General features: G+C 40.8%; 4 protein-coding genes across 7 annotated transcripts; 3 read left to right on the plus strand and 1 right to left on the minus strand.

Annotated features, from left to right (window-relative positions):
- The first annotated feature begins 572 nt into the window (after positions 1-572).
- Positions 573-19,233, plus strand: LOC105278994 (protein Skeletor, isoforms B/C). Of its 2 annotated transcripts, XM_026972151.1 has the most exons (16): positions 573-3,654; positions 3,791-3,913; positions 3,980-5,546; positions 5,635-5,806; positions 9,955-10,136; positions 14,147-14,334; positions 14,432-14,540; positions 14,694-14,932; positions 15,012-15,292; positions 15,374-15,510; positions 15,600-15,735; positions 17,089-17,287; positions 17,364-17,464; positions 17,559-17,813; positions 17,917-18,024; positions 18,378-19,233. In XM_026972151.1, the coding sequence occupies exons 1-16, from the start codon at positions 1,031-1,033 to the stop codon at positions 18,563-18,565; spliced, it is 6,609 nt and encodes a 2,202-aa protein (XP_026827952.1). In that variant the 5' UTR covers positions 573-1,030; the 3' UTR covers positions 18,566-19,233. The 2 variants fall into 2 exon arrangements, with proteins under 2 accessions (XP_026827952.1, XP_011336773.2); XM_011338471.3 differs by lacking the exons at positions 573-3,654; positions 3,791-3,913; positions 3,980-5,546; positions 5,635-5,806; positions 9,955-10,136 and adding an exon at positions 11,890-12,766 and having other exon boundaries at positions 14,115-14,334.
- On the minus strand, positions 18,838-24,447 carry LOC105278993 (protein fem-1 homolog A). 3 transcript variants are annotated; one of them, XM_011338468.3, is made up of 9 exons: positions 24,129-24,446; positions 23,103-23,638; positions 22,370-22,678; positions 21,921-22,284; positions 21,796-21,856; positions 21,521-21,703; positions 21,177-21,425; positions 20,760-20,885; positions 18,838-20,484 (listed from the first exon to the last, which is right to left on the minus strand). In XM_011338468.3, the coding sequence occupies exons 2-9, from the start codon at positions 23,545-23,547 to the stop codon at positions 20,263-20,265; spliced, it is 1,959 nt and encodes a 652-aa protein (XP_011336770.1). In that variant the 5' UTR covers positions 23,548-23,638; positions 24,129-24,446; the 3' UTR covers positions 18,838-20,262. The 3 variants fall into 3 exon arrangements, with proteins under 3 accessions (XP_011336770.1, XP_011336771.1, XP_026827953.1); XM_011338469.3 differs by having other exon boundaries at positions 24,018-24,446; XM_026972152.1 differs by lacking the exon at positions 21,177-21,425 and having other exon boundaries at positions 24,129-24,447.
- A 2,528-nt stretch (positions 24,448-26,975) lies between these two features.
- On the plus strand, positions 26,976-32,863 carry LOC105278997 (sulfotransferase family cytosolic 1B member 1). Its single transcript, XM_011338476.3, has 6 exons — positions 26,976-27,735; positions 27,928-28,024; positions 28,126-28,282; positions 31,700-31,820; positions 31,997-32,091; positions 32,179-32,863. Exons 1-6 carry the CDS (start codon positions 27,537-27,539, stop codon positions 32,482-32,484), a joined length of 975 nt encoding a protein of 324 aa, XP_011336778.1. The 5' UTR covers positions 26,976-27,536; the 3' UTR covers positions 32,485-32,863.
- Positions 32,864-34,683: 1,820 nt separating this feature from the next.
- On the plus strand, positions 34,684-38,490 carry LOC105278998 (DDB1- and CUL4-associated factor 10). The gene is made up of 6 exons (XM_011338478.3): positions 34,684-34,889; positions 34,974-35,087; positions 35,189-35,386; positions 35,500-35,671; positions 35,780-35,995; positions 36,077-38,490. The coding sequence occupies exons 1-6, from the start codon at positions 34,684-34,686 to the stop codon at positions 37,286-37,288; spliced, it is 2,118 nt and encodes a 705-aa protein (XP_011336780.1). The 3' UTR covers positions 37,289-38,490.
- Positions 38,491-51,096: the final 12,606 nt, after the last annotated feature.

Below are 51,096 nucleotides of genomic sequence, written 5' to 3' on the forward strand. Positions count from 1 at the left end.
ATGCAACATTTTATAAGCGGTTCCATTTAAGAAAACACAGTTGACCTTCACATAACCTTGACAACACTCTTCAAAGTCATACTGATGTTGCTGTGTAATGCGCTACTTGAAATCCTACAACTGTTGTTTGAAACATTTCTTTCTAAAATGCATAGTTTATGAAATATTTGACCGTTTCCAGACTTTTGGTACACCCTGTATAACTGTAAAATTACCTAACGCAATAACAAAAAATAAACGAACATGTATACCAGTGCTAACCAACGACTATAGATACAACACAACATACTCAACATACTCGTTTCCGCTCTTCCTTACAAACGTATATCACTGCACTTTGCACGCTCAAATATTCAGAGTTATTGTCGAAATAAACTCTGCTATCGCGTCTACTATAACACGGTTAGAGTCGCAGAGGGCTTGTTCCACGCACAAGGGACCGCATCGGTAAACATTTTTATACCGGCCGCGTGCGCGACCGGGCCGCCATCTGTCGGCCGGCGCGAGTGGCGCGTCACGCGTCGCTGGTGGGCGCTCTCGCAACGCGACCATTTTCTATCATTTCACAATCCTCGTCAGGAACGGCTTTGCTTGCGTACCCCTTTACGATAAAAGAGGGCCCGAGGGGATTGGCGTAAACCGTAACGCTCGGGATGTAAACAAGATTTCGGTTTAAATCTTCGTTACAACTTGCAAACGGTTCTAACTGTTACCATTAACGAACGCGGCACGTAGTGAGATAGACAACGACATTTACTGTGGAAAAGTACAAAAAAAGAAGCGGACTGTAGAGCTTCTCGCTAACCCTAAACGTCTAAGCGTAAAGTGACGCGCATTTCTGTCATAACCTCTAAGCGTCAATGATAGGCGACGCTCGGACGCTCGTGAATATTATAGCAAAATAGATCGATACATCCGCTTCTGCTCGATCGTAGTTGGTCGTATCCGTCGAGCGGAGATTTATGCAACGATTCAAACAACCGAGACCCGGCGGCCGAAGGTGCAAGAGGATGTTTCATAGACAACGAGCATGGAATACGATTTAGGATCGGGTTGCGAGGGCCGTTGCTTGCGAGACTTGGAGAACCCGGACGAACTGACATGTCCGACACAGGCACACGAAACATGCGACCGTACCACGTGCTATTCCCCACCGACGATGGCGGAACAGTCGGTGTTCGAGAGGGATCGGGCGAAGAAGAGTCTGTCCGCTCAGGTAATGGAATATTATCACAAGTACTCGCGAGACTCGAGTTTGCACCAGTATTTTTCGCTACCCGTGACGAATACTTCGCAGGAGGCCGTTAAGTACTATTACGGTGCGTACGAAGTGAGCGCCCAGGTGGGCCCAGGTGGGTCGAACAGGCAAGACTGTATCGGGGAAGAGTACAACTTAAAGTCTTATGTCCCGAGAGAGAGACGTAGGTGGGTAAGACCCCCGTTAATCGGGCAATCCTCGAACGCGGATGCTTCATCCAGGTGTGTTCAACCGTTGACAGATCCCCAGACGCCGTCGCCTGATTTCAAGCGCCTCACGCCCGAAACGATACAGGAGGAGAAGAATGAGAGCCAGGAGAGGCTGCTCGACGTGAGCGACAGAAAATTGTCCTCCCCGACTTCCAGCGTAGCGTCCTACAAGCCGCTCGAGTGGGACAGCGGCGCGGATGTCGGCTACTTTAACCCGCACGCGCACAACAAGCAGAACAACAAGAAGCTCAGTACCATAGAACGCATGGCTCTGGCACGGGGATGCTCCGCCGCTCTACGGTTAGACCCGGAAGGCACCACCGAGTCCGGGATGCAGTCTGGGAAGAACGCGGCGACGCAGAGCGCCTCGAAATTGTCGGCAGCGCCCAATGCCAATTCCACGCCGTTAGTCGGGAACGCTTCGGGCTCGGAGAGCGAGATAGAGATAACGCCCATCGTTAAGAACCACTTGCCAGGAATTATTACGGGGGATGACATAAAGTCGCAAGAGAGATGCGTCGCGAGCGACGTCGCGCAACCGAGGGCGATAGTGAAGCCTACGACGCAGGAGGCGCACATTTTGATGGACACGCCCACGTCGTCGTCGTCCGCGTTTAAGGTGCCATTGGTGAAGTATCCAACGGTAGAGAGGAGAATTATAAATGAGCGTAAAGAAATCGCGCGGCCGGCGAGCTCGCCGAACTCGCCGTTGAAGAAGAGCGTCTCGATGAACGTGATACCCGCGTCGTCGTCGAGATCTTCCCTGAAGAGGAGCCAGAGTGAGCTCAATCTACACAGCAAGGGGGGGAAGGCTATATTGCCTCTGATCTTCAATTCCACCTCGTCTATCGCTACCATAGTAAACAAACCGGTCACCTGCGACAAAGTGATACAGACCAACCTGGACGCGTGCTCTCAGGAATCCGTGGGCGTTCAGGTTTCCGATCTCGAGGAGAAGTCGCCGGAGAAGGAGCCGAGTTTACAAACGACGATACATTCCATCCTGAAGAAGTCGAAGGGAACGTACAGAGTTAAGAATCCGAGGAAGAGCGACGGCCCGCACGCGGCGGGCGACGCCGACGCTAATACGAGCGCGAAAGAGAATCAGCGGCGTCCGAGCAGTTCCGACATCTCGCAGAACGCGTCGACCTCGATAACGCCGCAGCCCGACGAGACGGAAAACGTGTCCGGGAAAGCCAACAGCTTCGAGTACTTCCCGGGGCACACCTACGCGAACGTGCCGAACGAAAGGGACAATCACGTCTCCTCGGATACCGGCAGGTCGAATTCGACGTTACCGAACAGCAGTTCCAGCGTGAACGAGAAGCTCTGGGGGGATTCGGACAGCCTGGTCCGCGATCTCGAGAGGAGCGTCAACATCTTGAAGAGCCTCGTCGACGCCAACAAGTGCGACAAGCAGGTGAAGAAGAGACTGATACAGCACGTGATTAAACGTCTCGTGACCGCGAAGTACATGGACGATAAGATCGAGCACAACTTGGAGGACAACGTACCCTGGAACCCGGACGACGCGAGAAACAAAGTCTACAGAGCGGAACTGCTGCAGGCGCTGGCGAACAAGCACAGCACCACCGAGTCCTCGGACGAGTGGAACCTGCGGAAGAAGGACATGTCGATGCAGAAGTCCGTGGGGACCATCAGCGACGTGATAAAGGAAGTCGCGCTGGAGAGCAGCAACAGCGACAAGTTCGATCGACACACCGACAGGACGGAGATAGACGGCAGGAAGGCGCGACTGGGACTGAGGACGGACGACTGCCAGCAGAGCAGCAACACCCCGACGGACCCGGACAAGAGCGAGAGCTCCGAGTGCTTCGTACCCCAGCGCAATCCCAAGAACACGAAAGTGAACGGCATGTTTTGCTTCAAGGACAAATTACCGCACAGAGAGTCGACCACGACGAACAGCATACCGCCCGACCACAACAGGATCTTGCTCGACGCCGTTGTGAACAACAGGAGAACGCCCGTCGAGTCGAACAACAACACGGACAATAATACCGACTGGCGGCTGCCGACTACGTCGTCGGAGAGACAATTTGAATTGAAGAAATGCAGCATGTCGGAGTCGGGCGACTCGAAGCTCGTCAATTACGCCGAGATGGAGAAGAGAAATCAGTTGATTTGGATCACCAACGAGATCAGCCACCTTTGCAACCTGAAGAAGTACGTCTCACGTTATTTGCGAATTTTTCCCTTCCGGTTTTCAATTTTCTATGCTTCTTTTTTTCGTTCACAAATTTAAAAAATGTTGAACGCGTCGCGCTCATTTTTCAAATGTTAATTCTATTTTATTTACTAGATTGTTGGAGCAGCCCAGACGATTGGAGAGACCCAAGTCCACGCCGAGAAAATCCAAGTCGGCGAATCTCAAGTCGAAGCAGGCGGCAGTACTTAGGCGGGAGCATACTGACGTCGTGCACAGGTGATGCGAAACATTTTAGTCTGCAATTTACATATAATTTTACACCATTTAATCCTTTGTCCCTAGGAGCACGTCCGATTTGCGAGAGGACTCGGTGAACGAGCCGTGGTCGTCTCACTGTAACCTGGCGACGTGCGAGGCCGCGAAGGACAGCGTAATCCACGGGATCATGAAACGCAACAGCTGCACGCAGACGGCCACGAACGTGGCCAGCGTTTACTCCAAGACCGGAGGAGAGATCGTGTCCGCGTCGAGAATCCGAGGCTCCGCGATGAGGCACATGATAACTGTCAGCGTGCAGACGTCACCACGGAAACTCCCCTCGGCATCAGCCGCGGTAGAGCCGCGCGTGCACGAGACGAAATCCGCCAACTCGCAGACTCCGTGCGCGCACTACCACAATAGCGTCAAGTGCAAGGATCAGTCGTGCCAGACGCACAGCACCGGCCAAATCGTGCGGTGTACGTGCGTGTCGTGCAACCAGAGCGCACCGATCGTCTCGCAGCAGACTCAAACGAGCTACGCGAGCGACGCCAGCACGACGGAGCGCGTTTGCCACCACAAGGTGGTCTCGCAAGGCGCGAGCGTCCAGCAGAAACAGAAAGAGGCTAAAAATCAAATCAACACCCAGTCCAAGTCGAAGCACGGCTGCGCTCACGGTGCCTGTCCGTCCGTCAGTGACAACCAGCGCGTTGGATCGAGCGTTGAACCGAAGCGGGCCCAAGCTGAATGCTACAAGCGACCGTTACTTACGACGTGTCCGTCGTGTTCCAAGCAGAAGCCCGTTACAGGCGTGAGCAGTGCTGCCTGCAACTGCGGCGCGTGTCAGAACAATCCCTCCCGCAGGCACGGAGACAATCAGGCCTGCGTCTGCGCGAACGCGTGCAAGTGCGACTCCAGCAGCGACGCTAATAGAAGAATCACTGGCAAGCCGCGACAAAATTATAACGCGAAGAGTCAGAGCAGGCACGCGTCAAGCTGCAGCGAGCAAAGAGAGAACAGGGAAGAAGTTTGCGATTGCGCCGCGTGCGAAAATCGCGCGCAAACCATGGGAGCGGGAACGCTGTGCGAGTGCCGCTCGAACGGCAAAATCGACGGTAACGGATCGTGCCGGTTCGAGTGTCGCTTGAAGATAGCCGAACACCAGTCGCAAGCGCAAGCTTACTCCGACAGCTCGCGGGGTAGCAGCGACGTGATTCAACAACGTAGAGTACAAAGTAGCTTAAAGTGTAATTGTGATGAGGCTTGCTCCTGTAGTAATAGTCAGACGAAGGATACCGTCAAGGGAAGAGCGTGCAAGAATTACGCGTCGAAACCAAATTTCGTAGACGATATCAGTATTAGTAAGGCCGATAAGAATCGTAAGCACTGTCGCGTGTGTGGTGCCATGTATCAAAATACTCGGAGATGTGACTGCCGTCAAACGTACCCCAGAGCGGTCGCGTACGAATTATCGTTCACCAAGGAGAACGTCTCGAAGAGCGAGATGATGTCGGATATCGTTCAGATAATGCCGAAAGCAGCGTCCAACAAGCAGCATATAAACGCAGCGAAACCCGACGCGTGCAACGCTTGCGACATGAAGAAGAATAATCTGAACGCGAAGAATTTTCGACAGACGAGTAGCTTGCAGGTAAGCGTTCGCTAATTTTATGTGTTTGAATATGTTAAGTATTTTTTTGCCTTTTTTGGGGGGATAATCAACATTGAACTGATTTCAGGATTATTTGTCCAGAAACAATCCCGAGTTTGTGGGAAATGCGGAGACGCGTCGGCAGTATTTGTCGGAGATATGTCAATTACGAGAGTTGAGGAAGGAGAAGCGGATACAGCTGCTGGCGATGGCCAGCACGTCCAATATTATTAAATCCGCGCCAACAGCGAAGCCAACAGGTAACGCTTCTTACATATTCGTCGAGTTAATAATTTGCATTTTGTTAATTTGCGTTTTATGTATTAGGGGTGTGATTTAGTTTTGAGGGTTTTTTTTGCTCAAAAACGCATGTATTTAAATATGATAATGAATGAATACCATAATCAAAATATTTTCCTTCGTTTTCTATAACTTTTTCCCATCTTTCTGGCAAGAGATGGATTCCACCACGATAAAATCACTCTTCTTTTGAGTCGATCCATTCGTCGACGAATTTTCGCACTTCTTCCAAATTATGAAAGTGTGTATCCTCTAAAGCGTGTTGCATCCACCGGAACAAATAATAATCGCATGGAGCAATGTCCGGAGAATACGCGGGGTGCGGTAAGACTTCCCATTCAAGCTCTAATAGTGTTTGTTTCACTGATAACGCAACGTCAGGTCGAGCGTTGTCACGAAGAAGAATCACTTTCCGTCGTTTACTCGCAATTGGTGGTCGTTTTTGGTCCAATGCTTGCTTCAACTTGTACAATTGGTGTCGATAACGATCAGCCGTGACAGTCTCATGCGGATTTAACAGCTCATAGTACACTATCCCACCAAATACAGAGCATTACTTTTGAACCGTGAATATTGCGTCTCGGAGTGGATGTTGATGGTTCGCCTGGATCCACCCATGATTTTCTGCGTTTCGGATTATCAAAATAGATGCACTTTTCATCCCCAGTAACGATCCGAGACAAAAGACTCTTCTTTTTTTGCCTGGCGATCAACGAAATGCAAATGTTCAACCGGTTTGCAATGGCGCTTTTCAATAATTGATGTCGAACCCATTTCCCTTCTTTCTGAATTTTTCCCATTTCATGTAAATGTTTGGTAACTGTTGTACGATCAACATTTAATGCTCTGGCAAGAGATGGATTCCACGACGATAAAATCACTCTTCTTTTGAGTCGATCCATTCGTCGACGAATTTTCGCACTTCCAAATTATGAAAGTGTGTATCCTCTAAAGCGTGTTGCATCGACCGGAACAAATAATAATCGCATGGAGCGATGTCCGGAGAATACGCGGGGTGCGGTAAGACTTGCCATTCAAGCTCTAATAGTGTTTCTTTCACTGATAACGCAACGTCAGGTCGAGCGTTGTCACGAAGAAGAATCACTTTCCGTCGTTTACTCGCAATTGGTGGTCGTTTTTGGTCCAAGGCTTGCTTCAACTTGTACAATTGGTGTCGATAACGATCAGCCGTGACAGTCTCATGCGGATTTAACAGCTCATAGTATACTATCCCACCAAATACAGAGCATTACTTTTGAACCGTGAATATTGCGTCTCGGAGTGGATGTTGATGGTTCGCCTGGATCCACCCATGATTTTCTGCGTTTCGGATTATCAAAATAGATGCACTTTTCATCCCCAGTAACGATCCGAGACAAAAGACTCTTCTTTTTTTGCCTGGCGATCAACGAAATGCAAATGTTCAACCGGTTCGCAATGGCGCTTTTCAATAATTGATGTCGAACCCATTTCCCTTCCTTCTGAATTTTTCCCATTTCATGTAAATGTTTCGTAACTGTTGTACGATCAACATTTAATGCTCTGGTAAGAGATGGATTCCACCACGATAAAATGACTCTTCTTTTCAGTCGATCCATTCGTCGACAAATTTCGCACTTATTCCAAATTATGAAAGTGTGTATCCTCTAAAGCGTGTTGCATTGACCGGAACAAATAATAATCGCATGGAGAATACGCGGGGTGCGGTAAGACTCCCATTCAAGCTCTAATAGTGTTTGTTTCACTGATAACGCAACGTCAGGTCGAGCGTTGTCACGAAGAAGAATCACTTTCCGTCGTTTACTCGCAATTGGTGGTCGTTTTTGGTCCAAGGCTTGCTTCAACTTGTACAATTGGTGTCGATAACGATCAGCCGTGACAGTCTCATGCGGATTTAACAGCTCATAGTACACTATCCCACCAAATACAGAGCATTACTTTTGAACCGTCAATATTGCGTCTCGGAGTGGATGTTGATGGTTCGCCTGGATCCACCCATGATTTTCTGCGTTTCGGATTATCAAAATAGATGCACTTTTCATCCCCAGTAACGATCCGAGACAAAAGACTCTTCTTTTTTTGCCTGGCGATCAACGAAATGCAAGTGTTCAACCGGTTCGCAATGGCACTTTCCGATAATTGATGTCGAACCCATTTCCCTTCTTTCTGAATTTTTCCCATTTCATGTAAATGTTTGGTAACTGTTGTACGATCAACATTTAATGCTCTGGCAAGAGATGGATTCCACCACGATAAAATGACTCTTCTTTTGAGTCGATCCATTCGTCGACGAATTTTCGCACTTCTTCCAAATTATGAAAGTGTGTATCCTCTAAAGCGTGTTGCATCGACCGGAACAAATAATAATCGCATGGAGCAATGTCCGGAGAATACGCGGGGTGCGGTAAGACTTCCCATTCAAGCTCTAACAGTGTTTCTTTCACTGATAACGCAACGTCAGGTCGAGCGTTGTCACGAAGAAGAATCACTTTCCGTCGTTTACTCGCAATTGGTGGTCGTTTTTGGTCCAAGGCTTGCTTCAACTTGTACAATTGGTGTCGATAACGATCAGCCGTGACAGTCTCATGCGGATTTAACAGCTCATAGTACACTATCCCACCAAATACGGAGCATTACTTTTGAACCGTCAATATTGCGTCTCGGAGTGGATGTTGATGGTTCGCCTGGATCCACCCATGATTTTCTGCGTTTCGGATTATCAAAATAGATGCACTTTTCATCCCCAGTAACGATCCGAGACAAAAGACTCTTCTTTTTTTGCCTGGCGATCAACGAAATGCAAGTGTTCAACCGGTTCGCAATGGCACTTTCCGATAATTGATGTCGAACCCATTTCCCTTCTTTCTGAATTTTTCCCATTTCATGTAAATGTTTCGTAACTGTTGTACGATCAACATTTAATGCTCTGGCAAGAGATGGATTCCACCACGATAAAATGACTCTTCTTTTCAGTCGATCCATTCGTCGACAAATTTCGCACTTATTCCAAATTATGAAAGTGTGTATCCTCTAAAGCGTGTTGCATTGACCGGAACAAATAATAATCGCATGGAGAATACGCGGGGTGCGGTAAGACTCCCATTCAAGCTCTAATAGTGTTTCTTTCACTGATAACGCAACGTCAGGTCGAGCGTTGTCACGAAGAAGAATCACTTTCCGTCGTTTACTCGCAATTGGTGGTCGTTTTTGGTCCAAGGCTTGCTTCAACTTGTACAATTGGTGTCGATAACGATCAGCCGTGACAGTCTCATGCGGATTTAACAGCTCATAGTACACTATCCCACCAAATACAGAGCATTACTTTTGAACCGTGAATATTGCGTCTCGGAGTGGATGTTGATGGTTCGCCTGGATCCACCCATGATTTTCTGCGTTTCGGATTATCAAAATAGATGCACTTTTCATCCCCAGTAACGATCCGAGACAAAAGACTCTTCTTTTTTTGCCTGGCGATCAACGAAATGCAAATGTTCAACCGGTTCGCAATGGCGCTTTTCAATAATTGATGTCGAACCCATTTCCCTTCCTTCTGAATTTTTTCCATTTCATGTAAATGTTTGGTAACTGTTGTACGATCAACATTTAATGCTCTGGCAAGTTCTGAAGTGGATTTTATTGAATTTTCGTGCAATAATGCTTGGAAATCTGCATTTTCAAGCTTTCTGGGTTGTCCCGAGCGTTCTTTGTCCTTCACATCAGTATCACCACTTTTAAAGCGTCTAAACCAGTATTCACACGTCTTAATTGATGGGGCAGAATCACCATAAGTTTCCACAAGAATTTTATAACCGTCAGCTGCAGTTTTCTTTTGATTAAAAAACAAAAGCAACGCATGTCGAAAACGCTGTTTCGGAAGTTGCATTTTTACGATGATATAAACACGACTGTTATTGCATCTATTGCTATAATGCTACTAAATGTGATGGATAATGTCAAGACTGTAAGAAAGAACAGTTATCGGAAACAGCTATTGGAACAAACTGACACTACAGCCATCTGTTCAAAACCCTCAAAACTAAATCACACTCCTAATAATTAATTAGGCAAAACTAATTGTTTCACTAATAATTTAACGTTACATGCGCAGTTTCTATGCAACCAAAAATTACGGACAAGGAAATGAAGGAGCGATTGCGCAAGCGATATCTTCGACTGAACGAGGTGCGCTTCAAGCGACGACAGCAAGAGAAGCAGGAGGAGGCACGTCGAAACCAGCTGATGGCGAAAATCTTTTGCAAGAGACTGCAGCAGAAGGTTCTGAGGGGCCAAGTAGATCTGTCTCAGAGCGTTAGCGTTATATCTAACTTGTAGAATTATTAGCGCCTACGCGGGTAGAGTGCCTTCTTATTTTTACGAATGCCTATGACAAAACCATATTAATGTTACGTATATTTATCTTTATCTTTAAGAAAACTGTCTGCTTTTCGACAAAAGGTTTATATATAACAAAGGAGCACTGATATATTCCATTTCTTCAAAACAAAATGAAATTGTTCGTGTTTATTTTAATTAGTTGTATTATCTCAGATTTGTAAAAGAAATTGTATTATAATATTGCGTACGTTTTCTTCAGTAAAAATTGCACATTTTATTTGACATGATCAAAATTACATGCACGATCTAAGCATTAAATTAAAATTAGTTCTCACCAGTGCGAATGGACGCGCCTCGCCCGCGACCTGGTTAAATAGTACAAAAGAATATCAGATTTTTTAAATATATATATATATATATGTGTGTGTTTTATATGCTATAGATGCAGACATTAGGAACGCGTGATCCGTTCTGTCCTCCGGTTTTACAAATAACAGAAATACCAATTTTACATAGACTTATTGTTAGTACATATAATTAATAACTGTTTGGATGTATAGCATGAAAAACGTCACTAAAGAATTATAAATGCTTTAAAATAAGAAGCATAGTTATAGTACCTGAATCTCTCGTAGTGTTTACCATATATATATTATATATTACAGCAAACCATAAAATTTTTTAATACATTGAAATAAAGCGCGCTAATAAATTTTTAAAACTTGTACATATATTTACGAAGGAGAAGAATCGTTCAGGATCTCCATGCATCCTTTCCTTCCATCGTTCCCCAGATAGCCAAGTCTGCCGAAAGCAGATGATGCCAACTATCTGCTATCAACTATTGCCAGCCAAAAGACAACAAATTTGATACAGAAGTTGTTATTAACGATTAATTCGACAAATTGGTGCCAGAAATGTAACAGAGCTTGCTCACAAAATCTAAGAACAGATTGGCGGCAGAAACCGAGCAGAATCTGCAAACATGGCTTGAAGTCGGATTGTCGACAGAAACCGAGCAAGATTTGCGCACGCGGAATCTAACGGCAGATTGGCAGCAGAAACCGAGCAAGATCTGCGCGCGCGGAATCTAACGGCAGATTGGCAGCAGAAACCGAACAGGATCTGCAGCTTTCGACAGTATTCAAATTTACACGGCTATGAATATGTGTTTTCGCTCCGCACCGCTATGCGGTGCACGCGTCGAGTTCTTACTCGATGTTAAGATTTAGCCTAACAGTTATATAAGTTAATATACGCGCCTTGGCACGATAATATTAATTTTTCTGAAAATTTTTGCACTTGCGGCACAGAGGCTCCCATGGACGACGTCCGTGTAGTTCACGCACGCCACAAGCAATCTGAAGTTCGAAAGCAAAATTCGGACTTCGGATTAGAATAAATAATTAACAATAAGAGAGAGATTATGCAACGAACTGTCAGAAAGACGCATCAAGCCAAATGTACTTTAATTTAACAAACAAACAAATGCGTTCTTTTAACAATTTATAGTGTGTTAAAAGTAAACACATGCTTTAATATATCGTAAATATGAATGGCCAAAAGCTGCAGATTCTGTTCGGTTTCTGCCGTCAATCTGCCGTCAGATGTTAACAGATCCTGCTCGGTTTCTGCCGCCAATCTGCCGTCAGAGTCCGTTAGCAGGCTCTGCTGGCAGATCACTATCCTAATGCGGACATAACGGATGCCAATTTGCTGTCAACTTCTGCAGTAATCTGTTGCCAATCTGCTGGCAGATTGCACACATTTTGCTCACTGGGTCCATATCACTTTTACCAACTTGCCTTAATTATTTCGTTGCATTATCCTTATAATTCTTATAAAGTCTGACATGTATGAATTATATTGAGAAAAACTTTGAAGCCATAAAAAATATGTGGAACTTTAATAAATGATGCGTCTCGTTCGGTAGGAAAATTGCTGCGTCATCCCATGGAAAAGCCCAAAATGCGATCGTGCAATATTTAACCAGGAATCTCCGAGCCATTGTCCCCGCCGTGCTCGCTGCGAACTGGATTCCAGCGACGAGATAGTGACCGCGCGACTGGTCAGAGATTTGTTTCACCGTCGATTGGCTCGCCGTGCTGCTGCAGGCGAGCGCATACTTTCTCTTGGGGGAATGCAAGATCGTAACGTGCGTGAACCGCCGTCCCGCGAAGGCCGATTCGGCTTTCTAGTCGCGTTTCCGCTCGTTTCCGCTGCGTCAGAGACGAGACGAAGAGGCAAGAGCTCGTCGGTGAGTCCATCGTGATACGCGAGGTTGATGCGCAGGAGATCACCGTTATCCGCTACTGCCTACCGTCAGCGTGCGCGTGGTACCACGTCGAACTCGCTCACGGATTCAGCCCGACTCGTCGATTATGAGCAGTGAACCGTTGCAGCCGACCAGCGACCGACCAAAATTTGTTTCGCCATTTTTTCGTCGCTCGTGATTTTTACCGGATAAGACCAGTGACGCATCCCTTCGAGTGCTCGAGGAGAAAATGAAGCGATGGCGAGTGTCGTGAGAACGAAGGGAACAGAGACTCTCGTGACGATTTTGGGATCATTACTGTTATTTTATGGTAATTAATTATATCAGTTTCATCATAAAGTGATGCGTGTATCATACTGGAATAAGTGGCTCGGAAGGGACACGAAAGATTAATATTCTAGAAGGAAATTAAAGCGATTAGGAAATTAGAGGCGTCGCTTCATCCGGCATCGATGTCTCTGTCGCAAACGCGAGCAGCAAGGATCTAGAGCGTGGAATTTGAGTATTCGGAGCAAGTTAAAACTATACCAAAATTATTCTCTCAAGTGAAGATAGAGATTAAATCATCGTCATTTAATCTTTGATTGAGATAGATATGCATAATTAATAGTATTAGGCAATTATGATTAACACATTCTTTATTTATTAGAGGAAAGTCCCCGATTATGAGATACCATATCGATTTTGTCGAATGTAAGGAAATCTATAGGCAGAATTTAAAAATGTAATACGTTATCTTGAAGAGAATTTAATAAGCTTTAGGTTGGTGAAATGAAAAATCTAATTTAAATATTATTTTTTCTGAAAATTAAAAAAATTTGAAAAAAGCTTTACGCAAGATCGCGAAAGTGTGCTCCTAATATGAGATACCTCGAGAAATCGGTGTTAAAAGTGCAAAATACATCAGTATTGCAAGTAAAAAACTTTATTAGATATTTTTATAAAAATACTGCTGCCACAGCCTTCGCCAAATCTTCACGATTCCACTGTCGACGTTCCTCGTTTCTCTAACCTCCATAGTCAGATTCTATAAAAATTAAATACACAAAAATTCGTAATATAAATCCGTATTAACTTTTCTTTAACCTTAACGTAGTATTTTCTTTCTTTTTATTACACTACATACTCTTCATATTCGAGCAATAATTATCTCACATTAAGAGTACCCTGAATATCTCATTATACGAGCCACGCGCCTAGCGGTTCCGCGATCATGAAATCTAACCTCTACAATTAAGCAATTCAACAAATCGCGTATTTTCCTGTTACTACGATTCTACTCTATCATTGCATACTGAATTTATTGCCAACCATTTCTTTATTATGTAATAAACAAGGTTTAAAGACTTACCTCAAGTTCCTTTGACACGTTCACAATTTCACAAACCTTTTCTTGCAAAAGCTAAACGCAATAACGAACAATGAATTTTTCACTAAATATATTTTACACCAAGCGTAATAAGTTCATGGTGGAACTAACAGATGGTACTCACTAGTTTAGCAGAAACTCCAGTATCTCATATTAGGAGCATCTCATAATAGGGGATTCTCCTCTATACTTATTTTGTTTATTATACTTATTATATTTATTATACTAATATATTATACTTATATTTAAAGAATGTTGTATATTTAAAATTTAAACGATATTTTGACAGCTCATGCACAAGAAGATCATAGCGAATATAAGGGAAAATATCTCGGGAAATTAAATCCGTACCATCATCAAGTTTCTGGCGACGTTTCGGCTGTCGACCAGTACACCTTATTACTGACGTCCTTTAATTACGACGGTAATGGAGCTGACACGTTCTTCTGGGCAGGTGCATCGAACAGACCAGGCCCGCAAGGATTTATCGTTCCCGATGAGTGGGGCAAGTAAGCTAGTTTTCTTTATAAATATATCTTAAATCTCTCACAAGCGCAAATGTGAATTAATTCAAATTCAGCTCTAACAAAATTTCTTATTTCTTAGGACAAACATACTGGACCGATACTTCAACAGGGATTTCACGTTGACTCTGCCAGATAATAAGAAGATAACGGATATCAAGTGGTTTGCGATATATGACTTATCAAGTCAGGTATTATAAATTTTGTGGACGATGTATTAAAATTTTGTTGCTTCTTATTCAGTATTTTAGCGTTTTTAAATATTTTAATATTTATATTTTTTTTAATATTTAAAAATGACGTATAAGAGCAGTTTAAAAATTAAAAATCTTTCTTGATTTTAGAACACCTTCGGTGACGTGTACATCCCGGAGGAGTTTGACCCGCCGTCACCTCAGAAGATATCGGAGCTGTCGAGGAGGTCTCACAATGTCTCGTCAGAGCCGATCATAATTTTGGACTCGAAGACTATCAGCATACCGCAATTTACTTACGACGGGCAGGGTGTGGACGCGTATTTCTGGGTTGGACTTGGCCCGCAACCGTCTAGCAAGGGCCAGAAAGTACCTGATGAATATGGATAGTAAGGGGACCGATGAAATTAATAAATTATATATAAACTATATAATTATATATTGGAAAAATATATTTTTCCCTTTTAGCGTGGATTCTCTTAGAGCCTACCACAATGAAGACGTTGTATTGGAGCTACCAGGAGACATGACCGTCTTCGACATAGATTGGCTGAGTGTTTTCGACGTGAAAACCAAGTCGAACTACGGCTCTATCATAATACCCGATGGGCTCAACGTGCCGCCGTCGCTGGTGCGAGTTATCGAGCAAAGTAAATCTCTCCCGAACTGCATCCAGCTCCACAAGCGGTATCAGGTCGGCTGGGAAATTTTTGGCCCTCAAATTACTATTCAATTGGCAGGTCAAGTCGGTACGTGTACCTGATGAAATCATCACGCAGACATTAATTTAATTTTGCGCTCACTTTTGCGTGCTTCGATCGTGTTTTCAGCCGAGGATGAGTACATGGCGTTCGGCTTGTCCGGCTCGGAGGACTCTAGCCGAATGGAAGGAGCGGACGTGGCGATCGCGTACATGGACGACACTCGCGGATACGTCACGGATTACAACATCACAGCGAAAGCACCGGTGCGTAAATTTATTTTAATCTGTAAATGAGAAACAACGTAAATGGAAGACGACGTCCTAATATTTTAACGATCACGTGTGCGGAACAGTGTGGAAAGGTTCTCGGTCAGTACAAGGGCGTGTGCAGGGACGACCTTCTCGGCGGCCTGGACAACAACCAGCTCTACACCGCAGTGAGAGAAAACGGCATTAACGTCATCACGTACCGACGCACCCTTATTTCATGTGAGTTTCACGCGATTGCACGTGTTTCCTACGAATATATTGGGTTGGCCAAAAAGTAATTGCGTTTTTTTCCAATAGATGGACGTACATGTCTTGAACATTAAAAAGTGTACATTTGAATAAAATCTTCACAGCACAAATATAATTCACAATAATATACGATTTCGTTAACAATTGTTTCTTTGCCGTCGATTTCAAAATGGAAAATCAAAAAGAACATTTTCCTCATATTTTGTTTTATTACTTCCGAAAAGGGAAAAACGCTGTGCGAGCTCATCAAAAGTTATGTCATGTATATGGCGAAGATGCTTTAAAGCTGCGGCAGTGTCAAAATTGGTTTACTAAATTTCGATCTGGAGATTTTAATGTGAAAGATGCACCACGCTCAGGAAGGCCAATCGAAATTGATGATGACAAAATAAAGGCACTGATCGATTCCAATCGGCGTTTAACGACACGAGAGATTGCCGAGAATCTTAACATATCGAAATCGAGTGTTGAAAACCATTTAAAACGACTTGGATACATTAGTAAGCTCGATATTTGGGTAGCACATGAGCTCAAAGAAATTCATCTCACTAAGCGTATTGACATCTGCGATTCTCTTTTGAAACGTGAGGAAAATGACCCATTTTTGAAACGTATGATAACAGGCGACGAAAAATGGATCGTCTACAACAACGTCAAACGAAAAAGATCGTGGAGCAAGCGTGATGAACCCGCTCAAAGCACTTGAAAAGCAGATATTCACCAAAGAAAGATTATGCTGTCAGTCTGGTGGGACTTTAAAGGTATTGTGTATTTTGAGCTGCTTGCAAGGAATCGAACCATTAATTCAAACGTATACCGTCGTCAACTGGATAAATTAAATGATGCCATCAAACAGAAACGTCGAGAATTGGTGAATCGCAAAGGTGTTGTGTTTCACCATGATAACGCTAGACCACGTACAAGTTTGGTCACTCGTGAAAAATTGTTGCAGCTTGGATGGGATGTGTTACCATGATGTTACCACATCCACCATATTCGCCAGACCTGGCACCATCAGATTACCATTTGTTTCGTTCTTTGCAAAACGCCTGGAATGGTAAAACCTTTACTGCTGATGAGGATATCAAATCGTTGTTGGAATTGTTTTTTGCTGAAAAAGATAAGAACTTTTTTGAGCGCGGAATCATGAAGTTGCCTGTAAAATGGCAAAAGATAATCAAACAAAATGGACAATATATTGTTTAATAAAGTTTTTGTTTCCCATGAAAAATTCGCCTTTTATTTATATAAAAAAAACGCAATTACTTTTTGGCCAACCCAATTGCATGTCGCGTATGTCATTAAGATTTTGCTCTCACGCAGCCGACCCCGGGGACAAGGATTTCCCCACGGATAGACCGGTGTACGTGGTCTGGGCTTTGGGCAGGCTCGACAAAACCGACAGCGAGCCAAGCTTTCACGATCTGTATCAGAGGGGCGACGTGATGCTCGAGTTGGGCCGCAAGGAGCCGGAGAACACTTGCATCGACTTCACAGAGACCAACAGGAAGTTCTCACAGAGGTGCGAACGGTACTTGGTATTTTAATCGAACTCGTTGTGCTTCGTGCGAATGCTAATATCGCTCCTTCCCTTTCAGGGAACCTTGGCAGAAGACGGAAATATTCGACAGAAGTGTGAGAACCTTCAAGGCGACCATCGGACCCTCCGGAGGGAAGAGGGGATACCAGGGAATCACGGGTATGAATTTCAATTTGTTTTCAAACCATCGGTTTTACCTTTTTACGCGGTGTGCTTCCTTGCGTGGAAGACTCTACGAAGCTTACGCGCGCAGGAAAACCATCGGTGGGGCTCGCGTGGTACATCGAGGGCACGCTGATACCCGAGTTGTACCTACGTCGGGGCCTGACGTACAATTTCCGCGTCCACGGCGGGAACAATCCGCACAGCGCGGAGCTGTATCACCCGTTGATCATAACCGACGATCCTCACGGGGGATACGACACGCTAAGCGACCTTGCGCAAAGCAAGATCAGAGTACTTGCTGGCGTCGAACTGACTAGAAGAGGTCGACCACGACCGACCGCGGGTTCGTAGTCTGGTTATCCTTACGCACGAATATTGTTTATGTAAATTTAGGTGTGAATACTCTTGTAGCGTTTCTTATTGAATTTATTGAATTTATCTTCCAGTTGGGCCACTTTGTTTAAGCAAACATAGCGGTCGAGATAGAAGACTGGACGACAATTTCCCGTCATTTAGAAAGTTCAACAGAACCCTCGCGCAGGTCTGCGAGCCAGGTAAGGACTATTGTTTGCAGGCACAGCTGATTTCTGAACTTGAGCTTGAAGCAGCACTTGAAGTGCTTTGGAAATATTTCCGACTAGCTGGCGCTTGTTCCTCGCGCGCTCGGTATATTTGGAAAATATAAAGCATAAAGAACGTATTTTTTTACGACGCGCACATTTTTAGAAGTTGCAAAACGATTGCACATAGCCTATGTTACTCGGGAAGATCTAAGCTATCCACCAGTGAACGATTTTTTCAAATCGGTTTAGTAGTTTCTGAGATTACCCCGAACAATGGAACAAACTTTACCTCTTTATATATTAGTATAGATATAGCAAAGTGTGGTCCGTCGTTTCTTTTCTAGGAGAAGGCGGCAGCTTGGTGATAAGTCCAAACTCCTCGTGGCCCGATCTGGTTTATTATCACTCGTTCACGCGTGCAAACATGGGATGGAAGATCCACATAATCGATTCTTATACGAGGAGCGATGCGATCACATATAGATTATCAGTATCTGTTGCAATTGTGGCTGTACTTCTTCGTCTGTTATAAAGTTAGGCATAAAATATGGACAAATATCTATTATAGTGCCAAACACTTTTCAGCTTACGTAAGGATGCACTGAATCGAGTAACCATTTTACCTAACTTAGCACGATACGTTTCGATGCGACGCGAGACGAAAAACGGCGATAAATTAATCCGTACGATTTGTTGAGAAAATGAAGACACTAATGTAATAGTTCCTACAACGGGTATAACGATTTCGCTGAGGCGGGAAAGCAAAATGAAGAATACATTTGTTAGAAATAACACTTTTAAATCGGTAAGAGGTCTATATTTTACACATTTACAGAAATCCGAGAAAAAGAGCGGAAATTGAACGTGAAAGACTCAGGTGTGATTAGGGGTATTGCAAAACCTTACGTTGCATCCGGATTTGCGCACGCGACTGACATTTATATAGATGTAGCGTCCATTCACAACATGCAAAATCACGAGAAAACATTCAGTGACATTAAAATATAAAGTATAAAGGCACTCTCTCTCTATTTATAATTCCTATATCACTAGCTAGAGGAATGGAACCACTGAATCATACCCCATTGAAAATCAATGGAACAGAGCCTTGTCGTCAGACAGATATGTATTTACAACACAAAAAAGCACCACATGTAACAATAGTCATTTTCTCTATTTTTTTGCAATAAATCTCTTTCTAATATAAATAATTTAATTAATTTAATTAAAATAAGATTACTGTAGATGACGTTTCGCTCCAACATATTATCTTTTATATCTTTTAAAGGATCCAGAGGTCCACGGTATTTCCACAGAAGCTAGAAAGACACCGATATAAAACCGTAACATATATCGGTATGGTTTCTTCGTTCCTTTACATTTTGCATAGAGCACAGTGTGCATAACGATTTTAAACTATGAATTTCCCTTTAGCATTCACTTTGCAATACCTCACGTGACTTGAAGATAGCAAAAATTCTCGGTACTCAATCAAATCATGCGAATTGGCGAGCAGAACGTGGAAAATAATATTTTGCACATTGCGCGGTGTCTAATCGAAGGAAATCAGCTTTTGCAGAAGCATTTCTTCTTATTCAGTCTTTTCGTTTTGATATATCTTAAGCCTGCGTGCCGTTGCATTTTTACAATTTAGAGCATACCTGGTAGGAGTTAGCGTTCTAAAAATAGTACTTTCTTTATACTCAATGCCTACTCTGGCACAAGTATAAATTTTACTACTTCATGCTGCATATGTCTCATCTATGATTTACGTGAAATTAGTATACCAACTCTCGATTAACCCTTAAGCAGGCGCACTGGCAAAATCACACAAGTGCATGGGGTGACCCAGTGACCCTATTCTCTTCTTTGAAATTCAAGTAAACCAACAAGTATTCAAAAACACACAAATAATGCAGTTTGATCATTAAAGTTTATTATTTTAACAAAAAAAAAATAAATTTTCTTTAACAAAAAAATTTTCCTACTCGCTTAGTTACTTAAAGTCAGTCTTGCTCCGACTCCGTGCGCCTACTTGAGGGTTAATACAGCTCGTTATTACACATGACATTTTTGATATTGTCATACATTTTGGAATTATGACAAAATACGTTGTAAGATTGCTCTCGGTATACGCACATTCGAAAATATATATATATATATATATAATTATTACTTTTATATTATTATTTATTACGTATATATTATTACTCTTATTTGTTGTTAGTATTAGTCTCTATGAAGATCTAGAAAATCGCTTAACGTGATAGGCAGCTCTTTAGTACAGATTCCATATTTACAGATAGCCTGCGCGGCTTGACACTGAAGGCTAATATGCTTAACGACGGCTATATTATTTAGTGGATTAGCGCATATCAGTCGCGCTGGTGTGTCTCCCGTCCTATTTGGCGTATCTAAATGCGCGCCATAATCCAATAACAATTGTATCAGCTATTACAAACAAAATCTGTGTCAGCTTTCCACGAAACCTTTTCAAGTAAAATCAAAACTTTACAAGTACCAGATACGTTTGATCAAAAAGTCTGTGCAATTTTCGTTTATTCGAAACGGTATATCGTTATTCATCTGTATTTATATTGCTCTCGGACAGATATCAAGCACGAATCTACCGAGGAAAGAGTTTTTCATCCCCGCCAGCAGCACCCTTTCCAGCGCCGGAAATTGCAAAATCGCACAAACTTTTTGACCAGACCTCGTATACTTACAGCATTTTGGAAATTGTATGCGCTGCTCGCTATGTGCAAAGGCGTCGACCGCAGTATGTTTCTGTCGTCAACGGACGCCCCGCAATCCAGCAGCAACTTAACAACGTCCAGATGCGGAAAGATTGTCTGAAAAAAATATATATATACTCATATTATTATCATATACACGTTTTAGATAGGTGAATATAATTTATATACAGCTGACGTTTCTACGATGCAACATCCTTGAACACAAAGTTCGAATTAAAAGCGGAGCAAGAATTTCTCCGCAGAATCGAGTTTCAGAAATTAATCAATTAATTGTGCTGTTCGATCAATTTGTATCCAGGCCGGAAAGTGACTGAATCGAAGTGTAACATGTTGCGTTGTACCATGCGCTCTGTCGCGTAAGGAATAGGAAAAAAGATTTGTACTTACATGGATGTCGTCGATAGAGGTAAAATAAGTAGAATTAATGGTATTTAAGCTAGAAACGCAAAGGTGAAGAAGCGTGTCCTCCGTGTAAATGGATCTAGGATTTTGTTTCACCAAAGCGCAGACTATCTGATACATTACGGCTTTCTCATCGTCCGAGCTCACCGTCTCTACTAACAGGTAAATCAGATGCGTCACGCATTTCAGAATACGCTCGTAACTATCTTTTTGTCTCTTGTGTACCGGGCGTTTCTACAATGTTCACGTTCGTGCGATTAGCATGGACCAGCATACACGCATTTACGCGGCATGTTCCCACAAATAAAATAGTAATCGCGTATGCAAACCTCTAGCAGCTCCCTCGCCTCCGTCAGTTGACTGGAGAGCAATTTAAATATCGCTACGACATCGCAGAATCTCGGCTGCTGTTTCTCCTGATTATGAATCATCACGTCCAAGCGTTTTTCATTTAGGTCGACCATAAGCCGCAGCAGGGCCTGCGCGGTGAAGCAGGTGTCGGCATACAGAATCTGCGGCAGAAATTGCGGAAATTGATTTATTCTCCATGCATCATTTATGCGCGTATCGTTGCGCGAAACGTGTTTTCCTTTTCGTCACGTACCGAATCTTTCTCGACTCGAATTTCCAGCGCCCGGTGCCACAGATCGATGCAGTTTTGGTATCTACAAGGCAAAAGCACGTGTAAGCGAAGCGTATCTCGGGGGGAATCGCCGTCGAACAAGCTACCTCAATGCGTCCGCGTACGATGCACCCCTGAACATCAATCGGAACAGAGTGTCCTTGTGGTGCGCGCCCAGTATCCTCTCGCATATCAGCAGGCTCTGTATTCTCAACGCGTCCACGTCGTGCGAAATGGAATTCAGCTCCTCCATCGCCGAGAATTCCGTGGCGTTTTTGTACGCCTCGCGTTTCGGCAGGACCGGCCTCTTCGGCAGGGGCGTCTCGTTGACCGAGTTCACGAGCCTGATCGCCGTCGCCGCCCGCCAGAATTGCAGCGTCATGTGTGTATCGTTGTGATCGTCGAAGAACGTAGATCCCATCAGCTCGTTCGCGTCTGCCAATCTTTCCGGGGGATACGACACCTTTTCCACTACGTTGGAAATATCGAAACTTGCGGTCATTGATACTCGTGATACAACTTTCGTCGTTGGAAGGGAGGACGAGAGCATTCTCACCTAAGTATTCGAATATCTGAATGGCCCCTTTAAGGCAGGCAGTCTGGAGGGCATCGTCATTGTATCGAGACCTGAGATGAGGATCCGCGTTATGCTCTAGAAGTAACTTGGTAGTATGAAATCTGTGTTCCTGAATAGCGTAATGCAAGGCAGTTTTGTTCTGAATATCCGTGGCGTTCACGTCCGCGCCATGCTCCAAGAGGAAAGTGCACAACTCCACGCTCTGCACGGAATTTATCAAGCATGTCCCGCCGTTATAATTCGCCTTTAGTATATCGGCACCTTTTTCTACCAGATAAGAGACAATATCTGAAAAATATATATATATTTACTAGAGTTTACGATTATTTTGTCAAGATAAAGCGATGATGAATAACATTAAAAATAGCTAAAACTATGGCTACTATTGAACATGAAAGAGCGGATGATGGCGCAATTAAATCTTGGCACACATAGACCTGACCTAGGCCTGCATACAAACATGCCTCGTGTCACTTTCGCTGTCATTAATCACAATCTATTGATCTTACTGTAAAACATTCACTTCTTAGTTAATATTAAATAAAATTATGGCTGTTTTATCAGAGGTAAAAGAGACGAGTGAAGACAACATGCGTTACAAAAAGTTGAAAAAACTTTTCTGATAAATTCATACATAGTGTCGCTTGTACTGTACAGATTATTCATTTATCTCATTAATATTTAACTTCAGACAAATAGCACGGTTCTTTACCCATATGTGTCATGAAGCACGCAGACCTAACAGGAGTAGATCCAGAGTCGGAGACCGCATTGATATCAGCTCCATGGGATATAAGACATTTTATAACTTCCAGATTGCCGGAAACTGCAGCGCACCATAACGGGGTGACACAGTGTACGGACCTGTCATCGGGCACTTCGTACTTTCCTCTTTGTTCAATGTCCGCGTCACACGTCTGTATAAGGTATTCGACGATATCCACATGGCCCCTCTTGCAGGCGATGAACAAAGGGGCGCAACCATCTTTCATACGGGAGACAATCTCCTTCCGCTCCTCCTGCTTGTACTTCTCCAATTGATTTCTCAGTGCATAAGTCAGCTGCGCTCCCGGTGCCTGGTACTTGCACTCGTTTATAAGATCATGAAACAATTGATCCATGGAAAAGGTACAACGGTGAGTTGTACTAATCCACATCGCTCGATGCCCCAAGCATTCAGACCACGCACCGCCACACTGTCAGACTCAAAGAGTTAGAGAGCATCTTTATATTTCCTGATAAAACACTCTGCAAGGAGAAACATCAAGATGAACAAGAAGATTACAAAAGACTCACCGACTACAAACGATCATACCAATTTTTATACACCACCAACAATACAGTACTACATTAAGAGCGTAAACAATTTTATTGTTCCTTAAGAAGCATTATTAAAATGATAAAACATTAAGCGTCAAAACGCGACAGGTCACTTGTTTGAATTTGTAAGCAGGTGTTAGTTTCTCAGACAATGGACAATGGATTGCGTGCAAATAAAACGTGACATTGAGATTAAACCAGGAAGTGATGCGATGTGCATAAAAGCGAAATGGAGAGGAGGAAAACGTGCTACAGAGAGACACGAAGAAGACCACTTTGATATACGTAATAATATTCTCAACGTTACTGTAACTGCTTTTTTCCCCGAAACGCGTGTTTACACGGGAAACTTGTGCACTACACCTCAAGGCTAAGAATTACACCCACACATGCGTGCAGCGTGTAGCCATTCACGTACCGTATAAATGCAATCGAAATATTCGCACGAAACACATACACACAATCGATGTATATTATTAGCGTGTGCGCACGGAACGGAGTCGGATACGATGTAACCTCCAAATTTATGCCGTGCCGAGGGTGCGTAACGCAAGACGGGCGTTACAGCCGCGGAAATGAACCTCTGGCGCGCGCGGACCCCGCGGACAAGTGTACGAGAACTCACTCGACGTGACACGAGCGATCATTCGCGTGCGGACAAAAGCGATGCAAATGCAATCCGTAACTTTCAGCGCTTTGTAAGTGACAGACGGCAATCGATAAACCACGTGATTAGATCATGTGAGTGAGACGCTCACGCGTATGCGCGCGTAGTGCAAATATATATATATATATTGTGCACATATATATACAGGGTGTCCCGGGTTTTAACCGACAAACTGCGGGAGCATATTCTACTAGTGGAAATAAGAAAAAATTCTTATATCGAGTTTGCTTAGAAATGCTTTATTACAAAGTTATAAACCAATATTCAAAAGAAATATGAGATAAGTAACATAGTGTAGAATTTGGAAGGTCGAAGATGTTTATGTTACGTGTATTCACATGTATTCATGTTCACTATGTTGAAACGATTCAGTATGATTGTTACTTTCACAGCAGTAGCTGTTGGATTTCAATCGTCGTGTGAACTAGCAATTACTAATCAGAATGCCAAAAGTGTTTTCAAATGAGGAATACACCGATATTCATTTCGTGTACGGATTCTGTGACGGAAATGCACGAGCTGCCGTACGAGAGTATCAACGTAGATTTCCTAACAGGAGAGTACCAGATAGATTTAAAGCAACGAATTACTAATTCAATTACTGAGATGCAACAAAATTTTCAGGGGATGTCGTACTGTAACAAATTCTGTACTACGTCGATGTCTAGCTTGTATCGATGTGCAAGGACAACATTTTGAAATGCGTCACTAAATCATTGCGTAGATAATTTTTATTTTTGTGAAAAAATCCGTTGTTACTTATCTCATATTTCTTTTCAATATTGGTTTATAACTTTGTAATAAAGCATTTCTAAGCAAACTCGATATAAGAATTTTTTCTTATTTCCACTAATAGAATATGCTCCCACAGTTTGTCGGTTAAAACCCGGGACACCCTGTATTATACGTTTTATTTCCTTTATTAGTATTTTTAATTGCACCATGTTATTCTACGCTTCAATGAAAAGAAATACGCGTGCAGCAAGCACGGCAGATGGAAATGGAATAAATAAGAATTGGTAGAAACAATCGCAGGAAGATGCTAAACAGAACTGAACTGTCATTTGCGTGCGTTCGATTCGAGTGTCAATTCGACTTTCGACTGTCTTCAACATGAAACGTTTCTTTACTTCCCGCCTTAGGTGTAATACTGCATTTTTGGTTAGAAAATGCTAGCAATGAGGCATACATAGGAATAGAGGCGATAGGAAAAATTGTTAAGTGCATTATTATGTTACCGTTTTCGCCAGAAACGGCCGCATTCCAAACCCGCGCATGCATCGCGGTTTCAGATAAGAATGCAGCTTCCGCAACTTTCTCCGAAAGTGAAATCAGTGACCGCGAGAAAGTTAATAACGTCTCTCAAATAATTTCAACGCACGCATACGGAAAACGCCTCTCGCGTTTTGCGTTCTTTGTTCGCGCGGAAAAATGGTATCTTTAAGAGATATTTTAAGGAAAAATTAAGTGTATGCGGAAGAAAATCTTTAGCCATTTCACACTTTCACAGAATTTTATTCTTAATTCAAGCAAATCCGATAATACAAAATCATGCTCGTGCAAATATCAATTCCGCAACGATGCTTTTATCACCTAGACGAGCAATTTGATGATATTACCCATACAGCACGAAAACATTTCAGAAATATTTCAGAAGTATTTCATCTGACAGATGAAAGCATCTCATAAACATTGCAAACTGTTTCTGCAACAGTTATGAGACAACTCCGGAATAGCAAAATGTCCGCGACACTTGCATTCAAAACCTTGTAGAAAGGTTGCTGAAAGGTATAGATCAATCTGCAACCTTTCTGAAATATTGCCGAAAGATTATTAAAATAGCTGAAATCTTTTTGATACATTACTAAAGGTTAATTGAAATAATTTTGAAACTTTCCTATGATGTTGCACACAAATTACAAAGCTCTTATTAAAATCAATTGAAAATACTTCAGAAATTATATTTAAATTTATTATACGAGTATTCAGAAGATTGCAAATACTAAAAAGTTATAATAAAAATTATATATAAAATGTATTTATTATTTTTATTGTACGTTTTTATTTAATATTTGCAATCTAATTGATATAATAAATATGATTTCTGAAATATGCTTAATGAAAAAAATACATAATATATATAAGATGTATATAGATATGCATATATATCTATATATATAAGATATATAGATGTACACATACGTAGCTAAACCAAGTATTCACCAAGTTTCCCTTTAAAAAGCGTGAATTGTTGGCACATTGACAAAGAGCCATTCTTATATTATATATTTTCCTTTTTCTTCCTCCAAATAGTTGATTAAAAGGAAAGAATTATATAGATATATAATTCTCTGTTCAACCAACACTTATATTTGAAAGAAAAAAAGGATACGTGAAGATAATGCATTTTTTTGTCAACTGGTTAGCTTCACTAAAGATCGAATACTTGGTCTAGGTATATATATATAATTTTACTTTTTACAATATTCACATTTTTTCAAATTTATTGCATGTGGTAGGTTTTAGAAATATTTCTGTTGCAACATTTCATACGACATATTGCGGAATTCTTTCAGAAATGTTGCATATGAAATGTGAAATCTTGAAATGATTTTAAAACCTTCCTGAAAGCTTTCTGTATTAATCGGTGCTGTATGGGTATTTGGCCAAATTATTGGACGACAGAATGAAAATTTGGACTGTCGATCTTTCCGTTTTTGATTTTGCACTTTCCCTCGAGTCACTGTTGAAAGTTGTAACAATTAAAAATGCAAATACATTCATCATTGTAACCACAAAAACGTAGTGTCCACGTACACCTTAACCTCAACGATGCAATCGAGATACGCGTACGACGATATTTATTCACGTAGCAAGTATGAAAGTACGAAAGTCGTCGGAAAAAAGGAACCAGCGAAAAATAACGCATGGGATATATGGCGAGGGGGCTTCGACGGGATTAAAACGGTTGAAAGTGCATTCATTTCTCTGCAAGTCGCGTGTGCGACAACATCTCCGTGCGCACGATTACGTTTTACTCGCGTTGCACTCGCATCTCGATATACGCGACATTTGAATTGAACGATCAAGTGAACATTCAGCGTACAATCGTCAGTAAATGCGCGTTCGTAATTAATCGTTGGATTTGGATATTACGAGATGCAGCCGTTCGTGTTCTCGACCATAGAGAATGAGAGAGGCGCGAAATTAGACGAGATGTTCGAGCTGAGGCCGAGTTTCCTAAAAGTACAACCTGGCAATTGTCTATTGCCGCCGAAATTCGTCTTTTACGCGCAGAAGATACGCGACCTGACGGTATACGAGGACGACGTGTGGGCGATCTCGCACCCCCGGACTGGTAAATTATATTTTAATTTAACTCGTAATTTCGATCGGGATATAATAAAATATATAAATAAATTTTGTAATATAATTAAATAAATTTTCGATAGAAAATGCTTCCCTGCTCGTGGTCTCTCTTATAATAGTGCAAACAAGATTCTCGCATTACATCGGAATTAAGTAAAATCTTGAGGGGTTTCTTCCGCAGGTAGCCACTGGGCGCAAGAGATGATCTGGTGTGTCGGGAATGATTTCGATTACGAAAAGGCTCGCACGCTTTTCATCGTTCGAAGTCCCTTGCTCGAGTTAGTTGACTTACAGCTAGGGCGTTGTAATATTGGTAACTCTTGATATAAATCCGTAAGGAATATTTTTATCTCGTCTTGTTTCTTTTCCTTGGAACCAGAGGTTCGGCCGTCATGATCAACGGAGAGTACGACGAGTGGTTCAGGAAGCTGGGCGACTCCGTCGAGAACATAAAGAACATGCCAAGGCCGAGATACATCAAGTCTCACTTGCCGTGGGCTCTACTACCGAAACAATTGTGCGAGAAGAGGCCGAAGGTGAAGGTGATACATCCCAGCAAACACAAAATATAAATATTATATATTAGGAGTGCGATTTAGTTTTGAGGGTTTTGCAACAGATGGCTGTAGTGTCAGTTTGTTCCAATAGCTGTTTCCGATAACTGTTCTTTCTTACAGTCTTGACATTATCCATCACATTTAGTAGCATTATAGCAATAGATGCAATAACAGTCGTGTTTATATCATCGTAAAAATGCAACTTCCGAAACAGCGTTTTCGACATGCGTTGCTTTTGTTTTTTAATCAAAAGAAAACTGCGGCTGACGGTTATGGAATTCTTGTGGAAACTTATAGTGATTCTGCCCCATCAATTAAGACGTGTGAATACTGGTTTAGACGCTTTAAAAGTGGTGAAGGACAAAGAACGCTCGGGACAACCAAGAAAGCTTGAAAATGCAGATTTGCAAGCATTATTGCACGAAAATCCAACACAATCCACTTCAGAACTTGCCAGAGCATTAAATGTTGATCGTACAACAGTTACGAAACATTTACATGAAATGGGAAAAATTCAGAAAGAAGGGAAATGGGTTCGGCATGAATTATAGGAAAGTGCCATTGCGAACCGGTTGAACATTTGCATTTCGTTGATCGCCAGGCAAAAAAAGAAGAGTCTTTTGTCTCGGATCGTTACTGGGGATGAAAAGTGGATCTATTTTGATAATCCGAAACGCAGAAAATCATGGGTGGATCCAGGCGAACCATCAACATCCACTCCGAGACGCAATATTGACGGTTCAAAAGTAATGCTCCGTATTTGGTGGGATAGTGTACTATGAGCTGTTAAATCCGCATGAGACTGTCACGGCTGATCGTTATCGACACCAATTGTACAAGTTGAAGCAAGCCTTGGACCAAAAACGACCACCGATTGCGAGTAAACGACGGAAAGTGATTCTTCTTCGTGACAACGCTCGACCTGACGTTGCGTTATCAGTGAAAGAAACACTGTTAGAGCTTGAATGGGAAGTCTTACCGCACCCCGCGTATTCTCCGGACATTGCTCCATGCGATTATTATTTGTTCCGGTGGATGCAACACGCTTTAGAGGATACACACTTTGATAATTTGGAAGAAGTGCGAAAATTCGTCGACGAATGGATCGACTCAAAAGAAGAGTCATTTTATCGTGGTGGAATCCATCTCTTGCCAGAGCATTAAATGTTGATCGTACAACAGTTACCAAACATTTACATGAAATGGGAAAAATTCAGAAGGAAGGGAAATGGGTTCGACATGAATTATCGGAAAGTGCCATTGCGAACCGATTGAACACTTGCATTTCGTTGATCGCCAGGCAAAAAAAGAAGAGTCTTTTGTCTCGGATCGTTACTGGGGATGAAAAGTGGATCTATTTTGATAATCCGAAACGCAGAAAATCATGGGTGTATCCAGGCGAACCATCAACATCCACTCCGAGACGCAATATTGACGGTTCAAAAGTAATGCTCCGTATTTGGTGGGATAGTGTACTATGAGCTGTTAAATCCGCATGAGACTGTCACGGCTGATCGTTATCGACACCAATTGTACAAGTTGAAGCAAGCCTTGGACCAAAAACGACCACCAATTGCGAGTAAACGACGGAAAGTGATTCTTCTTCGTGACAACGCTCGACCTGACGTTGCGTTATCAGTGAAACAAACACTATTAGAGCTTGAATGGGAATCTTACCGCACCCCGCGTATTCTCCGGACATGCTCCATGCGATTATTATTTGTTCCGGTCGATGCAACACGCTTTAGAGGATACACACTTTCATAATTTGGAAGAAGTGCGAAAATTCGTCGACGAATGGATCGACTCAAAAGAAGAGTCATTTTATCGTGGTGGAATCCATCTCTTGCCAGAGCATTAAATGTTGATCGTACAACAGTTACCAAACATTTACATGAAATGGGAAAAATTCAGAAGGAAGGGAAATGGGTTCGACATGAATTATCGGAAAGTGCCATTGCGAACCGATTGAACACTTGCATTTCGTTGATCGCCAGGCAAAAAAAGAAGAGTCTTTTGTCTCGGATCGTTACTGGGGATGAAAAGTGATCTATTTTGATAATTCGAAACGCAGAAAATCATGGGTGGATCCAGGCGAACCATCAACATCCACTCCGAGACGCAATATTGACGGTTCAAAAGTAATGCTCCGTATTTGGTGGGATAGTGTACTATGAGCTGTTAAATCCGCATGAGACTGTCACGGCTGATCGTTATCGACACCAATTGTACAAGTTGAAGCAAGCCTTGGACCAAAAACGACCACCGATTGCGAGTAAACGACGGAAAGTGATTCTTCTTCGTGACAACGCTCGACCTGACGTTGCGTTATCAGTGAAAGAAACACTATTAGAGCTTGAATGGGAAGTCTTACCGCACCCCGCGTATTCTCCGGACATTGCTCCATGCGATTATTGTTTGTTCCGGTCGATGCAACACGCTTTAGAGGATACACACTTTCATAATTTGGAAGAAGTGCGAAAATTCGTCGACGAATGGATCGACTGAAAAGAAGAGTGATTTTATCGTGGTGGAATCCATCTCTTGCCAGAAAGATGGGAAAAAGTGATAGAAAAGGAAGGAAAATATTTTGATTAAGGTATTCATTCATTATCATATTTAAAGACATGCGTTTTTGAGCAAAAAAACCCTCAAAACTAAATCACACCCCTAATAACACAGAAGTAACACGTAATATAACAACTGTTATATGTTATTAATGTTGAGGTTGCATAATTTACTTTGTAACTGCAATATAACTGCGTTATAAAACTGTTATATTGCTCTGTTATACATTGGTTATAATAATATAACAGTAATATAACTGAAATATGCGATATTATATAACTGTAATATTTGCATATTATGTCTATGTTATATATCATTTTTAACATTCAGATGTCGAGTTGTCCGGTAGATGGCTTCGTTTCTCGCATGCAAAATATAATACAAAATATATATAGGAACGGTGATCACGGCAGGGCACAACTTGTATCGTAAGTCCATTTCTACGACGAAGTGGTACACTTTTGAACGAATAATAAATAAGAGGAAGGTACGAATTTGTACATAACGTTTAGGAAAATAAATTAAACATGCACCTGTAGTTGTAGAGAGAGGAAGAAAGAATAAATAATATATATATTCCATTTATATAACATTTAAATAACATTTTAGCAACACGTTATATATTATTGTTATATTACTGCAATTTCGTTTGAGTGGGAAATTACAACTAACATATACGTTACATATAACGAACATGTTATATTGCGTGCTACATTCTGTTATATTATGGCAATATCATTGTTATATGACTGTGTTTGCTGGGATATTACGCGCGAGAAGCGCGACGCGGTCTTTTGTTTACGATGTTGTTTCTACATTTTATTACAGATAATTTACATTACGAGAAATCCGAAAGACACATGCGTCAGCTTTTATCATTACTGCAGAGCATTCCACGGCATGAAAGGAGATTTTCAGGAATTTGCGGAACTGATGCTGCAAGACAGCAGTAGGTTGAATATGAGACGTTGATTTGCAAATTTGTAAATATAGTATATAATATAAAATAAAATAAAATAAATATTTAATATAATTAATAAATATATAATATAAAATATAGTATAAAATATAAAATATGGTAGATTTAAAAATTTTCTGGATTCTTAAGAAATGACATTCGTTTAGCTCCGCTGAGTCCGTTCTGGGATCACGTTCTGCCCTTTTGGAAAATGAGAGAGCAGGATAACATGTTATTTTTGACGTACGAGGAAATGAAACGGGTAAGATAGAGAAAAAGCGCTCTCTCTCTCTCTCTCTCTCGTTCTTCCATTACAATTTATTACAAATCACGCATATCACGTTTTCAGAATCAGGTGGCGGTGATCAAAAGGGCGGCGGAATTTTTGGGCAAGAGCGTGACGGACGAGCAGATCGTCGAGCTGTGCGAGCACTTGAAATTTTCGAAAATGGCGACGAACCCGGCGGTGAACATGGAGCTGGTGCTAATAAGGAACGAGGATCCGGACTCGAAGTTCATTCGAAAGGGCAAGGTGGGCGATTGGCGGAATTACATGTCGCCGGATCTCGCCCGGCGATTCGACGAATGGACCGACGAGCATTTACGCGGAACTGGCCTGGGATTTCGCACGGATAGTATTCCCGACGAGGAGTAATGCGGGCTCATCTTGCAATATCGCATAAATAATTAATCAATTTTTGAGTATCGCGTACGCAGAAATTGTATTCCGAGAATTACGCGTTGCCATGGCAACTCTCCGTTTTAGATTTACATTATGCCCGTACTGATTGCGTCGTGATAACACGATTGTACTGTTTATTGCGAGGATCGATCGTATACTCGCAAATATATCAATATATAAATACGCAAAGATCTTGATTAACATTATATCATAAGAAAAATATCTCTTAATTTTTAATTGTTATTTGTCCGTAATGCAGCATGAAATTATTATGATAATTGTTATCTCTTCTCAAATGTTAATTAATAAAAAGCCGAGATAGAGGAAAGAGTAATAAAATACGTAATGTGTAACATGTGCTTTATATAATTAATACACTTACGTTTAATAATAGTTATTTGGCGTTCACATCCCATACAGCACCGATTAATACAGAAAGCTTTCAGGAAGGTTTTAAAATCATTTCAAGATTTCACATTTCATATGCAACATTTCTGAAAGGATTCCGCAATATGTCATATGAAATGTTGCAACAGAAATGTTTCTAAAACCTACCACATGCAATAAATTTGAAAAAAATGTGAATATTGTAAAAAGTAAAATTATATATATATATACCTAGACCAAGTATTCGATCTTTAGTGAAGCTAACCAGTTGACAAACAAATGCATTATCTTCACGTATCCTTTTTTTCTTTCAAATATAAGTGTGGTTGAACAGAGAATTATATATCTATATAATTCTTTCCTTTTAATCAACTATTTGGAGGAAGAAAAAGGAAAATATATAATATAAGAATGGCTCTTTGTCAATGTGCCAACAATTCACGCTTTTTAAAGGGAAACTTGGTGAATACTTGGTTTAGCTACGTATGTGTATATCTATATATCTTATATATATAGATATATATGCATATCTATATACATCTTATATATATTATGTATTTTTTTCATTAAGCATATTTCAGAAATCATATTTATTATATCAATTAGATTGCAAATATTAAATAAAAACGTACAATAAAAATAATAAATACATTTTATATATAATTTTTATTATAACTTTTTAGTATTTGCAATCTTCTGAATACTTGTATAATAAATTTAAATATAATTTCTGAAGTATTTTCAATTGATTTTAATAAGAGCTTTGTAATTTGTGTGCAACATCATAGGAAAGTTTCAAAATTATTTCAATTAACCTTTAGTAATATATCAAAAAGATTTCAGCTATTTTAATAATCTTTCGGCAATATTTCAGAAAGGTTGCAGATTGATCTATACCTTTCAGCAACCTTTCTACAAGGTTTTGAATGCAAGTGTCGCGGATATTTTGCTATTCCGGAGTTGTCTCATAACTGTTGCAGAAACATTTTGCAATGTTTATGAGATGCTTTCATCTGTTAGATGAAATACTTCTGAAATATTTCTGAAATGTTTTCGTGCTGTATGGGATGCCACTTAAAAGCACTTAAAAGAAGGAAACCCATTATGCTTTGCAACACGCTAAGAATGTTTATTTATTATTTATTAGTTTTTCATTTATTATTATTTATTCATGGCATGCGTTCAAAGATATCGCTGGAACGTGTCGGTGTCGCGTGATGTCAATGCACGTTGCACGTATATCGATGTGATGACACGGAACGATCAGCAGTAAAGATGGCGCTGATTTGCGTGTTGTTACAGATTTTTAAAATGGATTTGATTTTGCAGTTTTGACTTGGGAGTCCCGTCGTTTGTCAATGGTTTTCGGCCAGCTGCCAAGCGTGCCGCAGCTCGCAGGCTGAAGCTGAACGTAGGCAGTGATGTGCGCGAGGAGTCACGTGCAACGTCGCGCGTACGAGCTTGCACTTAACCTAGTCACATGAGGAACCTCAAATTGTCGTCGCCCCCGAGATTCGCAGTTTCGCGTGGGATACCGCAGATTTCCGGTCGCAACGACCGGAATCCTCGAGCGAACCGCGCAGATTCCGAACGAATGCTCCGACCGGGGGAAGAATCGTCGTGAAAAAAAAATCGGTATCGTGACGTACCGTGTGACAGATCAGGTTCAGGTTTGGGTCTCGAGGGTTTCTTTCTGCCGATCGTCGGGAGGCTTCTTCTCGCCGTTCTCACGCTGCCGTCGCGCACGACTCGTTTGGATGCGATTGAGGTCCACGCCTGGCTGAGATGCCGAAGATACGGACGAGGCAGACGCCGCACAGTCTTTGGTTAAGGCAACGTGAGCTGGGGATGAAATTCCCCCTTGGCCACAGTGATGATTTTCACAAGACTCTTTACTCCTCCATACAGCCCATCACCTCGTGGGATCACGGGGACAATTTGACTGCCGCGAGGCATGGCGGTGTGTTCAACCTGGAATATTCACCCGACGGGTTAGTAACGCAGGATCATTCAATTTCTCTGGAACATTCGAGTTCTTCGAGAGCCTCACGTCTCACACTCGATTGACGTTACAGATCTCTCTTGCTGGCAGCATGCGAAAAGAAGAGTATTTTAATGTTTGACCCTCTATGCAGGAAGCTGATACATGCGATAGACAATGCTCATAATGACTGTGTCAATTGTGTAAGGTACGTAGAACAAACTCCATCGAGTTTACTCTACGATCCTGAAAAATGGAGAAAAATAGGTGAAAAATACGTGTAACGTAACGTTGTTGTCGATATGCTAGGTTCCTGGATCAACGCATGTTCGCTACTTGCTCCGACGACAGTACCGTCGCTCTGTGGGACGCCAGAAACTTGAAGCAGAGGATACGCACCCTTCAGGGACACTCCAACTGGGTGAAGAACATAGAGTACAGTCCTAGAGATAGTCTGTTGTTGACTAGTGGGTTTGATGGTAGTATATATACTTGGGATATTAATAGGCAAGTGTACCATTTAATTAATTATTTAATTGACTTAATTTAATTTATCCATGTGTGACTTTTTCTCTCTTTATATTTATAATAATAATAATGATTCTGCGCGCGCTTTGCAGCTTTACGGAAAATAATTTCGTCTACACTCGTGTATTTCATACAAATGGACTGATGCGAACGAGACTCACTCCCGACGCCAGCAAGATGCTCATATGCACTACTTCAGGATATCTCATCATAATACATAATCTTAAGCTTAGTACTCTGAGTCAGGATTTGGCAGGATTCAAGGTAGACATCTTCATCGCTTCTCCACTACCTGCCTGCACCTGTTTAATATCCGCAAAAAAACGCGCACGAAATATTTGGAATCGCTCTCTCATCACGTTGTTCTTGCAGCCGAATATGTACAGACTAATGCAACTGTCGCAAACGACCATACCCGTCGCCGCCAGCTTCACGCATCTGTTTGCTCACACTCGTACTCACAACAGAGTCGAGTTTCTCACCGATTTCCCAGTGGGCGACGACGCCGAGGTGATATCCAGCCTGCAGGTGCATCCGCAGGGCTGGTGCGCCTTGTCGAGGAACGTCAGCAACGGGGAAAAATCGGAGGTGCGTCTTACATCGGGATCCACTCTCCGCCTGCCCGATACCGATCAAAATCTCACCGATATTCTCTCTCTCGTTCCACAGTGGACCTGTATCCACGACATACAGGAGCGCGAGGTGTCGAATGGGGATCAAACCAAAGAGGGGGAGGAGGCCAGTACACACTTTAACGAATTGACCGTCGAGGAGTTCGAGGATTTCCACCAGCCGCAGCCGTCACGATCGGGGAACACGTCTTCCTTTGTAATAGAGAGTGCCAGTGCGAATCGCGCGAGAATAGTGCAGGACATGCTGGACGCGAGATCGAACTCGTTCGAGTCGTCGATCCGCGTGTCCGCGGACGCGGCGCCGTCGTCGGTGCGATCGTCGCCGAGGGCGAGCTGGCAGGCGACGACGCGCAGGAACCTGCGACTGCAGTCGAGGGGCCCGCGCCCGTACATAGACCGGAGCACGGTGAGGACGAATTTCGTCGACGTGGTCGACGTGAACTCCGGCGCGAGTTCCGCCACCGATTCCGCCAGGATCCACAACGACGACAGGTCGGACGAGCAGTACGCGGACGAGAGCAACGACAACCACTCCGTGCACGACCATGCGTCCGCCGACGAGAGGGATCGGGAAGGATCCGCGCGGGAGTACCGATCCCCCAGGCCGCACTCGCAGCTCAACGACCTGCGGCGGCGCAACGTGATCGACAACTTTTCCACCGGCAACATGGAGCTGCACGTCAGCTCGACCGACGTGTGGGAAGCGCTGGTGGCGATCAGGGAGGCGCGGCTCCGCAGGGAGCGCGAGCGCGAGTTCTATCCCGGTGGCCGCGAGTGGTTCCCCAGCCGGCCGAACAGCGCCGTGGGCGTGAACCTGCCGCGGTCGTCGCACACGGTCGTGATAATCGGCGACCGGAGCCGCGTGCAGACGCAGAACCGGCAGAACCTGCAGACCATGTACGCGATCCCGAGGAACCACAAGATCCACCAGAATACGCCCAGGTTGACGCACTACATCGAGGAGCCGAACGTCGGCTCCGGCTACATCAAGGAGCTGTGCTTCTCCGCTGACGGCCGGCTGATATGCTCGCCGTTCGGCTACGGCGTGCGGTTGCTCGCGTTCTCGAACAACTGCGACGAGCTGTCCAACTGCGTCCCGCCCGGCAACGAGTCCGTGCAGCTGCACGAGCTCGCGACGCACATCGGCCACTCCGACATCGTCGTCAGCACCAAGTTCTCGCCGAAGCACTATCTACTGGTGTCCGGCTGCCTGAGCGGTAAAATCGTCTGGCATCAGCCGGTGGTTTAGCTAAATTGATTTACCTTAGACGCCTTGTTGTACTTTTCTCATCGATCGGACCCTCGGTAGATAGATAGGCCGCTTTATATGAAATCAAATCGATCTTTATAAGAGAGGTAGCACCGACTTGCGTGCTAAACGATGAATGTTTTTGTTGATTATGTTTTTACTCGATATGTATATGGCTTTTTAACGTTATTCAATATGTATACCAGTCCCCATATTTTCTACTACTACTGCGTATTACACTTTCTACCTTGATAAAGCCTAATCGAGTTTTGCAATATATTTATTTTACGTTTAGATCGTAGGGAGGGGAGGAAGTCGCTCTTGCTGTGTCTCCGTACGCACGCACGCATCGTGTGTACATACACACGATGACGATTACGTGATTTGTGCGCGTACGCAAAGCGTGATAAAGTGTATTATACAAGCAATTATAACGTTTAATAACCGCCGTTCCCGGCGTTATTTAATGAATTATATGGGCAATGGTATAATGACAATCGACGAGAATATATGCAATCGTGTTGACAATTTTAGAAAATTAATTTCTATTATTAATTATATTATCTTTTATGTCATGTAAAATCTTTTTTTTTTATAATTTATTTTTGAGCGATTAATCGAACGAGTATTAAATCGAATATTACAAAGTAGGAGCTATTATTTTTAATTGTAATGATTGTCTTTCTTTATGCGAGCTTTTTCGGAGTTACGATAGAGTGTACTCTTCTGGATTATTAGTGCGGAATGTTCTGCCTGCAGTTCTCAGCATCGATTTGCAAAGTCTCAATCAAACTCGTTTGAAAAGCGTCCATCGCGATATCATAAATATGAGGCGCAAGGTATCAGGATATTTGGACTATATCTTGAATTTTATCGCGCAAGTGTAAAGCATTTCTTGTGATGCAGTGAGAACAATTAACACCAATATTTAATTAGGATCTTTTTATTTCACATTATCAGCGATCATTATACATTACTGACCAAAGATTTCGAATGTTTCCGATTCACGTAAGGATTGAATTTGATAAATTTTAGTTGAGACGAACAACTAAGGTCAAGGAAATTTTTGTTGAAACGTTTATTGTAATCTTTATTGTAGCGCGCTGAACACTTCCTGTACGATCATATCTGTACGTTTATTTTGTTAAACCGACAAGATCTGCATTCGATGCATAATAAATTTCTTAATGCCAACAACAATACCGGTGTGTAACATTATATATTTCACAACCGCATTACGATAAACGATAAAAGATTTTCGTCAAGACGAAAATTTCAAAACGGAAAAATAAATGTTGAATTCAAAACGATTCAATGCGATTCTCCTAAAAATTCTGCTGTAATTGAAAACAAGACGTGCTTTTCTAATTAATTATTATGTACTATGATTTCTGGATATGTAAGCTACGAGGCGCGTTACAAATGGCAATCGAAGAGATTTCTTTATAATTTCTCGGATATTTGTTAATCAGAAGAGCATGTTTCTCTATCGCTTTTCTAAAGCGAAGGAACGATACATCTTGGGCATATTTCTGGCTAACAACGCATCATTGAAAATATCCCGACCGAGGCCTTTTACAAGGTTCCTCGAAACGAAATTCCGTAAATAAATCAATCGACTCATATACGCAATAACACAGTAGTAATATGCATTATATAAAAGTGCTGATCGTGACGGTTTGGGGGAGGAAATTTTACGACCAATGGAGCACTGGACCGGGTGTAAAATCTGTATATTATCGAGAAAGTGTAAAGAAATACAATTATTCGAGTGTTCAAAACCCACCCATACAGCACCGATTAATACAGAAAGCTTTCAGGAAGGTTTTAAAATCATTTCAAGATTTCACATTTCATATGCAACATTTCTGAAAGGATTCCGCAATATGTCATATGAAATGTTGCAACAGAAATGTTTCTAAAACCTATCACATGCAATAAATTTGAAAAAATGTGAATATTGTAAAAAGTAAAATTATATATATACCTAGACCAAGTATTCGATCTTTAGTGAAGCTAACCAGTTGACAAAAAAATGCATTATCTTCACGTATCCTTTTTTTCTTTCAAATATAAGTGTTGGTTGAACAGAGAATTATATATCTATATAATTCTTTCCTTTTAATCAACTATTTGGAGGAAGAAAAAGGAAAATATATAATATAAGAATGGCTCTTTGTCAATGTGCCAACAATTCACGCTTTTTAAAGGGAAACTTGGTGAATACTTGGTTTAGCTACGTATGTGTACATCTATATATCTTATATATATAGATATATATGCATATCTATATACATCTTATATATATTATGTATTTTTTTCATTAAGCATATTTCAGAAATCATATTTATTATATCAATTAGATTGCAAATATTAAATAAAAACGTACAATAAAAATAATAAATACATTTTATATATAATTTTTATTATAATTTCTGAAGTATTTTCAATTGATTTTAATAAGAGCTTTGTAATTTGTGTGCAACATCATAGGAAAGTTTCAAAATTATTTCAATTAACCTTTAGTAATGTATCAAAAAGATTTCAGCTATTTTAATAATCTTTCGGCAATATTTCAGAAAGGTTGCAGATTGATCTATACCTTTCAGCAACCTTTCTATAAGATTTTGAATGCAAGTGTCGCGGACATTTTGCTATTCCGGAGTTGTCTCATAACTGTTGCAGAAACATTTTGCAATGTTTATGAGATGCTTTCATCTGTCAGATGAAATACTTCTGAAATATTTTTGAAATGTTTTCGTGCTGTATGGGCATCATTATATTTGTATGATTATTATTGAAAGACGGCATATCCTGTACTAATTATACATATGTAAATACGTTGTCGGTGTCTTAAGGCAAGCTCGTACGCTTCGAGGCGTACGTCTGAGAATAGTAATCTCCGCATTCAAAGTGTTCTATCGTTTGTCTGTTCGATAGCTATTCTATTCACCTATACATAGAAATTACTCGTGGATGTCTCCGCGGAAATCGCTAATGTGTAGAATCATGCTTCCGCGTAACGTTGCCACGAGAGTCGCGTCGCGTCGCGATGCCGCGAGATGCGGAATCGCATATCGGTCGGGCGTAATTTTAATAATTTTCGCGCTGCAAACAGTATACTCCGAGTACGCAGAGCGAATTAATACGTGCGGGTGTGTACGCGGTATGCGTGTGTACGTGTGTTTTACGCTTATATTTTTGCAGCGACCGCGAAGAATTTGGGGAATGATTTTTTTTATACGTGCAGGATTTATTCCATTGTTTCTTTTTTCTCGCGGGTACTTAAGCGGGATCCGTGCACGCGGCATGCATCCCGCGAAGGCATGCAAATTGTCACGAAACATATATTGTATATGACAACGGGAATTACACGGCGCTTGCAACGCATGCATCGTCGGAATAAATATAACGTTCGCGCGCGAACCGTTTCGTTTCTTTTTGATAACGACAAAAGCGACAAAAAAATGGTTCTATCGGTTTTTCTTGTACACTGTTAATACAATTTTAACGTTGTGCATATACTGGTTGTGTGTTGATTGTTTTGTAAGACTTGTTTTTCTATTCTGTACAATAAAATACCGCTTAATATCAATCTCTGTGAGCTTCGATCCTATTTCTATTCCACAGGTATCCCGACGTTTGTCAAAAAATGATATAAAAATCCGTATCGCGATAAAACGCGAATAAATCGAGAGCCGCGTTCCATTAATGTTTTCTATAATGAGTCAGATTAAAAGCGGAAATGACAGAGCCTATGCATTGTCCTGCTTTGAGATCTTTTACGAATACGAATCTCATGAAACGTTTACAAGAACGGTGAAAGCAAAAGCGGAAATAGTGACGATTACAATTGTGGGAGACACGATAAGATACCATTAACAAGCGTAAACTACAGCGATCGATCGAAATTATTATTCAGCAACAATTTGATTCTTTGCGGCTGAGAAAGTTCCTCGCAAAAGAAAACTGTGATTGATCCGTTCTCATGGTCCGGGCATGAGAAACTTAATTACGAGTACATAAAAATTGTACATATTTTCTACGTCCCTATTAAAGCTACGCTAGAATTTTAATTATAAAAATAAAGCATTAGGTCTAAAGCATCGTAAAATACTCTAAAAGTACAGAGAATATCTATATAATTACGTTTACATTAATTACTGATCTGTAAATTGCATGAAAAACGTATTGCGTAAAGCATAGTCGACTCGTCTGAAACGATGAAAACATGCAGATTCTCCTAATAAAATTGAATAATTTTAACCTTACGAATGTAGTATTAAATCCAAAGAATTAATCAGCATAGGGCACAAAAGTGCACAGAATATTCTTAATCACGGTTATATTAATTATTAATGCAGCATGTAATTATGTGGAGAAAGAAAGGTTACGTTTGTACTACGAAAATCGTGCATCGAGCGTCGAAAATCTCGAAAATGGAAGTATCAGGAGCAGGCTAGCAGAATAGCGATGGAAGTGGCAGAAAACTCTTCGACACTGTTACCGACCGAGATACATTAAGATAAGTGAAACATGTAGGTTGTTGGTACTTGATGGTACGCGATATTAATTATTAATATTAATGTACTTAGAAATATTCTGTGTACTTTTAATGCATTTTCTCATTCTCTAAGATTGATACTATTGTATATTCCTCAAATACAATTTATTGGATTTTATTAGTACATTTTTGTTTTATTATTCGAATAGTTTCTGTCTATGATTTCTTATTTATTATTTCAGCAAGTTATGAATATAACGAAAATTACAAACATTTTATGCACTTTTATTGCATTTTTTAATTCCTTACATGTCCTTCTTTTATTTCTAACACAAATATTGCAGAATTAATAAAGAATGCATACACATTTTGTCGCTTTCCTCGCGACAAAAAATAACAAATTGTACTTGCATGTTACTGACTTGAATCAATATTATGTGTTAATGCTGCTGTTAACTTAAACAATTATTATTGTAAGAATATAATATCGAATATAAAAAATTATAATATATCATAAAAGTGCGCAGAATATTTCCAATTACGTGCATATTAATTATTAATGTGGCATATAATTATTATGAAAGAGGAAAGGTCAACAGTTGTACTGTGCAGATCGTAATGCGGTTGAGCCATCGCTCGAAAATGTAAGTATCAGGAGTAGGATAACAGGATGAGCAAGGAAGTGGCGCAAAACACCCGGATACTGTCGGTAAGAAGGACTGTCGGTCGGTCGGTAAGGTGTACTGTCGGTAATCGCACTGTCGGTATAAAGTTAGTGACAGTGCCTTGAGTAATTGTGCCACTTCCTTGCCTAACATGCTGCCCTGCTCCTGATACATCCATTTTCGAGATTTTCGTGCGACTCGATCGCACGATACGCACAGTACAAACGTAACCTTTCTTCCTGCGTATAAATATACGCCTCATTAATAATTAATATACACATAATTGGGAATATTCTGTGCACTTTTATGACAGATTCTGATTCTTTATATTCAATACTATATTTCTGAAATCAAAATTGTTTGGTTTTGTCTCAGCAAAACATTCCTATTTCTATTTTAATCTGAAACAAGTGGCTCATACGTTATCTTACATTTTATCAACAGATTATAATAATTACTATAAATATTTTCTATACTTTTGGGGCGTTTTATGACGCTTTAGGTTTAATACTTTATTCTTAAAGTCAAAATTGAAGCGTTTGGTGACTACCCATACAGCACCGATTAATACAGAAAGCTTTCAGGAAGGTTTTAAAATCATTTCAAAAAGATTTCACATTTCATATGCAACATTTCTGAAAGGATTCCGCAATATGTCGTATGAAATGTTGCAACAGAAATGTTTCTAAAACCTACCACATGCAATAAATTTGAAAAAATGTGAATATTGTAAAAAGTAAAATTATATATATATACCTAGACCAAGTATTCGATCTTTAGTGAAGCTAACCAGTTGACAAAAAAATGCATTATCTTCACGTATCCTTTTTTTCTTTCAAATATAAGTGTGGTTGAACAGAGAATTATATATCTATATAATTCTTTCCTTTTAATCAACTATTTGGAGGAAGAAAAAGGAAAATATATAATATAAGAATGGCTCTTTGTCAATGTGCCAACAATTCACGCTTTTTAAAGGGAAACTTGGTGAATACTTGGTTTAGCTACGTATGTGTATATCTATATATCTTATATATATAGATATATATGCATATCTATATACATCTTATATATATTATGTATTTTTTCCATTAAGCATATTTCAGAAATCATATTTATTATATCAATTAGATTGCAAATATTAAATAAAAACGTACAATAAAAATAATAAATACATTTTATATATAATTTTTATTATAACTTTTTAGTATTTGCAATCTTCTGAATACTCGTATAATAAATTTAAATATAATTTCTGAAGTATTTTCAATTGATTTTAATAAGAGCTTTGTAATTTGTGTGCAACATCATAGGAAAGTTTCAAAATTATTTCAATTAACCTTTAGTAATATATCAAAAAGATTTCAGCTATTTTAATAATCTTTCGGCAATATTTCAGAAAGGTTGCAGATTGATCTATACCTTTCAGCAACCTTTCTACAAGGTTTTGAATGCAAGTGTCGCGGACATTTTGCTATTCCGGAGTTGTCTCATAACTGTTGCAGAAACATTTTGCAATGTTTATGAGATGCTTTCATCTGTCAGATGAAATACTTCTGAAATGTTTTCGTGCTGTATGGGTATAATATACACAAAATATGTAATTTATATATCATTAAATTAAATTCTGGTTTTATTATTTCAAGCATAGGAAATGTTCATGTGTGTGAGGCCTTTGGTCGATTTTATTATAAAGACCCATTTTACTCTTGTCAATTGATAGACGAACAATCATTAAAGAAGGCAATCCCATGCGGTGACTGTAAGCACTGATTTGATAATACACCATGGAGACGCGTTGCAGCTGCATCGTGTCTTTCCGCATGGAATGCAGTCACCTGCGACTAATTGTGCATACGGTCATCACGTCCATCATCTAATGGCACATCAGGGATGATGGTTCCCTACATCCGACCCTTTCGAGGGGCAGAACTTTCACAGCGCGCTACATTCTTCGGGCATTATCCCGTTTCGATCGATTTGATCGCGGCGTTCGGTTAATTTAACATGGTGAAACTACGATCGCTGCACCGACTACGTCGCAGCTCCAATGTGTTCCTCTTCGCTAGCCGCCGCGATTTCGAAGTCATTGACCAACGGTATCTGCCTGGCACTAACAGCACCAAATTAATTGCCCGGTATCGGCGACGGATCATAGAATAAAATTACGGCTTACAAAGTAAGTGTTATAAAATAATTCCCTGGCCGCATGTAACAAGCTCCAACGAACAACCAAGTCTCCGTAATATGTTTAATAATAGCTTTGCCGTTATAACGTCTCATTTCTCGACAGGATTTATATTGCGGTTATAGAGTTGAAAAATTCTTTAAATATATTTTTCAAATCTTCTTGCAATCTGAATCTTCCCTTCTTTCTCCGCGCGATACAAATTCATCGGGTCTCGTGTCTAATGTAGCGCGAGAGAGAATTTGGTGTCAACGGGTATTAGATCAATTAAATTGCCCCTTTCCTGCGAAGCCTACTTTAGCACTCGTTGTGGAAGGACAGTAGTGAAACTTCTCGCGATCAATCTCGCGCGTCGATTCAACCGCTCCTCCTCCTCCGGAGCGGGATCCTGTATTCCGAACGCGCACGGAATTTCCAGCGAAGCGTGAAAATCGCGTCTCTTTTCGCGAGAGGCGTGAGAAGGCCGCACGCAGAACGAGGTCGCAGGAAATCGGCGACGAGGATCTCGGTTCGCGATGACGCGATATCTATCCGGACTTCGACGATTGTCGGAACGGAGAAAGCTATAAAGCCGCGGCCGGCGTCGACACCGTGTACCAGTGACTCATTTGACATCTTTTTTACGAAACCTCGCCGCCGTGTACCGACGGTCTCCCATTGTGCGTCAACAATGACGTGCCAAATGTCGAATGTTCCCCGGAATCCTTCGATCACCGGCCCCATCGAGTTTCGCTTCAACTCTCGATGCGAACCGGGTGATTCCGAATGAGCGAAATTCGCTGTTACTTATATAGTAAATTATAGACCCACCTGCGACATAAATTGAAGCAATAACAAATTTACCTGCTGTTTTTGGAATAATTTAACGGCAAAGATTGTCCGATAGCGGGAGAGAGAGATTCGACACCTCGGACCTTGGAATTTTAATTAGAATTAATTTAAATTACAGATGTGTTAAGTAGGTAATATCAAGGAAAGCAAAACGTGGATTCCCATACAGCACGAAAATATTTCAGAAATATTTCAGAAGTATTTCATCTGACAGATGAAAGCATCTCATAAACATTGCAAAATGTTTCTGCAACAGTTATGAGACAACTCCGGAATAGCAAAATGTCCGCGACACTTGCATTCAAAACCTTATAGAAAGGTTGCTGAAAGGTATAGATCAATCTGCAACCTTTCTGAAATATTGCCGAAAGATTATTAAAATAGCTGAAATCTTTTTGATACATTACTAAAGGTTAATTGAAATAATTTTGAAACTTTCCTATGATGTTGCACACAAATTACAAAGCTCTTATTAAAATCAATTGAAAATACTTCAGAAATTATATTTAAATTTATTATACGAGTATTCAGAAGATTGCAAATACTAAAAAGTTATAATAAAAATTATATATAAAATGTATTTATTACTTTTATTGTACGTTTTTATTTAATATTTGCAATCTAATTGATATAATAAATATGATTTCTGAAATATGCTTAATGGAAAAAATACATAATATATATAAGATGTATATAGATATGCATATATATCTATATATATAAGATATATAGATGTACACATACGTAGCTAAACCAAGTATTCACCAAGTTTCCCTTTAAAAAGCGTGAATTGTTGGCACATTGACAAAGAGCCATTCTTATATTATATATTTTCCTTTTTCTTCCTCCAAATAGTTGATTAAAAGGAAAGAATTATATAGATATATAATTCTCTGTTCAACCAACACTTATATTTGAAAGAAAAAAAGGATACGTGAAGATAATGCATTTTTTTGTCAACTGGTTAGCTTCACTAAAGATCGAATACTTGGTCTAGGTATATATATAATTTTACTTTTTACAATATTCACATTTTTTCAAATTTATTGCATGTGGTAGGTTTTAGAAACATTTCTGTTGCAACATTTCATATGACATATTGCGGAATCCTTTCAGAAATGTTGCATATGAAATGTGAAATCTTGAAATGATTTTAAAACCTTCCTGAAAGCTTTCTGTATTAATCGGTGCTGTATGGGTTAGAAACCAGCGATGGTAAATCAGCACAGCCAGCCTCGATCTGTTGCTTGTCGATAGTCATTTGTATAAAATTTTCGGATCTTCGAAATAATTGAACGCAATCGATTCAGAATTAAAGTCACTTTATTTTCTCCATTTATAGTAAACATTCATGTATCGAGAGCTCTGACCTGCGAGGACGACACGTTGACTTGTACATTCACCTAAACTGGAAAGAAAAGAGGCGTTGCCCCTGCGTATACAGTTACACGATTACAAGACTGCAAAGAAATTCTATCGCAAATGAATAAGTTCAGCGCGGGGGCAACTATACGTATTATCTACCGGGGAATCGAAACCGAGCATGATAACGGTCTTGCATCTGTTACCCGCATGCTACAGTCTATGCCGCATTAATGCCCCGAGGTCTTCTCGTCGCGTAAAAACACCGTTTTACGCCATCACGTTGCACCAGCCGCGGTCGTGTCTGGAGTTACGCGACGCGCAAGGCGCGCGCCGCTATTTAAATTTTAACACACTTTTTTTATTTCACGGTTCAGCGTGACGTCGTAAGACCTTTTCATCAGTTTCCCGTCCTTTGTGATCGCGATGGAAACATAACGACGGAAATGTTCGTCCGCCGCACAGTGGGGCCAAATCCCGAAAAGCTGGCCAAAAGTCGAAAAATAAAGTTTCTATTTCGGGAATTTAAAGTATTAGGTTCGATAGACTGATAAGTCAAATATCAAATAACACAGTTAAGAGGAGTCGACCGTGTATATTTGCGTGTATGATCCACTACTAAGTCGACCTTCGCACAAACAACATCTAGCGCGCACAAATACTGATCTGTTTAGGAGGACGTCAAAATTCGTAAAATTAACCAATTTTAAATCTGCAAAATGGAATCTTTTGCTAGTAGTAAGTAGAATATTAACATCTATTACACAATCAATATATAAAATAACAATTTACAAATATTTGTAGTGAAATTGAATGTAAAATTGCATGTAAAAATTTTTAAAATGTAAAGAAAAAGGTATGAGTTCCGCAGAGTTCTGCAACGAAACTTATTTGAGATTATAGTTTATACTATTATGTAATAAGAAAAACAAAAACCAGCTGCCACCAGGTGCCACTCTGGGTTTCGCGCACGTTTTTGTAATAAGAATCGCATTAAAACGTACTGTTCTACCTATAAGAGACGTACAATCATTTGCGAGTCATTATTGAAAATCATCAAGATACAAAATACAGAACCTTATCAAGATACTGTACAAATTTATAAGAATACATGACCCTGACACGCCAAGTACTTCAATGTCGTCATGCGATAAGAGAGTATGCATAGAAAACGTTTGGGTAAAATACTCAAACTGAATTGCTTCGAGGTACTTGATTAGTTAACTATTGATTTCATATTTAGTTTTGATTTTTATAAATAGTTTTTTTAAACTGTTTGTTGCGTAAAAGGTGGGACTTTTTATGTACTTGGCATACTTTTTTTACCTTTGGTTACCTAAGGTTTTTTAGTTATAATATATATCGAAGCATATTATGAAAGAAGAATATATATTAATGTTATATATATCGAAATATAACGGTAGAGCATTGTTTATATTGTTCTAAGTTTAACAGTACTTTTTAAGTTCTAAAAAATTTTTGAAATATACGTCGGCCATATTGGAGCCATCATATTATTGCAATTTTGACTTCGGATTCGTAATCAGCGACCTCTAAAACCCTTAGATACAAAGTTTCGTGCAAATTGAACAATGCTTTCATATTTTGACCAGCTTTTCGGGATTTGGCCCCACTGTGCGCCGTTCGCATCAGGGAGAGACGTCGGTCGCGGTAGCTTCCTTTTTAAAGTCCTCGAAAGCGTGCCGTTGGGCAGAGACGTGTGTCGATCCCGAGGCAAACCCAGAAGAGAAAGCGACGATTCTCGTAGTCCTGTCATGTCCGCTGGATTTGTAGAATTATGAAAGCGTCAAAGATTTTTTGTGCACTTTAAATGCGCCAACGTCATCTTTTTAATTACACCGTTAAGCGCTCTCGACCGCAAGACAAGCGTTTTTTTGGTAATCGGCATTAATTGTTGCGAGTCATTTCTCTCAAGCGGTATACAAGTAAAACTTTTTCCCCCGAGCTTGTGATTTTAGAAATGTTCTCACGTCAACCGCAGACATCTTCTCTCGAAAGTAAACTTGATATATTTATATCCTTATAAAACATTTTTATCTAAGCCAATAAAGTTTTTTTGACGACAGTCTGCTTTCTAATTAGCCGGGAAGCGCGGCGATAAATAATGCAACCTTCATAATATAATTCGGCGTGACCCCTTTCCGGATGATATGGTACAATTTTTTCGCAAAAGTCGCCAACTGAAGGAGATTTAATCAGCCTGATACCGTCCAATCCTGAGAGCGCCCAATTAAGAGGCGGAAGAACCGCGATGAGCAGAAATCTTTCGACGTCGCGTCGACTGTAATAAAAATTCGCGCGCGGCTTGAGGCAGGATCGAGATGCGTCAGCGATGGGGTTGATGAAAAGTTTCAACAGTTCGGCTAATAATAGGCACGCTTTGTACCCTAATTACTAGAGAAAACATGTAATGATCATTCCGTTCGAACGGAACACGACCTTCTCGCCGCCTCGAGACGAAACGTGTCATTTTAAGCGTTTCACGTTAGCACGAATATCGGCATACTGTTTTCCCGTGCAACGTCTCACATGAGCTCGACGTGATTTCGTTATTCCGAGTGCAAGATGATAGAGAAAGCGAAGCAAAGGGCACTGCTATTAGATGAAAAAGAGAGCGAGCGCGACAGCGCGTGCATCATGATACCTTCATTCGAATGCATTATCGCGGCGCGATCCACCCTGACCTATGCATACCCATTGCAAGTTGGACGTCGCCGCTACTTAACGGCCATGAGAATTTCACAACGCGCCCCGTCACGGAGGAAGGCCCGATGCAACCGGGATAGGCACCCATACAGCACGAAAACATTTCAGATATATTTCAGAAGTATTTCATCTGACAGATGAAAGCATCTCATAAACATTGCAAAATGTTTCTGCAACAGTTATGAGACAACTCCGGAATAGCAAAATGTCCGCGACACTTGCATTCAAAACCTTGTAGAAAGGTTGCTGAAAGGTATAGATCAATCTGCAACCTTTCTGAAATATTGCCGAAAGATTATTAAAATAGTTGAAATCTTTTTGATACATTACTAAAGGTTAATTGAAATAATTTTGAAACTTTCCTATGATGTTGCACACAAATTACAAAGCTCTTATTAAAATCAATTGAAAATACTTCAGAAATTATATTTAAATTTATTATACGAGTATTCAGAAGATTGCAAATACTAAAAAGTTATAATAAAAATTATATATAAAATGTATTTATTATTTTTATTGTACGTTTTTATTTAATATTTGCAATCTAATTGATATAATAAATATGATTTCTGAAATATGCTTAATGAAAAAAATACATAATATATATAAGATGTATATAGAGATATGCATATATATCTATATATATATAAGATATATAGATATACACATACGTAGCTAAACCAAGTATTCACCAAGTTTCCCTTTAAAAAGCATGAATTGTTGGCACATTGACAAAGAGCCATTCTTGTATTATATATTTTCCTTTTTCTTCCTCCAAATAGTTGATTAAAAGGAAAGAATTATATAGATATATAATTCTCTGTTCAACCAACACTTATATTTGAAAGAAAAAAGGATACGTGAAGATAATGCATTTTTTTGTCAACTGGTTAGCTTCACTAAAGATCGAATACTTGATCTAGGTATATATATAATTTTACTTTTTACAATATTCACATTTTTTCAAATTTATTGCATGTGATAGGTTTTAGAAACATTTCTGTTGCAACATTTCATATGACATATTGCGGAATCCTTTCAGAAATGTTGCATATGAAATGTGAAATCTTGAAATGATTTTAAAACCTTCCTGAAAGCTTTCTGTATTAATCGGTGCTGTATGGGCAGCCGTTTAATGAAATCGCCGAGTAAAGAGTGACGAGAATCGGGGACGAAGGCACCGTCTTCTTCTTCTTCTTCGGCAAAAAATTCCTTTTTTGTGCTGAATCAAGCACTCGCCGATGAATTAATCTGATGCTCGACCAATCGGTTGTACTTACACAAGAGCGCAAGTCGTACAATGCAACGGCTGGATGAAAAAGCCTGCACGTTTGAGAAAATTCACGTTGCGTGTGCAAAGGAACGGACAACAATATATAATTGCGGCTGGTATCGCCGTCTTCCATCTCCTAGCGGCTTTGACTTTCCATAGGCATCGACTCTCTTGGCGAATTCCCTACGGCTGGATCGGGGTCGCACGAGGTGCACCAGAAGATGATGCACGCAGCGAGGAGTGCTGCGGGCGAACGCT

This window comes from Ooceraea biroi, chromosome 9 (genome assembly GCF_003672135.1).
Source record: "Ooceraea biroi isolate clonal line C1 chromosome 9, Obir_v5.4, whole genome shotgun sequence".
NCBI classification, from domain to species: domain Eukaryota; kingdom Metazoa; phylum Arthropoda; class Insecta; order Hymenoptera; family Formicidae; genus Ooceraea; species Ooceraea biroi.

Bases quoted from the DNA above. Each gene is read 5' to 3' on its own strand.
- LOC105278994 (XM_026972151.1), top strand. From the start codon at position 1,031: ATGGAATACGATTTAGGATCGGGTTGCGAGGGCCGTTGCTTGCGAGAC. The intron at 5,547-5,634 runs GTAAGCGTTCGC...AACTGATTTCAG, and splicing joins GACAGACGAGTAGCTTGCAG to GATTATTTGTCCAGAAACAA. The intron at 18,025-18,377 runs GTAAGGACTATT...TTTCTTTTCTAG, and splicing joins CGCGCAGGTCTGCGAGCCAG to GAGAAGGCGGCAGCTTGGTG.
- LOC105278993 (XM_011338468.3), bottom strand. From the start codon at position 23,547: ATGTGGATTAGTACAACTCACCGTTGTACCTTTTCCATGGATCAATTG. The intron at 21,704-21,795 runs GTACGTGACGAA...TTTCTGCCGCAG, and splicing joins TTCGAGTCGAGAAAGATTCG to ATTCTGTATGCCGACACCTG. The intron at 21,426-21,520 runs GTTTGCATACGC...TGAACATTGTAG, and splicing joins AGGCGAGGGAGCTGCTAGAG to AAACGCCCGGTACACAAGAG.
- LOC105278997 (XM_011338476.3), top strand. From the start codon at position 27,537: ATGCAGCCGTTCGTGTTCTCGACCATAGAGAATGAGAGAGGCGCGAAA. The intron at 27,736-27,927 runs GTAAATTATATT...TTTCTTCCGCAG, and splicing joins GATCTCGCACCCCCGGACTG to GTAGCCACTGGGCGCAAGAG. The intron at 28,025-28,125 runs GTTAGTTGACTT...CCTTGGAACCAG, and splicing joins GTTCGAAGTCCCTTGCTCGA to AGGTTCGGCCGTCATGATCA.
- LOC105278998 (XM_011338478.3), top strand. From the start codon at position 34,684: ATGCCGAAGATACGGACGAGGCAGACGCCGCACAGTCTTTGGTTAAGG. The intron at 35,088-35,188 runs GTACGTAGAACA...TCGATATGCTAG, and splicing joins GACTGTGTCAATTGTGTAAG to GTTCCTGGATCAACGCATGT. The intron at 35,996-36,076 runs GTGCGTCTTACA...CTCGTTCCACAG, and splicing joins GCAACGGGGAAAAATCGGAG to TGGACCTGTATCCACGACAT.